This window comes from Gopherus flavomarginatus, chromosome 14 (assembly GCF_025201925.1).
Source record: "Gopherus flavomarginatus isolate rGopFla2 chromosome 14, rGopFla2.mat.asm, whole genome shotgun sequence".
NCBI classification, from domain to species: Eukaryota; Metazoa; Chordata; order Testudines; family Testudinidae; genus Gopherus; species Gopherus flavomarginatus.
This window is the reverse complement of record NC_066630.1, coordinates 38,022,274-38,093,844: the sequence shown is the minus strand read 5'-3', so window position 1 is coordinate 38,093,844 and position 71,571 is coordinate 38,022,274. Positions and strand designations below refer to the sequence as shown.

Here is a 71,571-nt window from a genome sequence, read left to right as displayed (position 1 = left end):
AGGAGCATTGCCAGCAGATCGAGGGAAGTGATTATTCCCCTCTATTCGGCCCTGGTGAGACCACATCTGGAGTATTGTGTCCAGTTTTGGGTCCCCCACTACAGAAAGGATGTGGACAAATTGGAGAGAGTCTAATGGAGGGCAAAGAAAATGATTAGGGGACTGGGGCACATGACTTATGAGAGGAGGCTGAGGGAACTGGGATTGTTTAGTCTGCAGAAGAAAAGAGTGAGGAGGGATTCGATAGCAGCCTTCAACTACCTGAAGGGGGGTTCCAAAGAGGATGGAGCTCAGCTGATCTCAGTGGTAGCAGATGACAGAACAAGGAGCAATGGTCTCAAGTTGCAGCGGGGGGGGGGGTCTAGGTTGGATATTAGGAAAAACTTTTTCACAATGAGCATGGTGAAGCACTGGAATGGGTTCCCTAGGGAGGTGGTGGAATCTCCATCCTTAGAGATTTTTAAGGTCAAGCTTGACAAAGCCCTGGCTGGGATGATTTAGCTGGCGTTCATCCTGCCTTGAGCAGGGGGTTGGACTAGAAGACCTCCTGAGGTCCCTTCCGACCCTGATATTCTATGGTTGTAAGTGAAGGCCCCACTGCAGAGGGCTGAGTCAACTCGTCTTACGGCAATGCTCTGCTCACGGACAGAAGGCTCCTCCTTCCAGAAGTGCAGCCCTAGCCAGGCAGATGGCTGAACAGCTCAAGGGGCAGCTGCAGGAGTCCAGGAAAGCAGACTTTGTAGTGTGCATCCCATGAGCATCAGCAAGCCAGAGAGGTTGAGTTCCTTGCCTCTGCTTCTGGCCAAGAAGCCATCACATCATATCCCATCACAGATGTGGAGTTATTTTTCGTACCTGCAGCTTACTGCAGATGCAAATCCAGCCACATGGAGGGCTCAGGCCCTTGCAATTCAGACAGGTGCCTGTCGTTCATTGCAGGTGCAAAACAAATATGTGGGCACACGATCTGCAAGGGCAAATTGCATCCAAGGAAAGGGAGGCTGCCCTTTAAAAAAAAAAAAAAAAAACATATGCACAGGCCAGCTTGGAAGCTGAGAGGGTTTAGTTCCCCTCCACCCCCGGGGCCATATACCTGTGTACTTCTGTGCCATGTTGATCTCAGTGGGTCTGAGCCCAGACTGGGAGCCAGGTGTGCTTGATGTGTGATGCTGGCTCTGACACTCATTTTCTCTTGGCCTCTCCTCTCTGTGCCTCACCTTCTCCACCTCTCATCACTGAGGCCGCCTCTGCACTGCCTGCTCACTTTCAGTTCCACTGCCCACGGCAGGAGTGTGCCCCACCCTCTGCTACCACTGTTTTTTCCCTAGCATTTCACTATAGTGTGCCAGGCAGACAGAACAGACTGCTGGGCAGTGACTTCTAAATAATAAAGGAGCAGAATGGGTGGACTCTAAAGAGAGACCTTTGGAGGGTGTGATGGGCAAGGGGGCTGTCAGCCCTGAGGGCTGTGTACCTGGATGAGCCCGCCAGGATGGGCCCGTCCAACAGCAGAGACATTAAGCTACAGCTTCCAAACCAAGCAGCTTCCCTCCTGTCCCAGAGCGTGGCCTGCTTCCAGCCCAGTCCCAGATTAGAGGCTGTCAGGGCTGAGCCTGGACCTGCCGCTCTCCGAGCCCTGCTGGAACTGGAGGCTTGTGGGCTGGCTGACCTTCACTTTGCACCCGGTCACACACACCAGGTCAATAACTAGGCAGGCAATAACAAAATGAGCTGTCACAGCCAATTAACACGCTGGGCTTAATCGGCTTGTTGGGGGTTAGGGGCCAGCTCTCAGGCGAGGGAGTTGCAGGTCTGGAAGCATCCCTTCCCCACCCCCATCTCTCTTGCTCTCCTGGGGAAGCAAGGGTCAATGTCACACAATGCACACGAGGCCGGGAGGGGCTCTGGGTCAGCAAGGTCATGCCCCCCAGGAGAGCTCTGCTGCAGAGCGGGAGGCAGGCTGGCTATGGAAGGCTGAAAGCAGCCTGAAAGCTATTCTTTGATCAACTAGGGGAGCAGGGTGGACCTCATTACTTGTGTATTAGTGAGGTTTTTTGCCAGGGACTACCATAACACCTCCACCCCCCTCTTTTCTGGAGGCACAGCCCCTCTTCTAGACCGTACCTGCCAACAGTCACTGCTTCCTCTTGATCCAAGAGAAAGGCTGCTAGGATCATGAGGTAGCATCATGGCCAGGAATCTGCAGTGGCCATGGGCTCAGGGCTGCCCAGACAGGGCAAGTGGGGCAATTTGCCCCAGGCTCCACAAGCCCTGGCCTGGCAGTGGTCCAGGTCTTCAGTGGTGGGGAGCCCTTCAGTGCTGCCAAAGACGCGGAACGACTGAAGGGCCCCCCGCCACCAAAATGCCCTGCGAGCCCTGGCCTGGCAGTGGTCCAAGTCTTTGGCAGCATTTCAGCAGCGGGGGGCCCTTCAGTGCTGCTGAAGACGCAGAGCGACTGAAGGACCCCCCGCCGCCAAAATGCCACCAAAGACCCAGACCCCCACTGGGTGAGTACAAGTGCCGCAGCTCCCCCGCTTTGCCCCAAGCCCCCTGAATCCTCTGGGCGGCCCTGTGTGGGCTTAAGGACCAACCCGAGTTCAGAAGTTCTGTCTGTGCAGCCACATCCTCCGTGCTGGGAAAACCCCCAAAGGATTATTTACATAAGCACCCAGTTGTTGGAGGTGTAAATGATTTGCAGCCCCAAGCTCCCGTTAGATCCCTTCCCATGCAGGAAAGCACCACAAGCCACTTGCTACATCGCCTGCAGCAGGCCAACAGACTGCAGCTCCTCTCTCTGGGTTCTCAAGCCAGGCTCTCCGATGGATCAGCGACATTTCTGCCCCCTCCAGGATGGACCCATGCAATGCACTCTGCTCGCAGCCACCTGTGGTGTGCATCCGGTGCAGAATATAGCTCCAAGCCCAGAGTGGCACGAGGTGCTGAGAGCACCTAACAGCTGTCCACTGGTCTCTGCACTGGCTTTCTGATCATTTACAGGGGGAACACAAGGGGCTAATAATCTCAGTTTCCCTGTCTGAGGTGTTTTTATCACACCATTCTCAAAAGGTGGCCGTGGTGCGAGTCAGTCTTGCACTGCCAGACACCGCTGGTCTCTCTAGGAGACGATACCCAAGAGGAAAGCCTCATATTCTGGGACCTCCAGTCTTCTACATACTGATCACTCTGCTAGAGGAGGTGCCCCAGTGTAACCTACCTAGGTATTTATTCGGCTCCTCTCACTGCAGTGCCAGGATTCCTTCTCCCTTCACGCAGAGGGAGATTCAGCATCAGGCCTCCGGAAATCCTGTCTGCAGGCTTGTGCATTTGTTTACTAGGCTGCAAATCCCTTTTATTGTCCCAATGCAGCTGATTTCGGAGCTGGCTCCCAAATGAGATGATTGCTGTTTACTGTGCTCAGCGGCATCAGTTGGGTTGTCTCCATCTCCTGCCACCTGGGGTTGCTTTGCAGAGACGCTCCTGCCCACGTGCAAAGTAACAGCCACTCTCTGCTCACAGCCGGCAGAGGGCATGAAACAGTGGTCACAGTGCAGAGGAAATCCACCCATCCTGAGTCATCGCCCACATTCCAGATGGTGCCAACCGAAAGCATCCGATCCATTCATTATGGCAGCAATCAGCTATTATGGTTAAAAACTGAACGGATTCAACAGATTTGCTCAAAGCCCGGTGAAATCAGAGCTCTCCCAGGCAGATGGTTCCCAATTAACTAGCTCCCTGCTTGTTTTTGTGATAGAAGGAATTGTAAATGAGATTGTCTTTCTTTGCCTGTGCATTGAAGGCAGTTCCCAATATGCAATGTAAAGCAGTTACCTCTTCCTATGTCATCCAGAGGTATCACTGCGCTTCTGATTCAGGCAAAGCCCTAGGCCTACATAGACTCATTTGTGATCGCCTTGTAACCTCAGATTTATGGGTAGCCCTAGTCACCCGCAGTGAGGCGACTGCTCCCTAGAAGCGTTGTTTGGTCACTAAATGCCATCAGTACAGTCGGTGCTGTATAAAGTGATGGAGACATGGGCCAGATTCTGAGCTCCCAGGCATTGGTGTAAAGCTGGAGAGACCCTTCCAGCTGATGGCGTTACACTGATGTAACAGAGATCAGAATCTAGCTGATGGTCTCTGTCCTGGGGAGTACATGAGCCAAGTTCTATCCTTGGAGGCAAGTGTTGGATTCACAGTGCTGTTAATGGGCGCAGTGCCTGTGCAGCTGAGAGTAGGATTTAGCACTGAATAAATACCAGAAATGCAGGCAAGACCTTCAGAAACCTGATCAGAGACCAGGGCAGGATTCATCCACACAGGTGTAAATCTGGAGCAACTCCACTGATTTCACTGGAATTACTCCAGATTGACACCACTGTAAGAGTGACCACTCTTGCTTGGAGTGGTACAGTTGGGACCTGATTCTGATCTTCATTCCTCCAGTGTACACCTGATTTACACCAGTTCGAGATGAGAAGCTGGCCCTTGGCTTGCTTTTATCCTCTGTTGGATTTTCCTTTGAAAGCCTGTGTGGCGGCAGCGTGTGTTGAGGAGGGCTCAGGAATGGATGCCGTCGCTCCACTGATTTATGTAGTGTAGCCTGGCCTCAAAATCAATTATTGAACAGTCATTAACAAACTGCGTTTTCTAGATGGCCGAGGAAGGCTGGGAGCATGCATGTCATTAATTCTGAACAGGGCCCCCGAGTTATTTCTCCCTGCTGGTTCCTGACCGCTGGAAGTTTAATTCACAACCCACACTACCGTGACTTACACCTATGATCAGATTACCCCTCCCGCAGTAATCACGCCCATTCAGAATTTACATTCGGGGTCACATCTCCGCTGCCTGGGCCATGTAGAATGGAACAGGAAAAGGCACTGCACAATGCTGGATGGGCCACAGCATGGTCCAGTGGACACAGCACTGGGCTGGGAGTCAGGAGAGATGGATTTGATTCCTTGCTTGCCACTGACACACTATGTCACCTTGGCCATATCACTCAATGTTGCCAATCCCTCAAAGCCATGTGACGGACCCTCAAATGAAGAGAGTTTAGCAGAAGAGTTATGCGATGAGTTTTGGCCTGTCTTCTGATGTTTGAATGCCTCCTGCCTCCTCTCCCCAGTGTGTGTGCATGTGTGTCCGTTACTGCGGCCCTTCTCCCAACGGTATAGTGTAAGGGGCTTTTGGGCCTCACTGCAGGAGCTCAGCACCCTTGTAGGTGGCTGCATGTTTCAAGCAGCAGGAAAGAGGAGGCACCCAGGGCTCCTGGGGGTTATTTCATTCCAGTGATTTTAGGTAAAGAGTCTGTTAAAGACAGATATACTCATTTAAATTCATTTTAACCCAAGCTGTAATCTGCTGCGTATCACAGGAGGCCAAGTACCCCTGACATGTTGGATAGAACATTGATTTTCAATAGTGAAAGCTTCAGAACCTAGCTAGACAGCCCGGAACAGATACAGATGCCTCCACTAGCCCAGAGCGGCATTCATGGCTCGAATGATGGTGGCCACTGAAGTCCTTACTCAGCACCAGGAAGCTTCATGATATTTGACTTGTGCGGTTTCCTCCCCATTTTTCCTCAAGAAGCGGAGCTGCCCCTGGCAGACTCCCCCTCCAGCTGGGCACGACAGCCACAAAGGAAATCCCACCATCTGAGGGAAGGAGGGAAGAAGGGGATCATTATCAATCCTGATCTACATCTAGGGAAACCAAGGCACAGAACAATTACATAACTCGCCCAAGATCATCCAGCAAGTAAGTAGCAGCACCAGGGTCAAAACAGAGCTACTACCAGAAGCATCTGGCACTGGCCACTGTAAGAGACAGGATACTGGGCTCGAGGGCCCATCAGTCTGACCCAGTGTGGCCATTCTTATGAGTCTCTGGCCTTGTGTCCCATACTTAAACCATTAGACTGGGGGCCAAATCCTCAGCTGGTGTAAATTTGGCATAGCTCCATCAACCCCTCTGGTGCTACAATGATTTGCAGCGGCCAAGGAGCTGGCTTTGGGTTTGTTTTTCTATGGTAATTTTGCACAGTCCTTTTGCAATTTCTTGGTGTGACCCAGGGGCAGGGCTTTATTTGATCAATTCAGCTTTGGTATTTGATTTTTTTCTCTTTTTCTCTCTTGTTCTTGTAATTCTCCTTATGCATCTACCGCAACCAGGGAACAAGCCCAGAGCCCTCCTGTGCCTAGCAGATCATCTGCCTCTGCTTTTATGGGCCTCAAAAGCTGAGAGCTCAGATCCTATAGGGGTTGGCTTTTTAGTAACATTTCTATTTGCTTTTTTTCCTTGATGCCTTTATTACAAAGTCACAGCAGAATTGTAACAGTGAAGTCGTGGTTCAGGAGGGGTTTTCATTACAAGCCCTTGTTTTCAGGCAGTTATTACTTTTTTGGGGGTGGGGCAGATTACCTTTAGGTTGAAATTTTTCATGTTTCTTCTTAGGCCAAATGGTGCTTTTTCTGGCAGAGATTTAATATAGGAAGCCTCTTCTCTTCTGGTCCCAGGGTGAACAGAAGAGGGTTTCCAGGCAATAAAGCATTTCTCTGGGTTTTTTGGGGGGGTTTTTTCAGCTGGGATAATTCAATTTTTAATGCTTCAGATGTGCCTAGGACTCAGTGAAGATATGGACTCCAAAGCACAAGGGCAAAGAGGATTTAGAAGTAATGTTCTGTTTGAATCTTGTTTATTGCCCAGCACTCACATACGACGGCATCAGGCATGACAGAAATACCTGCAAGAGAAATACCCAGGCAGTACAGGCCTGATCCTGAGAGGTGCTTTACTCCCTCTGCTTCCAGTTGCAGTCTGGCAGGATCTGGCCTATGTTTTCAAGAGGGCTGAGCTAGCATGGAGAACAATGGACATTCACACTCTGCCTCCCACTGCTGAGAACATTGGTTGCCGTTTGGTGCCGAACATATTTTTTGTTTTAATCCAGCCAGACACTTTCATGAGGCACCAAGGTACAGAGCTCGGGTTTCACCCAAGTTTGTGAGTGGGTGTGCATCCGCACCTCCATGCATTGACTCTGATGCAGCCCTGCACCTCTTCTCGCTTCTCATCCATCCAAGGGCTTGGCCAGGCTTCCCCTGAGAAGCTGAGTCCTACGTGATGCGTTTGAATGTGCAATCAGATGTCTGCTTACAATAGCAGCACACACTGCACTCTGTGACTCACCTCTAGGCAAGGGGCCCCTCCCAAGATCCATAATATTTTAGGAAGAGTCTCACCATGCCCAGAATTCTGCCCAGCCAGGGCAATAAACTTATGCTGATCATGCCCAAAGACTGGTGCTTGCAGCTCTCGGCCCTGGCACAGAATCTGCTTCCACTTTCCTGCAGGGCTAGTAACAAAATGTGACTACACATTTTTTCAAGGCACGTGGGAGCAGCAGGGAAGAGCTGAAGCTACAAGAATTCACAGAGGCTAATGCAAGGTGAAAAACCACAGTGTGTCCTGCCAATCCAGATAGAAAGATTTCTGAGGCTGCTGGCCCTGCTTGGCAGGCCGCCGTTAGAAAGAACTCTTCAAAAATAGAAGCGTGCTAATCTCAGGAACCTGCTGGAATTCTCAATGACATTAATGAAGTGTTTTAAATGCAGAGCGAGTGCCTTGGCTTCTTGGATTGTGCCATTCCTTGTAATTTTCCACAACAATCTAAAGGCAGCACTGTGAGGCCCAGGGCAAAGACTAATGCCAGGCGTGCTTTCTTCACCTGCGCAGGAAACACCGCATGCAGCACTGCGCCCTGGAAATGGGAGGGGGAGGAGGGAAAGTGAATGCGCCACATGGGGGTGGGAGTGGCAGTGTAGTCTAGCAGATAGAGAGACCTGTGTTTTCAAGAGACCTGGCCTGCTGGGTGACCATGGGCAACTCACATCCCTCCCTGTGCCTCAGTTTCCCCATCTGTACAGTGGGGTTAAAGATACTGGTCTTTGTATAAGAACTAGGTATTACTAATCCAAAGATGTCCCTTTCACCTACTTTTAGCACTGGATGACCTCTTGGATGGAGAGGGAACACATTCATAACCAAACTACTGGTGGGAATTGCTGTTCTCCTAATCTCAGACAATTGGATATTTATGCAGCTGTTTTAAAGCAGTTAGAGAACTGAACAGGGAGTCAGGGCACCTAGGTTCCATTCCTTGACTCAATGTAACATCTACCAGCCCTCCAGGTAACTGATAGTTACTCATGCCTTGATGGGGTTAGTTTTATGCCAACATGGATGCACAATCTGTTAACACAAGCAAGGCTGTTAACAGGACACAGATAAGGAATTGTCTTTACCACTGTTTTACTTCAACAGAGTTGTACTCGCTTTTGTTTGTAGCTCAGAGTCACAGCTTCATTCTCGCCAGTTTGGTCTTTTTCTATTTGGCAAATGGTGATATATTTTCTTGTCCCTGGTGGAGCTTGAAATTAACATTTTGGTTTTTGTTCGCAGCTATAAAGGCTCAGACTGGGTCTCATTTGATGTCTGTTCCATCCTGTTACAGTATCTACAAGTTCAAAGAGATAGTCTCAAGTATTTAGGCTCCAGCTTTGACCTCAGCTGCTAGAGAATAGCACCTGGATTCATACTAGCCTAGATTTAAAAAAGAAAAAGTTAAGGTAGGACTCATACAAAAACAGCATCTTCTGCTCAGTGCTCCCTCTGCTGACTCTGACAAGGCGGTTCACAAAGAGCACAAAGAAGGTGAGTGCACAGACAGGGTCATTTCAAACTCCTCTCGGAACTAGTGGCGAAAATTCAGTAGTTAACCGATAAATGTGTCTGATTCCATAAGCAAGAGGTTAATACAAACACTGCCATAAAAAGAAGGGCAATGGTGTGTCCCTTACTTTGAATAATGTTGGCAGCAGACAATACAGCTTGAGTTCCTGACACGATTGGTCTAAATGACTGGCTGAGATCACAATGGCTTGATCACAGTAGTCAGACATCACCAAGCCTTCCTCCCTCTTCCAATGAAACTGAATCTGTGGATCAGAGCATTTCCAGGGTCTGATTTAACGATGTGGGAAGTGTTGGGCCAGTAATGTACATGTCAAAATCCAACCCAGCCCCAGCAGGTCTGTCCTCTCTCCCGGCATGTGAGTAGTTGCTAGTAATGGGAATTGGGGCTGGGTGTGCATGGAGAGGTGATTAAGATGCCTACGGTACGTCTACACTTCAGTAGGGAGCTAACCTCCCAGCCTGGGTAGACAGACTCATGAGAGCTTGGCTCGAGCTAGCACACTACAAATAGCTGTATGGACATGGTGGCTCAGAGTACAGCTTGGGCTCTCAGGCACACCTGCGCTCCTAGGTGTGAGAGGCCAAGGTGCAGCCCAAGCTGCAGCACCCAAACTGCTATGTTTAGCGTGCTAGGTCAAGGCACTTGCTTCCAGCCTTCAATGCCGACATATCCCTAAGGTCCTGCTGATGCAAGGAAACAGAACGCATCACCTTGGAGCAAAAGTTTGTGGCTCCTTATAGCTTCCCCAAGAGTCAATGGGCTTGGAGTAAGAGTCACAGTTCATTCTGCAGGGACCTACACCCAGCTCCATTCCCCAACTGAAAGCTCTGCTGTGAGGTGAGACTTCCCACAGGAGGCATTTCCACTGGAAGCCTGTGTTAAGATGAACAATAATGACCCGCCCTAGGGAAAAGACCATGCTGTCATACAGGTTGCATGTGCAGAGTGTAAAAAAGATGAAAATGGCTGAGAACTGGACAAGTAACAGAATGCGAATCCCAGTGATGAGTCAGTCTGGTGATACCAGTCTGGTGATTGTAGCTCTGTTCCCATCTCTTCTCCCTGATTCGACAGCCGCTCTAGGCATCACACTGACACTGAGAGTGATAATCCTAGAATCTTATTATATAGGTTACTGTAGCATAGGAGGCACAATCCCACACCAATACCCCCTCCTGTTATCTTAGTGCCTTTAGAAATGGACTCTGCTCACCACAGGTTTAAATCATGTTGCCTGTTCACAGGGAAGCATGGAAGCCACATTAAACCCATCACAGAGATCCCTTTCTAAGTCTAGTCTTGGAAAAAGAAACCTCTTGTCACGCAGGATGCTAGCGTAGGCCGGAATCCCCAAATACTCCCCACTCGTTCCATCTCTGAATAGTTAGAGCACAGTGAGCAATCGGTGACGTTATTAGCAGCTTCGTACAGAATCTCACTGAAGACGATTTGCAATATTAAGTGCTTAGGACTCTGCTCGCTCCAGTGGAAATACTGCCACTCGAGGAAAACCACCCAAAAGAGAAGAAAATCCAAGCTCAGCCCTGCTTCTATGGCTACTTTGCAGCAGTGCCAAGGCGCTGTTTAGGCAGGATAGAAGGGCAGAGGGTGTAAGAAAGATGGCCGTCATGGTGATCAGGTGGGTCCCGCCCCTAGAAGAGTTCAACAGTTCAGTTTGAGACTGGGCTGATCAAAGAACCCAGAATGATTTCTAAAAATGGATAACTTTTAGATACTCCATCGAGCCCTCCCTAAGTGAGGAGCTGCAGTTTGGCAGACACAGGGGCCCTTCCCTATTGCAAACACAGAGGTATAGATTTATTGCAACAAATTAATACTTTGCACTGATGTTTATAAAATAACGCAGGCATTCAAACGTAAGTTAAACCTCACACGACATTCAATCCCTTTAGGTTGCTATTATCCTCATTTTACTGAGGCACAAAAAGGCCCAGATATTTAAAGGGATTTAGGCACTTAGGAGCCCAAATCCCATTGACAGGCAAAGTGCCTCATCCCTTGTGAAAATGAGACTTGGGCTCCTAAATTGGTTAGGTCTTGCAATGCTGAGTGCAGCAACGCCTAAATACCTTTAAATATCCAGACCTTCATGACTTGCCCATTGTCACAGAAGGAGATCGGTGAGGCTAAGAACAGAACCCAAATCTCCTGACTCCCAGTGCTGTGCTTTAACCACTACACAATGCATCCTCTGAGCAGATGGGGCTGGGGGCACTTTATAGCTAGAAAAGGTTTACCCTGTGCCATTCTTGGATTGCCTCAGACCTGGACTGCGCTAGAGCAAGTTGGATTGTGCCACTGGCTCAATTAGAATGTTGAGTACAGCGTATCTGACACATCACTGCTTAACAACAAAAACCCAAACCCACAGACAAAGGGAGGTGCTTTCTTGGGTACTTCCAGCCAATGATCCACTGGCCATTCACAGATGTGCTGCTTCTAAAGAAGCAATACATGTCAACTTAACAGTTCCACTTCAGATCACTCCTCTGCTTGCCACATAACACTTACGCTGAAAACAAGTAAAAGTTTATTGAACAAAGTGTAGAAATTCATGTGATAGCAAGAAGTACTAAAAACATATGGTTACATATAAAATAAAATCATGTTCTAGAACCTAGACACTTTCATGTCTTAGAGAGCAATGCTCACCCAAAGTCCTTGCACCATTTTACAGCCAGGTTTGGCTGTGATCTTTCATTCATGAGACAAGTCTCACCGTCAGCTTGCCTCCTCAGTGGACGATCTAGGGTGTCTGTTTGCACCCACAGATATATCAGAATTATTGACTGTCCTTATTCATAAACCAGATGCCCCCCTGCTGGTTGCTCTTTCCTGTATATTCCTTTCTTGTAGATTTCACAATCTCAATCAGCATTTTACTTTGTCTGTAAATCAGCATCTATTGTGAGGCACACAATACACAATAACCATACAAGTGTCCAGCGAGAAGCCCTTCCTAAAAAGAACCTGTCCACAGCATGTCATCTCCTGGTTACCTGTCTTAACTTTAAGATTTTAAGAACACAATTTCCAGCATGGCTAAGTAACTCCTTAAATATTATCCATGAAAACATTTTGAAATGATTATGGAGACCTGTGGGCTACTGCCTCTCAGTAGAGACCTTTCATGTCACCCTTTGGTGAAATAATACGCCTATATCTGACCCAGGGGATCCCTGTGCAACCCTATGCATCCCTTGTGCTCTCTGTTGGTTGGCACCAAGAAGCCCCTGGCTCACACTTCACTCCTCAAATTGATGCAGTAGGGCTCAGCCACTGGCTAATCTGTAGGTATCGGCTCAGAACCCCCCTTGCCAGGACAGTGGTGGGATTTTCAGAAGACTTACAAGCAGACACTTCATTGATTTGCAACAGGATTTGTGCTCCAAACTCACTTTGGCACTTTCAAAAATCCCAGCCCAAAATGTCTTCCTGTTAAATAGATTCCTTTGTGCCAAAGGATGTGCTAAAAGGTCTGGTGTCACTTTTTGCTTTATCTTTTCCTGGTTGCTATTTCTTGACCTAGCTTGACCTCTCTGCTACGGAGATTGATGTCCAATACTGAAGTCAGAATGACTACACTTACTACCACCAGTCTGGCAGGGGCAATCAATAGCTTCTCCTTGCCAACCAAAAATAACCCAAGCCCAGAGGACAGACTGAGACATTGATTAGAGCACAAAGCAACTGGCGAAAAGCTGCAACAGAAGTAAAAAAGGAGGAAAGAACTGGGATGGGTGGTTTTGTATGTAGGTTGAAAAGCTATTTATATTTAATTGGGCATCAAGCCTCAGTGGCTGCCTCTGCTGTAAAGAAAAGTACCTGAGAAGCAATAAATAAAAAGTTTAAAGAGAATCTAGGTGTAAATGTAAACTTGGGAGGAGTTTTCCAACTCATTACTTCTGACAGGGATTCGCAGCCAGTATTCTAGAGCGACCTTCCACTTTGCTGGTTTGTTAGTCAAATGACAGGGATTGTTTCTGTTTTACAAGTATGCAAATCCAAACTCTTCTCACTTGAGTTTGCTGCTGTGTGATTACAAAGTACAGTTTGTGTTTATCAGTAGGCTTAGCCAGATACCTTACAAGGCTTCTCAATGGCATCTAGTCCCTGGAACAGCCATGAAGTATTTCTGCATAGAATAAGGCATACAAGACAGCAAGAAAATAAATAGCACATAAAATCTGCTGTTAGCTGCAATTTCAGAGGACACTGTCACGTAAAATATCATGTTTTCTTTTAAAAAGTCCTATCGTGCTTATTAGTAACACCTGAAAGTATCAAAGGAACATTTATCTACGGAAAAAACCACCAACCACTACATTTATGTGAAAATTTTGTACCTACTACTTTCACAAGTACACCTAAGATTACTGAAAGAGGTTAGAGAAAAAAAAAAATCCTCTATTTTTTAATTTGTTCACTTTGTGTGTGACAGCATTTTGTGCAGAGTCATTTCAATGTCTTTGCTGCTTGAGAGAAAACTTTTATTTTAAAAAACATGCCATGAAAATTGGTAAAAGAATTTAGGGAACGCGTGTTTGGCAATCAGACTAGATTTCATGTCAGTGATGCCCCCTTTAAAACTGGGTTTTTTAAACCTAAATTACTTTTAAATCATATATACTGATTGGCCTGTTTTCACTTCACTCAGCTTGGACAATGAAAACAGATTGTGTCCGTTTTGCTCTTATTTTGGAGCGCCTGCATTCTAGTAGTTAGAGCACTGAGTAGGAGTCAGGACACAGATTCTATGTCTGGCTCTGCTATCATGTTGCTGTGTGACTTTTGGTGTGTCATGTATGTCTGTGCCTCAGTTTCCCCCTCTGGGATTGTGAGAATTCATTAGTTAATATTTGGAAAGTGTTTGAATATAAGCACTATATACAGTGAACACTGTACAGTATTATCATCAGTCAATTTCACTTTCTGGTTCTTGTATTACCACAATGCTTCAATGTTTGGGCTGCACATACTGCAAGAGAATGATTACATCAAAAATATCAATTAAAAACAAACTCCAAAATCTAAGCATAAATACTGACACATTTCTGTCACTTGGGTTTTATACTTTTTTAAAAAACAAGATCAAAGGTTGGAGCCTTGTATCAACCTAGCAGTCATAGGCGCCGACTCCACGGGTGCTCCGGAGCTGGCACACCCACAGGGAAAAATTAGTGGGTGCTTTGCACCCACTGGCAGCCAAACTCCTCTTCCCCCTGCCCCCTCCGAACGCGCCATCCCTCCCCCTCTGCCTACCTCCCAACGCTTCCCGCCCAGCTGCTGCCAAACAGCTGTTTGGCCGCTCCAGGAAGGGGGGAGAGGGGAGTGGGAACACAGCGCACTAAGAGGAGGAAGCAAGAAAGAGGTGGGGCCGGGGATTTGGGGAAGGAGTTGGAATAGGGGCAGGGAGGGGGCATTGGGGACTTTGGGGAAAGGGTTGGAATGGGGGAAGGACCTCGTGGAAGGGGTGGAGCTGGGCACCCACCAGCGGGAGCAGAAGTCGGAGTCTATGCTAGCAGTGTCTCTAACGTGACTCGTGGCAAATGCTAGGATTGTCTCAGTGGAGCTGGGAGTCAAACAGAAGATGTCGCTTGCCAGCGGAAGTGTATAAACATAACATTCCTATGTTTGGGAGCAGTGTGAAGAACATGGTGGGTTCTAGCAACAAGACTTCACTAACCCTGTGGCTAAGGTTTCCGAGTGGCCATTCTTCTCCTGGCCATGACTGATTCTCAGCAGCAGGGCAATTACAGAGAGACATTCTGTGTGAAGAACTTATTTCACGTGAAACACTCATTTATTCAGCACAGAAATCCCAAAATAGATAATATACAAATCCAGGCTAAAATTAGTTTCTTACAAAAAATGCATCATTTTCATAGCATGCTGTCATTTAGCACAGTGGCATTTAATAATGTGCATGCTTGAACTCCCTCTTCATATTCCACTAGCTGCTACTTCGTCTCCTGCAGTGGGATAGGTTGCCCTGTGCACTTCAGAGACCATGGGAAGTTGAAGATGCTGCCGTATCCAGCAGTCAGTATCCTTTTTGATTAACTGCAGAGGCAGAGCTTTCGCTCCTGAGGCCCAAAGAATTGCCATCATGCATTCGGGGGGATCCCTTAGCCAACACTTACATTAAGTATTTGTGGACAAGAACAAGTTGCCCATACAAAATTTAGCTCTCCATGGGCCTGATCCCAGGAGATGCTGAAAGTCTGATTAACATCCACAGCTACTAATGAAGTCAACAGGCACCTCTCAGGAGAAGCCCCCTCTTGGTAGTTATTTTTTAAAGAGCTTCCTCCCAAGGAAGGCTAAGAAACACTCAGATAGTTTCTAATGACTCGTCCCAAGAATACCGATTCCAATGGTCCCATGAGTACCTTTCTAGAAAGGGAACCATGTGTTTCTGGGTGTTCTCGTGCCCTCCAATGTGACTCACAAGCAGAGCTACGTTTTGAAGATATCTCCATAGAGCAACTCTTGTGCTGTTTAATGAGTTCTAATTCCATTCGCTCCCAATGGCAAGAATGGCATTTCCAGAGAGGAAACAACAATAGATCAGAAGGAAAGAAACAACTCATTAACTCTGCCCCATCACCATTAGCCAAAACTAGCAATCAGGAGAACTTCTTTCGCGGTGTCCACATCACAAAAACCACCATGCATCTAGGAGTGAATGGGCATTCCATTTCCACCTGCTGCCCAGAAGTGGGCTTTCTGGGTCTGAGGCATAGTAGTGGCAGTGGGAGGTGGAGGCAGGGTGCATAAAGCTTGCAACACCACTTCAACTGCTGTGTGGACAAACAGAAGGCAGTCTCCACTGTACCAATGACAAGCATTAAAATCACATACGAAACTAAAGCAGCAACACAATCAGCTAATAGCAGATGCTTACCACTAACAAAGACACTTATACCGGCACATTAAGCCATAGCAAGAGAGAAGGGCATAACACAATGCAATCTACACCACTCTTCTCCTCATGTTACTGGGATGTCCTCTGGAATCATGAAGCTCGAAACAACTGTTCCTATGTCAACACATTGGGGTATTTGAGGTGGGGGTGAAAGAGTTGAAATTACATTTTCAGAATCCCTATTTACAATTCCAGATCTATTTATATGATAAAAACAATACATATTAAATGATCCTCTTTCAGAAGAGCCTTTTATATCCACTCAGCTATGAAGCCCAAAACTATTACCGTAAATCCATGGGAGAAGGATGTGTGTGCTGTAAAATAATTTTGTGATGTATTCTTGTTATACTCGTCCTCTGGTCTAAAATGTGCTTTGGGCTAATTTGAAGATACTGCGCAGAAGAACTTCAGTTAAACTGGGAGGAGAGTCTGTTCTTTCCCAAGGTTGGCTGGTCTCTCCTCTCTGACACAGAGAACATCAGTGTCCCCTGTAGCAGTTTTATGTCCTTCACACTTTCAACCATCCATGTCTGTGAATTTTCTCTTCCTGTAATTCTGCACCAGGCTGGATGCTGTGATCTGAGAAGCCTGCCCCTTCTCCCAGCACTGAAAGTCATTCAGCCCTTTCTGACCAGCTCGAAACAACGCTCGTTCCAGCTCATCCAACCGTGCCACCAATGCAGAGGTGTCCTCATTGTAGGCATTCTGGGAGGAGTCCATGATGCGACGGAAACGGCCAATAAATGTCTAAGGGAGAGAAGCAGAATTATCAATGGCTAAGGGAGATTCTTCTTGAACTCAGGTACTAGAGGCCTTTGCTTACGGAGCTGAAAGATCCAGGGTTCTAGTTCCTATGCTGTTAGTATGTACGCAGCCAAGGATTTGTTCTGGGCTAGCACCTGAGTGCTGGTACTGAGCTTGACATACTCAAGGATAAGCTTTACCTAACTGGGGTGGATGGATGAGTATACAAAATCCTGGCTAGAAAGTATGTGCATCTCTGGGTGTAATTAGATTTGGTCAAGTGTGATTGTTGCTTTCTAGTGGCTGGCCAAGAGAGGCTACTAAAACATAATACAACTATAATTCCACCTCCATTCAAGGGGAGAAGTCACTGGTTTTGGAGCAGGGGGCCTTGCTCGACTGCAGGCCATTAATCTGTGGTCATGCATTTGTTACAATGCTGCTTAATGTGCTTCTTCTCAAAATTGAGACAAATGAGACTCCCCCTTTTAAAGGTAATATTACTACTCCTGATTGCATTTACCAAACACAAACCTCTCTCTGCCTCCAAAGCACTTGGGATGCTGTTCAAACACTTTCACATTCACTACAATTCAAAAATATACAATACAAACACAATACATTTTAAAAGCTAAACAAAGAGGGGATAATTGAAAAGATTTTTTTCCCCCTACCACCGCGGTAAAAAAAAAAAAGTATGTAATAAGTTACAGAGAAAGGAAAAAGGGTTAAACTCTTGATCATCTTTGGAAATTGGGTTTAAGATTACTTGGGAAACCATGCTTTTAGAAGCACCAGTCTCAAAATATGACTGGGTTTTATTTATTATTTCTAGTATATGCATTTATTTGGCATCTAAAACTTTGGTATTTGGGTGCTCTACAACCACCAAATAGAGACTTTCAAGCTCTCAGTGAGGTCTCTGAAATTTAGTCACACATTTCATTTATACTTCTTTGAACGTTAGTTTATTTATGCCATGATATACAAGACTCATTAACAGGGAGGAGGGACACTGTGGTGGGGCCAATCCTCACTCCAATCAGGAAGGGGTTAATCAGCACCCAGCCCCACACACCAGCGAAGCCTGTGAGCAGCAGGTCCTTACAGGGGAGTATCCCTGCTCAGGGTAATGTGGCACTCAGAGGAAAGCTGAGCCCACCGAGGCTCTAACACAGGGGCTGCTTATGAATCTCTGCCACCGACCATCTTTATGTTGTATTCTTTCTATTACAGTCTCAGGCATTCAGCCTGAGCCCCTCAGACACACAGACAGTTAAGACCCTAGACTCCCCCCCGTCTCTTCACAGAGACTATTTAACTTCTGCCTTGCAGACAAAAAATGGGGTAAGCTTGTACTGCAGGATTATTTTGTTTGCCATTTTTTGTTTTGGATTCTGTTATACCAAGTGAGCATGTAGGTGGGTGAGCAGCGTCCCTCAGATATACGACGAGAGGACTAAACCCTGCACTCCGAACCAGCAAAATAGTGATGCATACAGCCAGAGAAGGGTATCTGGGACCAAAGAGGCGCATACTCTCACCCCAGTGGGATGCTCCAGAGATACAATCTCTGACAGATACTTTGCATATTCTGTTACTAAGAAGTGATGCATCAAAGTGTTTCTTCTTCTAGATGACATCATGTTCCTTGTACAAAATTCACAGGACCAAATTCAGCTCCTGGATGAATACATGTGAATCTTATTGAATTTTCTGGGATCTGAATATGCACATTTGAGGCCAGAGGGCCTGATCTTGCAGTCCTTACTCAAGCTAAAATCATGTTTTTACATGTTCTTTACAGCAAAGTTGCAGAAAATATGGAGGAGGCAGCAAAGAAAAAGGAAACCAAATCTACCAAAGAAACTAGACTTGGTTCGAATACTTGCCTGCAGTATAGTCTGAGCTATCTCTGGGTTCTCTGGATTGTCAAAATTCAGGAGCTGGGAGCCAAAGCTATAGTAGTATGGCCCCATTTTATGCAGGTCAACCACATTGGCATCAGCACTGAACACTGTCCGCCAGCCTTCCTTGTAAATCTTGGGCAGTTCCACTGAAAGTATCCTCCGTTTGTTGTCATACAACCCTTTTGCTAGCCACAGGGGTATTTCCACCTTTGAACCCTGCAGGCACACAACAGAAACCCCACCCAACACACCCCAAAAAATAGGTAAATGAACTCTGATCAGGATAACAAATAAACATGAGACTCAGATGAATACTGAAGTGTCATAAGAGAGTGATTTTATTTCAGTCTACAATAGTGGAAACTAATGTAAATCATAGATTTTGGTTGTCACTGGCAAAGTCCGTAGGCATGAATTTTGTGTTAGAATGGGTGCCAAAGTATGAGGCACAGAAAGACAGCTGCATGTGTAACATGTATATATAAATAAAAAACAATCTTGCAGTGTAAGCAAATTTACAAGCAGAGTCCCTGATCCTGCTGACACTTTCACATATGTGCAACTTTGCTCATGTGATTCCCCCCAATAGAATTACTTCAGGAAGTAATTTTACACATACAATTTACTTGCAGGGCACAGTCCCTAGACTAGGGGTCATCAAACTGGTGGTTGGGACCTCTCAGGGGGGCACGAGGTTATTACATGGGGGGGTCGCAAACTGTTAGCCTCCACCCCAACCCCCGCTTTACCTCCAGCATTTATAACGGTGTTAAATATATAAACAAGTGTTTTTAATTTATAAGGGGGGGGTCAAACTCAGAGGCTTGCTGTGTGAAAGGGGTCATCAGTAAAAAAAAAGTTTGAGAGCCACTACCCTAGACAATAACCAGAGTTTAAACTAAACAGCTAACCAACTACATTCTCTACCAAGAATGCTCACCTCACGGCAATATTTAGTGGGTATAACGCCTACAGGCCCTTAAAAAAATACCCCAGCCACAGTAATTGCGTCAGTAAATACGTTCTACAGGCTGAGGGGATGCTACATAAACAAGTGTTTTCTGATACTGGGTGTGAAGAGCGATTACCCTTTAATTGCACTAAATACCCCATAGATCTCAGATTAGAATGTGTGGTGGGGTAAGATGTGCCCACGCAGAACAGTGTGCAGCCCCCCACCCCCAATCTTTAATACAAAAACGCATGGAGCCTACTGCGATTTATTGCACCCAAGGCCAAACCTGCCCACCACAAAATCCCGCCTTCAGCAGAGAACTCCCCTAGCGACCCCGCACGACACCAAACTCACGGCGGAGACTACATTTCCCAGCATGCCCCGCTCCACCCCCGAGCTCAGCCCAGGCAGAGCCCTCAGGTCTCCTCATGCCCGAGCCCCGGCGGGCAGATACAGAACGCAGCTCCCGCCCGGCCGGCCCAGGTCAGCGCCGACCCCAGCCCGCAGCCCGCCCCGCGCTCTTGCCCACCCGCCCGGTGGCTGCCGGGAGCTGTAGTCCCCGGCGGCGGGTTACCTCCGGGATGCCGTCGCTCTGGCCGGCCGCTGCGCCCTTGCCCAGCACGGCAGCCAGGCGGGGCAGGGCAGCCTCCACGCGCCCCGGTAGCTTCTCCTGGGACATCAGGATGTCTTCCAGCGAGAGGAAATTCTCCTCGGGCCCCACCCCGGGCCCCACTGGGAAATAGGCTTCGGCCATGGCGGGGCGGCGGCGGCGCGCTCTCAGGCGCTGCCAGGCAGAAGCAGCCGCTAGGAACGGACAACACGCATGCGCCACCCCGGAAACCGGCAGCAGCGCCAGGCCAGAGCAATCGAGGGGAGACCCAGTGGGCAGTGGGTGTGCGCGCGCGTGCGCGGGCACGTGCCCTCGCGCGCTGCAAATAGCTACGCTGGGTGTGTGTGCAGTTGGCAGTTGCAACCCGCGAGGCTAATGATGTTGCGCCCGACCGGGGGGGGGGTGTCTTCTCTCCCGCGGCGCTGCACCCCCGCCCTGCCCGATGGATCGTTGCGGGCGGCGCGAGCAGGAGCTGGCGGGGCGCGAGCTGCCTCATGACTCTAGCGGGGGCGGCCGGTAACCGACAGCGCCGCGGCGTCGAAGCGCGGGGCCGGGGGCCAACGGGAGGCGGAGCATGTGAGGGTGAGGCCCCCTGCTGTTAGGAGGGGGAGCTCCCCTCGGACGGGGGGACCCCCCAATACTCAGTGCTGTGCCAGGGGGACACCCCCCCAATACTCGGTGTGCCTGGGCGCCCTCAATACTCAGTGGTGTGCCTGGGTCCCCCCCACTACTCAGTGGTGTGCTGGGGGGACACCCCCCCAATACTCGGTGTGCCTGGGCGCCCTCAATACTCAGTGGTGTGCCAGGGGGACACCCCCCACTACTGAATGCTGTGCCTGGGGGACCCCCTCAATACTCAGTGGTGTGCCGGGGGGACACCCCCCCAATACTCGGTGTGCCTGGGCACCCTCAATACTCAGTGCTGTGCCTGGGGGAACCCCCCAATACTCAGTGGTGTTCTGTGGGAGGACACCCCCCCCACTACTCAGTGGTGTGCTGGGGGGACACTGCCCAATACTCAGTGGTGTGCTGCAAAGACAGCGTGTAACAGCTTTAATTCTAAACCAAATGGACCCATTGCTCCCCGTTCCCCCCATCACCAGCTCTGCCCCTCCCATTGCACCCAGCCTGGCCCCTGGGGACACCAGCCGCCCTCCGGGAGATACCAGACCCCTGGCTGCTCCCAGTGTCCACATCCCTTTCCCCACCGGTGCAGACAGGCAGTTTGCACTCGGGTTGAATCCAGGCTGGGTCTGGGACAGGTTGAGTCGTGATGTCATGAAATGCCCTCATGAGACAACGCCGCCCCCTTGCTGTGGCGTAATAAGATTGCACTGGCAGGAGGTAGCGTTCAAGCTAACCTCCACTCAGGACCACTCCAGTGAAATCAGGACAGTCACGTAAAAGCCCGGCCTCTTGGGAATCTCTTGCCCCACGACAAAGGTGTGAAGAAAGGACCTGGCAATTACATGTTGCATCAAAGAGTTCATTGTGCTGTACAGACATGTAGGAAGACAGTCCCTGCCCCAGATAAGTTACAGTTTGTTTAGATTTTTAAAATCAAGCGAGAAATTCTGGCAAAATTCTCATTCACTTTAATGGGGCCATTTTTTCATCCCTAGTGAATTTAAATTAAAACTAAAAACATATACAGGTCTGTCTCATCTTACGCTGGGGTTACATTCCGCGGTCAGCGTGTATAGTAAAAACCGCATATAGTCAAAATTACATTGAGTGCAATGGCGAGCGGAATCGCCCACACTACAGGAACAGTATTTAAATTATTATTTTTCTCTTTTTTTGTTTTGTTTTTGCCAACCGTGTAAAGCTGAATTCGCGTATCTTAAATGTGCTTAAGATGTGACAAACCTGTAATTCAGAAGCTTTAAACTGCTCTGTCTAATTTGATGGCAGGTCTGTTCAGTGGAGCTGGTTGGCACAAGAACATACCTCCATCCCATAAACTGTACTGGCTTCCCTGATGCAAGTTATTTTTAATTTAACGTAAAACCCTCTGACCTAGAATCTCAAAGGTATTTAGGCGTCTCACTCCCATGGTAGTGAAGTGTCTCAGTACCTTTGAGGACGTAGGCCTATGTGATTTGGCATTTGTCTGTTTTAGAGTGTGGCCATCTTCTTTGTGATGGCTGAAATCAGCTGGAGTGTTTTTGCTGACTGTCTTAAGATCTTGATGCAGGCAGTTCTTGGTTAGAAGGTCCCTGTCTGTGGAATTTTCTCATTCTGGCAGGTGTCAGATCTTGAATTTGTTAACCTTCAGCATGTTACGCTAGGCTCATCTTTTCAGCTAAGCCTTTTCCGACTGGATCTAACTAGAAGAACTGGGACAAGTTCACACGGATGCAACCCAGATAGTGGGTCACTGACAGCAGTAAGTCAGCCTGGAGAAGGGGCATGGTGATACAAACCATCCTTGCCTCTCTTTCCTTCCCTATCAGAATGCTAGGGGACAGCATCTGTGATCTCACAACTGCCTGTGTCTGAGGTTTGAATCTTTTCTTCAGTGCAGCCACTCTGCCAGGCACAGGGGAGTTGCAAATTGCACCCCATTATGCCCAAGGCATGAATCTGGCCCTAGCCACAAACTCTATAAAGACCACAGTGAGTATGAATTGGATCTATGTGGTTAGGCATTCCTTTTTTTTCTTTGGAGTGTGAACATGGGTCATCTTGCTTAATAAGGAACACAGTGAAAATCCAGACAAATTAATATCTGTGCTAAGTAGGTTTAAGTAGATCTTAATGATCTCTGAATGCCAATGATTTAATTATTAAATTGTATTCATGCGGAGGCAGAATATTGGATTTGAATTCCAATGCCACATTCACTTTAGTGCTATAACTCAATAGACCAGAGATAATGCTTCTAGGTGAAAATCACAGTCTTTGGGCCAGAGTTTGGTCTTGGGTAAACAAGTGTAACTCCAGAGTAACTGCACTGATTTAACCGGAGTTACTGCAGACTTACACTGGTACAACTGAAAGCAGAATTTGACGTACTTTGTCCTTGTCTTGCTTGTTTAGAAATTTTAAAATGTTTTACATTTTATTTGGGAATTCATTTTTTTTCTTTGCTTTATTAAACCTTGTTTGCCCTGCCTTTAATTGTGCGCGTTAAGAAATAAAACAGCATCAAAACCCCTGTACTATTACTAAGTGTCATGGAGTCCCCGGGCGATGCTCTGGAACAGCTCCCCACAAAGCCAGTCAGGACTTTGGGGAGCCTCCTCTCCCTTGGAGCAGACTAGTTCAGGGCAAGAAGCTCACACGTCTTCACCTCCTGGGTCTCTCCTTGGAGCATTCAGCATCCTCCGCCCCTCCGTGCGCTTCCCACAGCGAGCCCGCCCCAGCGGGGTACTGGGGAAGCCATAGGGTCCTGCACCCCCCACTTCACAGTCAGACGGGACTCTCAGCCAGCCAGTAAAACAGAGGTTTATTCGATGACAGGAACAGGGTCTAAAACAGAGCTTGTAGATACAGCGAACCGGACCCCTCGGCCGGGTCCACTCTGGGGGGCAGTGAGCCTGACCCCCACATCTGCACTTCACTCCTCGACCCCAGCCAGCTCCAGACTAACCAGCCCCTCCTCTGCTCAGTTCCTTTCCCGGGCCAGGAGGTCACCTGATCCCTTTGTCTCCAACACCTTCAGTTGGCACCTTTGCAGAGGAGGGGCCCAGGCCATCAGTTGCTAGGAGACAGAGGGTCAGGCATTTAGATGCACTGGCCCTTTGCTCTGCCAGATACTTAAGAACTGCCTAGGGGACACTGAGGCACCAACACAGTATTCAGAGAAAACATTAAGAACATTCCTAGTTCATCACATCTCTCCCCCCTTCGAGACCGAACTGAGCGAGGTCACTTTAGCCAGTGACCTGGGGAAGTTCGAACCCACCAACGTTCCCATGGATGCCCCAGCATCTCTCCCATTCCTTGGTGTGAGTTACACCAGGACAGTCCAGTCTCACGCCGTCCCTTAGGTCGGGTGTGCTTGATGGCACTCGCAGGCTGCATGTGGGAAGGTTTATGCGGCTTGAACCCTTTTGCTACCCCAATACCCCTGGGGTTCAAACTGGGATGGAGTCTTCTCCCAGCACTCTGGTCTGAGATTCGGGCTCTCTTGGTTAAGAGCCTCCATCTTGGCCTTGGCCAGCTTTGGGCTTGGGCAGCCACTCCCCACCTTGTGGCCCAGATACAACACCTCTGCCGTCCCCATCTTGCACTTTCCAGCTTTTACCGTCAGTCCCACCTACTTGAGACAGCCCAGCCCTCTCTTCACCTGGGTCACCTGTTCCTCCCAGGTCTGGCTAAAGATGCACGTTATCTGTGTTTGCCAGGGCCAAGTTCTCCATCCCCCTCAGCTTGTCTAGAATCTCCCCAGGCCTAGTCACGGGGTCGGCATCGGACACCATGATGGCTTTAAGCTTCTGATAGCCCCCACAAAACCAGATCATCCTGTCTACCTTGGGGATCAGCCCCACGGGTGAGGCCCATGGGCTGTTGAACGGCTGGGTCACATCTAAAGCCAGCATGTCCTTGACCTCTCTCTCCAGGATCTGGGTTGCTTTCCCAGTGACTCTGAACAGGGAACACCTGATAGGGAGATTGGCTCCCACCTCAGGGAAGAGATCCCCCAGGGGGTCTTCCCCCTTCTCCTCCCAATCCTCCCCTTCCAGGTCCAGGGGTCCCCTCACTCTCTTCCCATACAGCACCTCGAAAGGGAAGAACCCTGTGGATTCCTGGGGCATCACCAGCTGCCTCCCAATTCCCCCCAGTTCTACTTCCCCTTGGGGAACCCATTCCCGGTACAGGAATCCTTTCTCCCGCAGGACTCTGTCCCTGCAGCCTTCCCCAAGGGGGTTTGCAGCGCTGTGGCCAGCAAGTTCCCTCAGCTTCTCCAAGGAGGGATCCTTCCGCGGCTCGGTCTGGAATCCAGCTGCTGGGGCAGGGAGTGGGACCTGCTCCCTCTCGCTGGCTGGGCCTGGGGTCACAGACCCCCTGAGCCCTGTCCCTGGTAGCTCCCTCCCTGCTGTGTAATCACTTCCCAGCAGCACGTCTGGACCAGGCAAACCTGGATGGCAGCCGACCTGCCCTGCCTGGGTGTCCTCCCACTCAGCTGTGGTCTCAGCTCCCCCCATGCTCAGCACTCTCCTTGCTGTTCCAGTGGGGGCAGGCAGCGAGCTCTCTGCTCTGGTCACAGCATCAGAGCCAGCGTGAGCCCCCTCTCCAGTGTGCAGGGGGGCGGGGAGCATCTCTCCCTCCCACTCAGCCCCAGGGGGCTGGTTACAGGTAGGCAGGTATCCTGAGCTCAGCAGCCCCTCCCCACTGCCAGCCAGGTCATTTGCATTTTCACTGACCATTTCCATCCTAGCCAATTGGTTCCCTGGATTTAAATTCAAGCCCTCGGCCGTTACAGGAGCAGGGCCTGGATCCTGTCCCAAAGAGACACAGTCACGCCCCAACAGGGCCTCCCAGCCGATATGCTGGAGAGCCCCAACGACCAGCCAGCCCGACCCCTCCTGGGTCTGCACAGGGATCTGGGCCATAGGCAGGGCTTCTTCCCAGGGACTTTCACCCAGGTCCCACAGCCCCTCAGCATCTGCGGCTGCACCACCACAGTTCTCTCTGTCCCAGGGTCTCGCCACCCCAGGCGTGTTTCCCCACTGACCCCTGGGCAGCCCCCTATGTCTCTCTGCTCTACCATCGCCAGTCCATGCTGCTGCTGCTTCTCCTGCAGCTTTTCCTCAGGCTCTTGGTCTCTCTCACGGTCCTCTCGCCCTCTCGGGCTCTGCTCCCATCCCATCCATCTCCGATCCCCTGATGGGGAACCCGATCGTGAAGACTCGTCTGGTTGGGGACCAGACTCTCGGATTTGCCTGGATGCTGCTTCAGCTGCTCCCAGATCCTCTTGTAGCCCCATCTGGGCCAGGAATCTGCTCCTCAGAGCGGTCCTCCTCCTCCAACTGCACGATTAACTGTGCCTTGGTGAACTTCCCCATGCGTAACCCTCTCTTTGTGCACAGGATCACAATGTCCTTCTTAAGGAGATGGTGGTAGGCCATCACTTCACTGTTCCCAAGTGGCTCTGGACTCACAGGCCTGTGTGCTCTTGGCTCCCCCATGGTTTCCAGGAAGAGCCCCTGGTGTGCCAGCCCTTCTCGTGATCACCACCTCTTTGCCAGGGTCGAGCTGCAGACTCCTTCGCCCCTGGGACTGCTCCTGCAATCCCCAGGGGAAAACCTGTTACTGCAAAAATCCTTCTCTCTCCCAGGGTCGAGCGGCAAGCTCCTCCGCCCCTGAGACTGCTCCCTGCAGTCCTCAGGGGGACCCATTACTCCAACAGTCCTTCTCGCTGGTCACACACTCCCAGAGGTTAACAGCCCCCTGAAACCGTCCCTCTCTGAGCCTTCAGCACGCCTGGTCCTCATTATCCCCCTTTGTTTTACTGCTCCCCAGTCACTTACTGCAAGAAACGCCATTCACGGGGTGCAGTACGTCCCGCCGCTGCCAGTTGTCACGGAGTCCCCGGGCGATGCTCTGGAACAGCTCCCCACAAAGCCAGTCAGGACTTTGGGGAGCCTCCTCTCCCTTGGAGCAGACTTGTTCAGGGCAAGAAGCTCACACGTCTTCACCTCCTGGGTCTCTCCTTGGAGCATTCAGCATCCTCCGCCCCTCCGTGCGCTTCCCACAGAGACCCCGCCACAGCGGGGTCCTGGGGAAGCCATAGGGTCCTGCACCCCCACTTCACAGTCAGACGGGACTCTCAGCCAGCCAGTAAAACAGAGGTTTATTCGATGACAGGAACAGGGTCTAAAACAGAGCTTGTAGATACAGCGAACCGGACCCCTCGGCCGGGTCCATTTTGGGGGGCAGTGAGCCAGACCCCCACATCTGCGCTTCACTCCTCGTCCCCAGCCAGCTCCAGACTAACCAGCCCCTCCAGCCCCTCCTCCTCTGCTCAGTTCCTTTCCCGGGCCAGGAGGTCACCTGATCCCTTTGTCTCTAACACCTTCAGTTGGCACCTTTGCAGAGGAGGGGCCCAGGCCATCAGTTGCTAGGAGACAGAGGGTCAGGCATTTAGATGCACTGGCCCTTTGCTCTGCCAGATACTTAAGAACTGCCTAGGGGACACTGAGGCACCAACACAGTATTCAGAGAAAACATTAAGAACATTCCTAGTTCATCACACTAAGCACAGTAATCTATAAAATAACAGAGCTTTTGTATCATTGGTAACGATTTTATTTTCCTTGTATCAGGGTTTATAGCTATGTTTGTCAATCTGCTCATACAAAGCTTTGAGTAGGTTTTAAAGAAACATGAGCATCAGTATATCCATGGGAAATGGTGATTTGAGTTATTCCCACAGTTTTTGATTACTTAAGCAGAGTGATATTTTTGAAACTCGTTCTGTTTCCCTTCCAACCAAAGACATACTGGCAAATGGACGAGGAATGAATCAAAGGTGTGGGGGGGGATTTTGAAAAATACTAAGCTGCTTTCAGCAGGAGTCAGGGGCCTAATTGTCATCAACATTCTTGAAAATTCCATCCTGGTTTTAGTGTGGTCAGTATTAAAGTTGAAGGGTGGTAACAAATGTAGCCAAGCCAGACTAATCTGAAAAAAAGTCTGAATAGAAGAACAATCTAGGGAATACTGCGATCATGAGACTTTTTTCAATACATGTTAGTGAACACTGGCTCATGATGATTTATCCATGAATTGCAACATTTCTCCCTAGTGGTTTAAAAATTGACAGCCTCAGATTCAGTGTGAAAGAATGATGGCTCTCATCCTCTTTGAAATGTAGCTTTAAGTTTAGGGCCATATTTGGTCCCTCACTGAATTTGTCAGAGATTGACTTTTGTTTGATTTTGAGCCTCTCCAATTGTACCACTCTTACAATTGAATACAGCCAAAGTTTTAGAGTAAACTTGGCTTGAAGCGATGAAAAATATATGGCTCCAAATAGGTTCATATATTTGTGGGATCAGATTAGCAAAATTTGGGGAGCTTTTGAAACATGGGTCCTAGCCTGTCACACCTCCCCCGACCTCCACCTTTGAGTCTGGTTTAATCTGGCACGGCTTGTTGCAAGAGTGAGTGGGGAAGCTGAGTCTGCTCTGTGGAATGGATCATCCAGCTGACCCTTTTTTGTGCAGAGGGTTGGGATTCTGTATGCCACTTTGTTTTACTGGGAAAAATAATAATGAAAATGTATAGACTGAACTGTGAATATAAAAAGAGTGTGTGATTATTAACCATGAACACTTGTTTTTTATCATCTTGTCACTTGTCAACTAAAAATCTACATTTGAATCTTTGAAGATTTTCAATCTGTAGTCTCTTTCAAAATTCATATACATCAAAAAGAGAAAGAATAAAGAAAGAGATTTTGCAGTTCATGACTAACTCACCAGTCAATGTCACTTTTTTCAGTACTTTTACATTCTTATGATCACCGTGTTCTCCATGGAGCCTTCTGCTCAAGCTGGTTTCAGGCTGGTTTGATATTGTTTTGACTGTGTTAACTTCCACACTTGTATTTTGATGAAAATCAAACCTGCTAAAACACCAAATTTGCAACACTTTGTTAAATCTTGTATTATCTATTTTGTTCAAGGAAAATGTCATCAAAAGTGTTTTTTTTAAGTACAAAATGTTGGGCTAAGAATACATTGCTTAGATACCATGGTAATAGCAGCTATACAAAAAACACAGGTAGATAAAATGTAACAAGAGTTTTTTGTGAACTCCAGTATGCTGAAGTTGTGAAAATCCAAACGAACCTGATGTGTTAGCTGAGTAGAAAGGACATACACAGACCAAGGAGCAGAAGGAATATCTGCACATGTGTATGCAAATATGACACCCATACTTCGTCAGTTTTAGACAGTCTCAGGTACATTAAATCTTTGCAACAATGCAATGCACAACTGAAGGGCAAAATCCAACAGCAGAAAAAAGATTCACATACAAATGAAAAAGTCAACATTTTATCTTTTTCCCTAGTAAGATTCCAAGTTTTCATCCACTGTACAGAAAACAGTTGGTATATTTCAGATAGAAGTCTTAAATATTGTGCTTGATTTGTGATGAGAGAGAGAAACTTTGGAATAATATTTCCATCCTTGCACATTTTCCAGAGGGTTGGTATAACAGATTTCAAGAGTCCTTTTTAACGGACAGTTTTGGATGAAGATTCTAATTTACAAGACTGGACTAAAAAAAATTCCGTGTTTAGTTGGGTCATAGGAACAAAGTCTTTGTGCTGAAAGTGGAGGTTTGCAGAGATTGTGAGAAGACAGGATTGTACAAATGGAGTCATCTCTCTTTATAGGGTTTGGAATCAAAATGTCTGGAAAGAGAAAAAAGAAAATTAATATTTCCATCAATCCCGAGATGCCTCAGCCTGAAATGAATGATCCTGAAGTGAGACAAGACGACCCAGAGAGACTGAGGTACAGAGCAAACACAAAGATAAAGGAATCACATAATTTCAAAGAACACTCTTATACTTATTACAGGACTACTCTGAGGCCGTGTCTATGGGTATGTCTACACAATGGGATTATTCCGATTTTACATAAACCGGTTTTGTAAAACAGATTGTATGAAGTCGAGTGCACATGGCCACACTAAGCACATTAATTCGGCGGTGTGCGTCCATGGTACGAGGCTAGCGTCGATTTCCGGAGCCTTGCACTGTGGGTAGCTATTCCGTAGCTATCCCATAGTTCCCACAGTCTCCCCTGCCCCTTGGAATTCTGGGTTGAGATCCCAGTGCCTGATGGGGCAAAAATCATTGTCGCCAGTGGTTCTGGGTAAATGTCGTCAGTCATTCCTTCCTCCGGGAAAGCAACGGCAGACAATAATTTTGTGCCCTTTTTCCCTGGATTGCCCTGGCAGACACCATAGCATGGCAACCATGGAGCCTGTTTTGCCTTTTGTCACTGTCACCGTATGTGTACTGGATGCCGCTGACAGAGGCGATACTCCAGCGCTACACAGCAGCATTCATTTGCTTTTGCATGATAGCAGAGACGGTTATCAATCGTTCTGTACCGTCTGCTGCCATTGTAAATTGGCAATGAGATGACGGTTATCTGTCGTTCTGTACCATCTGCTGCTGTCATGGATGCCCCTGGCTGAGGTCGGCTGGGGGCGCAAAGACAAAAATGGGAATGACTCCCCGAGTCAATCCCTCCTTTATGGTATCTAAAAATAGAGTCAGTCCTGCCTAGAATATGGGGCAAGTGTACTAGAGAACCAGTGTATGAGAGAACCAGAGAGCACAGCCGCTCCGTGTCAGATCCCGCAGAAATGACGAGCTGCATGCCATTTACGGGGGGTGCCCCTGCAACAACCCCACCCGTTGCTTCCCTCCTCCCCCAACCTTCCTGGGCTACCGTGGCAGTGTCCCCTCCATTTGTGTCATGAAGTTATAAAGAATGCAGGAATAAGAAACACTGACTTTTTAGTGAGATAAAATGAGGGGGAGGCAGCCTCCAGCTGCTATGATAGTCCAGGCAGGACATTAAGCGGTGTAGGGGAGAGGAGCCCAGCATCCTGCTGCTATGATAGTCCAGGCAGTACAGAATCTTTTCTTTACACATGAAAGGGAGGGGGCTGATGGAGCTCAGCCCCCAGTTGCTATGATGAAGATGGTTACCAGCCGTTCTATATCTTCTATTGGGAATGACCAGGAATCATTCCTATTTTCACCCAGGCGCCCCCGGCCAGCCTCACCTGAGGTCAGCCAGGAGTACTCAGCAGCTATCAAGCATATTGTACCGTCTGCCACCGGGGAGGGAAGAGGAGCAGATACTGCTCTTTACTGCCGCGGCATCGCGTCTACCAGCAGCATTCAGTAGACATAGGGTGACACTGAAAAAAGTCAAGAAACGATTTCTTTCCCTTTTCTTTCACGTGGTGGGAGGAGGAGGGAGTAAATTGACGAGCTATTCCCTGAACCACGCCGGACAATGTGTTTGAACCTACAGGCATTGGGAGCTCAGCCAAGAATGCAAATACTTTTCGGAGACTACTGTGGACTGTGGGATAGCTGAAGTCCTCAGTACCCCCTCCCTCCCTCCATGAGCGTCCATGTGATTCTTTGGCTTTCCGTTACGCTTGTCACACAGCACTGTGTAGCTTGGAGATTTTTTTCAAATGCTTTGGCTTTTTGTCTTCTGTAACAGAGCTCTGATAGAACAGATTTGTCTCCCCATACAGTGATCAGATCTAGTATCTCCCGTACGGTCCATGCTGGAGCTCTTTTTGGATTTGGGACTGCATCGCCACCCGTGCTGATCAGAGCTCCACGCTGGGCAAACAGGAAATGAAATTCAAAAGTTCGCGGGGCTTTTCCTGTCTACCTGGCCATTGCATCCGAGTTCAGATTGCTGTCCAGAGCGGTCACAGTGGTGCACTGTGGGATACCACCCAGAGGCCAATACCATCGATTTGCGGCCACACTAACCCTAATCTGATATGGTAATACTGATTTTAGTGCTACTCCTCTCGTTGGGGAGGAGTACAGAAACCGATTTAAAGAGCCCTTTATATCGATATAAAGGGCCTCGTAGTGTGGACAGGTGCGGCGTTAAATCGGTTTAACGCTGCTAAAATCGGTTTAAATGCGTAGTGTAGACCAGGCCTATATTGCAGGTGCTACAAGTGGCACAGGAGCGGTGCTGCAGCTATGCCACTGTAGTGCTGTAGTGTAGACCTTTGCTACAGCAATGGAAGGGGTTTTTTAGGGCTGTCAAGCGATTAAAACAATTGTGATTAATTGCACGATTAAAAAAGTCGTGATTAATCGTGCTGTTAATAATAGAGTACTATTTATATACATATTTTGAATGTTTTCCACATTTTCAAATATATTGATTTCCATTACAACACAGAATACAAAGTTTACAGTGCTCACTTTATTTTTATTATATTTTCACTGTAAAAATAAAAGAAATAGTATTTTTCAATTCACTTAATACACGTCCTGTAGTGCAGTTTTTCTATCATGAAAATTGAACTTACAAATGTAGAACTATGTACAAAAAATAACTGCATTCAAAAATAAAACCATGTAAAACTAGAATCTACAAGTCCACTCAGTCCTATTTCTTGTTCAGCCAATCGCTCAGACAAACAAGGTTGTTTACGTTTGCAGGAGATAATGCTGCTCGCCTCTTGTTTACAATGGCACCTGAAAGTGAGAACAGACATTTTCGTGGCACTTTTGTAGCCAGCATTGCAAGATATTTACATGCCAGATGTGCTAAAGATTCATATGTCCTCCATATGTCCTTCACCCACCATTCCAGAGGACATGTGTCCATGCTGATGAAGGGTTCTACTCAATAATGATCCAAAACAGAGCGGACCGATGCATATTCATTTTCATCATCATGAGTTAGATGCCACCAGCAGAAGGTTGATTTTCGTTTTTGGTGGTTCGGGTTCTGTAGTTTCTGCATCGGAGTGTTGCTCTTTTAAGACTTTTGAAAATATGTCTCATCCCAAACAGATTTTGGAAGGCACTTCAGATTCTTAAATCTTGAGTCAAGTGCTGTAGCTGTCTGTAGAAATCTCACATTTATTTGTGTTTTGTCAAATCTGCAATGAAAGTGTTCTTAAATCAAACAACATGCTGGGTCATCATCCGAGACTGCTATAACTTGAAATATGTGGCAAAATGCGGGTAAAACACAGAACAGGAGGCATACAATTCTCCCCCAAAGAGTTCAGGCACACATTTAATTAACGCATTATTCTTTTAACTAGTGTCATCAATATGGAAGCATGTCCTCTGGAATGGTGGCCAAAGCATGAAGGGGCATATGAATGTTTAGTATATCTGGCATGTAAATACCTTGCAATGCCAGCTACAAAAGTGCCATGCAAATGCCTGTTCTCACTGTCAGGTGACATTGTAAATAAGAAGCTGGTAGCATTATCTCCCATAAAAGTAAACAAACTTGTTTCTCTTGATGATTGGCTGAACAAGAAGTAGGACTGAACGGACTTCTAGGCTCTAAAGTTTTACATTGTTTTGTTTCTGAGTGCAGTTATGTAACCAAAAAAAAATCTACATTTGTAAGTTGCACTTTCATAATAAAGAGATTGCACTACGGTACTTCTGTGAGGTGAATTGAAAAATATTATTTCTTTTGTCTATCATTTTTACAGTGCAAATATTTGTAATAAAAATAATATAAAGTGAGCACTGTACACTTCGTATTCTGTGTTGTAACTGAAATCAATATATTTGAAAATGTAGAAAAACATCCAAAATATTTAATACATTTCAATTGGTATTCTTTTGTTTAACAGTGCGATTAAAACTGCGCTTAATCGCAATGCATTTTTTTGAGTTCATTGTGTGAATTAACTGTGATTAATCAACAGCCCTAGTTTTTTTCATTGTTTTAGGTGATCTCCCTCTCCCAATGGCAGTAGCTAGGTCAATGGAAGAATGTTTCCATCATCCTAGACATGTCTACACTGTGGGTTAGGTTGGCATAGCAGTGGCGCTCAGCGATGTGAATTTTTCACATCCCTGAGCACCGCAGGTATGTGAACCTGACTTTTAAGTGTCGACCAGGCCTGAGAATTGTGTCTCTGGATGCATTGTAAGAAATGTAGGAAATCAGCTGCCAGGTCATGTGCCTCCTTTTGTATAGTTTGCCCTTCCATGATAAGAGAGATACCATACTGGGATTTATCATACAGCTTCTGAGAGGGAGTCTTCGGCAGGTTCCAGCATCCAAAAATCAGCGTTGAACAGCAAACTAGATTATAGTTGATTGGTCTTGCTGAAGGAAAGGGAATGGTCTATTGCATAAGTGATCCTGCTTATGCATTGTGAAATTAATTATAATTCCATAATACGTGAGCGTCAGTATAAATTAGGAGTGATCCTGTTGAAGTCACATGGAGTTACAATGGTATACAATGGTTTGAGAGAAGGATCAGACCCATTAGTGAGATGAATGAAGATAAAAATATAAGAACGTAAGTTAGGTAGAGGGCAAAGAGGAGACTGGGGAAACTAGGGGCAAAGGAAAGGCGATGATGGGAAGATATGAAACAACAATAAGGACAGAGGAGGTGGAATACAAAAGCAAGGGGAGTGGGGAATCAAGAGGATAGGCCACAGAAAACGGAGAAGGTGAAAGTCCATCTTACCATAAAGGTTATAGATGAGAAGTGATGCCCCACAGAAGAGGAAAGTATTGCAGCAGTAAATACTGGCTGTTACGGGGCAAACTGATTGACCTGAGCTTATGGTCATGAAACTGGGGGAAAAGCAGGCAGTATCCCATTTTTCTTGGTATTAATCTATATCCCCAAGATCTGGAATCCCAAATCTCCAGGCCAGGATTTCACCCTGTATCATAATGCATGGAATAGGGGTAATTGTGTGCACAGGTAATGCTCATGTCTGTTAGGAGTATGCATAAGGTTGCGAGTTTGTCGTGGAGGTCGCGGAAGTCACAGATTCTGTGACTTTTCATGACCTCCATGACTTCTGCAGCAGCCCATGCAGCTGGCTCTGGGGCTGCCCGAGCAGCTCAGGCAGCTCCTGGGCCAGTTGCATTGGCCACTGCTGGGGAAGTTTCGGGCCCCCCTGTCTCCCCACAGCAGCAGGAGGAGTTTGGGAGTTGGAGGGGGTTGGGGTGCGGGAGGGGGTGAGGGCTCTGGGTGGCACTTACCTTGCAGGGGGGCTCTCTGGAAGCAGCAACAGGTCCCTCCCTCAGCTCCTAGCTCTGTGCGCTGCCTTCACCTGCAGGCACTGCCCCTGCAGCACCCCCCCCCCCAGGCTGCTGCCCCCACAGCACCCACAGCACTCCCCGGGCTGCCCCCCATGCACCCATGGCACCCCTGGCACCCTCCTAGCATCCACGGTGCCCCCCGAGCAGAGCAACCTCCCTGAGCACCTGCAGCCCGCCCCCTGGGCACCCCTCCTCCACAAGCACCCACGGCACTCCTAAGATTTAGTCAGGGGTCATGGGCAGGTCACGGGCCGTTCATTTTTGTTTACTGTCTGTGTCCTGTGCACGAATTTTACTAAAAATACCTGTGACTAAAACGTAGCTTTAGGCATGCACAGTTTTGAAGATCAGGGCCTTAGTGTTTGTCAAGGGTGCTTTGAAGTTATAAGTTACTGTCATTATCCTTCAACCTGAAACTGTTCCAAATATTGGTTAAACCCATTTCTTTCCTTACTGGAACATTTGTTGATAGGAACAATTTGTGTTTCTTATTCAGCCTGTTGGGCTGATGATGGGGGTAGCATAGTTGTAGCAACCAGCCATATTGTATCCTCTGTGCCAGATTTTGCAACCCATATGTTGAGTAGGACTGACAGTACTTGCGGAAGTAGTTCTGTTGGCTTCCTTGGGATTACCTGTGGGAGTGAGTGCTGCTCCGCATGAATAAACATTGCAGAATCTGTCCCTCCTTGAGCAATTTAGCAGCTAATTCATTTCTTGGAGAAAAAGAAGGAAGCAAGGCTAGGAGTCACTGCTGGAGCCTGGGTGAGAATAACAGCCTTTCTGCTGCTTTCTGGACACCTGCAAGGTCCATTAATAATGATTAAGGCTTGTCATCCCCTAGATCCCCAAGCACTTTTCCCTGACAAAAGAGGAACACATTTTACAGCTAGTGAAACAAACCAGGTCTTCTGAATTCTAGTCTAGGGTGGAGTTTCTAGGCCACACTGCCACCCTATAACATTATTGCCTTCTATGGTTGGCCTATAAGATTAGGACTTGCCTACATAGGAAGGAAGAATCCCAGGCACCGCTACAGGCTGGGGACTGACTGGCTAAGCAGCAGTTCTGCAAAAAAAGACCTGGGGATTACAGTGGATGAGAAGCTGGATATGAGTCAGCAGTGTACCCTTCTTGCCAAGAAGGCTAACTGCATTTTGGGCTGTATAAGTAGGGGCATTGCCACCAGATCGAGGGAAGTGATTATTCCCCTCTATTCCGCACTGGTGAGGCCACACCTGGAGTATTGCGTCCATTTTTGGTCCCCCAACTACAGAAGGGATGTGGACAAATTGGAGAGAGTCCAGCAGAGGGCAGTGAAAATTATTAGGGGGCTGGGGCATATGACTTACGAGGAGAGGCTGAAGGGACTGGGCTTATTTAGTCTGCAGAAGAGAAGAGTGAGGGGGGATTTCATAGCAGCCTTCAACTACCGAGTTCCAAAGAGGATGGAGCTCGGCTGTTCTCAGTGGTGGCAGATGACAGAACAAGGAGCAATGGTCTCAAGTCGCAGTGGGGGGAGGTCTAGGTTGGATATTAGGAAACACTATTTCACTAGGAGGGTGGTGAAGCACTGGAATGGGTTACCTAGGGAGGTGGTGGAATCTCCATCCTTAGAGGTTTTTAAAGCCCAGCTTGACAAAGCCCTGGCTGGGATGATTTAGCTGGTGCTGGTCCTGCTTTGAGCAGGGGGTTGGACTAGATGACCTCCTGATGTCTTTTCCAACCCTGATATTCTATGATTCTATGTAGTTCATGGCAAGCTGGGTATACATCTACCCTGCACTAGCCTGCCGTGCACTAAGTGTCCATGTGTACCCTGCTACTATGCACTAAAATTTCCCCAGTACACTTTAATATTCTCCTGTTTCAACGCAGCATACTGCACAACTGAACTGTTAGCGGACGTCAGCAGGGTCCACATGGACGCTTAGTATATAGGAGGCTAGAACAGGGTAGATTTACACCCAGTCCAGCATGCCACGAATTAACTGTTCATGTAGACAAGCTCTTAATTTCAAAGTTTTCTAAGAAGCCACTGAAGAGGAAAATTAAAGTGAGAATATATTTGTCTTTCAGATACTACAGTTTCTATTGAAAACTAAATTTTCAATGAAAATGGAAGCATTACAGTAATTCTTCATTTTTTTTTTCTTAGCTGTCATGTGTTGTGCGAATCCCTATTATCATATGGGAGTGGATTCAACAATTTTCAAGGCATTTTTAACTGGTCTGTAGTCCTATTGGTAAGTGGAAAATCACCAAGTAACTTAGATCGATAATAGATGTTTGATTAGTGTTTCTGAGTTTAAACCCTTACAGGGAGGTGCTGAATAGATTAAAGCTTTCATGATTTACTTGGTAATACTTAAAAAAATGTTTGGTATTTCTTGTCTCGGCTCCTAAATTTAGAGCCAGCAGCTGTCACTTTTTTGTTGTACCAAGTCAGTAACTTTCCATTCTCTTTGTGTTCCTTTATGTATATCACTAACTCTTTGCAAGTACCTGCAGCTTAGAATTGTGGGAAAATGGTGGGTAAATGCATTTTTCCTTCAGGGAGAGGTTGATACAACAGGAAGCCCTGTTTAATGTGGGTCAGCATATTTCTCTAATAGATCCCAGTGAATCAGTGTGTTTCCCCACAGTTTCAGACCCCTGAAGTCAATGGAATTTTGTTGGTATAAATCTGGTGTAATGCCATGGATAGCCAATGCAATATATTTGTTTTGTTTGTTTTAGAGAGAGGACTTCTCTTCTTCCTAGAGAGGGAACGCAAGCCTTGCTCAGCCAACTGAGCAAAGCAATCAGTCCTTTCCTCCATATTCATCATTAGGGTTTAACACTCTCCCTCCCTGAAATTTGTCATCTCCCACAGCAGGCTTCTTGTACTATAATTGAAACTGATTCTCTTCCTACACCAGCTGTGCACAGATGTAACTCCATTATGGGGAGTGACTCCTGACTTACACCTTAGGAGAGAAGAGTAAGATCTGTTGTCTTCCCTGGGATCTATTGAATAGATTGTGGGTTTTTGTCAAGCAGAATAAAACAAATGTCAAATTTAAGAAGTTGGAGTTGGTGATCAGTTTGGGAAAAAAGAGGCTACACGTCTGTCGCATCTTACGTGCATTTAACATGCGCGATTTCAGCTTTATGTGGTCAAAAAAAAACAACAAGAGAGAAAAATAACAAATTTAATACTGTACCTGTAGTGCGGGCGATTCCGCCCACCATTATACTCAATGTAATTTTGACTATACGTGATTTTCGCTTTACGTGCTGACTGCAGAAAGTAACCCCAGCGTAAGATGTGACAGACCTGTATTCTCTTACATAAACTTGACTATTCTGAATGGACCCATCAGCTTCTTCTTAGCTACTCTGGTTTATTCTAATCAAAGGAATCCAAAAGAATGCATTTGTCATCAACTTTTTGGTTTATGTAAAGGAAATTAGTTCTTGCAGACTACAGGCAAGCCGTTTCCAGCTAATCTGAATGCTGATATTTTAAATGTGTTTTTGTGTAGAACTCTGGTGAACTGTGTATGTTTCTTTACTCTAGGTCCTCACACATGTTCACATGAGCCTGGAGAATTTCTTCAGGTAAGTATGTCACCAAAAAAGAAAAGCAGTGGTCATCAGTTCTGGGGAACTTGAATTCTTAGTTGTAGGGGGAGTAGGCGTATATTGACTGGAGTCATTCTGTGATTAATCAGTAAACAGAAAAAGAAACAACTGCATCAAATTTTCCCCTGAACACTATGACGGTGTCCCACAATTGTTTGCTGGACAGGATGGCATAGTGGTCTAAGCTTCAGATTTCAAAATACCTAGATTCTCTAACCATGGTTTCCGATCCCAGCATGATTAACTCAGCCCTTCATCCTTCAGTTGTGGATAAGTTAAGTTCCATGATGTTTACTAAATAATTTAGTCCTTAGAAACCTGTTTGCTCTTCCTGAACATTAACAATCCCATGGTATGTTTCAGCCGAGTACAGGTTTGCCCTGCTGTCCTTCACCAAAATTCCTGGCATCCCCCAGTCATGCTGTGCATCCTTTGTCCACCTGATTGCTACCTTCCACTGCCAAGGTAGCTGCATTTCTGGGCTGCTGTCTGGTTATAGGACCAGACTGTGCTCCACCCTTCTTCCAGTGTCCAAGAATGAGGGAGGATGCACAGAATTTGCTTTACTGACTCCCTGTGTAGGGGATGTCCCGAATCATACTGTGTAGAGCATGCAGCATCCTCTCAAAGGATGACACAGAGAGAATTCCTCATGTGTTCATCTGCCATGTAGACCCTATGCAGCCTCCAAGCCGGAGGGTGCCCACGGCAGAATCTTGTCCATAATTTGTATAATATTTTGGGATCCTTTGGAGTGAAAGATGCTACAGAAGTGTAAGACCATATCTTCAGGTGGGGCTAATTGGTGCAAATCAATTGAAGTCAATGGATCTACACCAATGTACACCCTCTGAGAATCTGGCCCCTTATAATATGATTATGATCAGAACCAGCTCATCAAGGATATTTTGCATTACTGTAGGACCCTTATTTTATGAACTAATTGGGAACCGAAAATTTAATAAAATTGAAATCTGAAAATTACAGTAAGTTAACTGCATACGTGAATGTAGTAATTGTTCAGTGAGTGTCCTTAATAAATGGTAACACATGTATACAGCATGCCTGATTTTGCTTTGAGGGAACTGCCTTCCTTCGCTGCCAGATCTCTTAGTCTTTTCAAACCTGTTCAGCTGCTTGAACATTGGCTGAGGGATTGAAGTCACATTTGGCAGCAAAAAAAAAGGTTCTTATAATTGGCTGTTCATAAAATCAAGGTTCTACTGCATTTGGAAAAACTATTAACCTAGGAAAGGGGGAATGTAAATCAGGAAAACCAACTAACAGGTCCATCTGAAGAGAAGTGAAGCAACACAATCTCGACTTCTTTAGGAGACTTCGAACCTGTCAGTGCATCCTAGCAAGTGGGCAAGACTGGCTAGTGAGGGGGCAGGGCCGGAGTGCCAGGGAATGTGTGCTGATTGAATGCATCTTCTGGGCACATGCCACTTGCAAGGCTCCTGCAGAACTCTCGCCAAAATTTTACAACTGCTCCCTCTGGTGGAATCCCTGGGTGATGATAAACTGTAGTGTCTCTGCTGGAGCAGAGAGAGAATACAGGGGAATCGGATTTCAGTCCTCAAACGCAAAAGTTGGGGGAATCATGCTCTCCATTTTGAACAACTACAGTTGGGAGACGTTTGGGGATTCAAGGTCTGGGGGAGCGAGTACGAGAAATGACACAAGCATCTTTTCTTAGTTTGATAATTAGATAGAAGTGTAGTATCCATGGTTCTAAGTATCAAACCATAAAGTTTCTGCACCACCTCACTGTTTTTCTCTCTCAGATATGGACTGCTATTTGACCCTGTAAAGATAATCTCAGTTTTCCTGAAAGACCCCTATAAGTGGCCAGCAGTATATCTCATTGCTGGTAAGATGACAATGTGCAAATATCATTTGCTGAATACTTAATAGTGTCACTTTTGAATTTAACAACATCCCATGAAATATTTCTATAACGTATTTTCTCTTCACTTTTCTGGATCACAAACAGTGTCCAGTTTTATCATACAAACCCAGATGTGCATTTTTGGCAGAGTTTAAATCCCTCGTAGGAGAGGCAGAATAGCTTTTGGTTTTCTCTTTTTTTGCATATTTCCATATTTACAAGCAGCATTAATTAAATCAAACAAAAGCACATTCAGTGAGAATGCCAAACCAAGGATGAACCTAGCTCAATTATTATGAGTGATGCTTTGAGACTTGGATTTTCCTTAAACAAGGTGTTAAAAATCTATCTCCTAGCAATGAAATCTCAGGGCCAAATAGACCAATGGTATAAGTAGCTGTAACTCCACTGGAGAAGGCAGAGTTGAATCCATTTACACCTATTATGAATTTTAGCTTCTAGGAGAGAGGCTTCAGAGGAAGAGTTTCTGTTCTGTTCTATTGATTAGCCTGTTGCCCTCATCACCATAATGTCTGAAGCCAGCTCTGCACTAGGAATGCTTTGTTGGTATAGCTGTGCTGAGCATTATACAGGCAAAGTGCTGCTAGAATGGTCATAGCTTATAACCTGCGCTTTTGACAATATGTTTCTTTCAGGCCCCGGAGCAAAATATGGGTGAGGGTGAGAGTACGAGTCCCCCAAAAGTGCACTTTTGCCTGTATAACTACTTCTGCATTAGAGGCTTTGCCAGGACAGCTGTATTGATCAGGGATCACACCTTTTCACATCCCTGGCCTACATAGTTATGCCAGCAAAGCGTTGTGGCCTGAGTGCCTTTCAGTGGTGCATTAAGCAACGTGACTAACATCTATCACATGTGATTTGTTCTCTCCTTCCCCTAGGGGAGATTTGTGTGTGCAATGGAGTGCTTTGTTTTGGTAGGATTTTGTTTATGTTTTTAAATGTTTATGCTGTTGAGTATTAGTGTTAGAGAAGGCAGGTCAGAGGAGTGCACCTTGTACGTGGAGCAGAAGGTGGGGAGGTTTGAGATGGTCTTTGGTTCCTGGGGCAGTTTGTTCCACAGTCTGGGACCAGCCCCCTTATGGTAACAAGTTTAATTATCATTCCATCAGAATCAAAGCTCTGATTTCCCCTAATGTGTGTGAGGTCAGTAGTTAGTACAGTTGATCTGATTCTGCAGCTACTGTGCATGCACAGTTCCTATTAACTTCAGAATGGCTATATATCTTAAACCTTCCTGATTTACAGAGCAGTTTGCTGCCTCTTTCCCAGCACGTGCAGATACGCAGAAAAAGTGAGCAGTTTTTAAAATGCTAATCGTTTAAAAAATCTAAATCAGTTCTGAAAATAAAGATCTGATACAATAACCCCACACTCCAGCAGGATGCTGCTGAAAACAGCATGGAATTCAAGTGGATTTTGGCTTTAAGTGGTGTTGGTGTTTTTCACTGTACAGAACGGGAAAAGAGATACTCAGCTCTTGTTATTAGTGAGAACTGCACATCTCATTCCCCACATATGGCACTAAAAATTTAACCATATGGCGCTTTTTGTTTTACATTTTCCCTTCAGCTTCATTATATTTTTTCATATAACACACACTCAACCTGTGGAACTCCTTGCCAGAGGATGTTGTGAAGGCCAAGACTATCACAGGGTTAAAAAAAGAACTAGATAAATTCATGGAGGATAGGTGCATCAATGGCTATTGGGCAGGAATGCTGTTCCTAGCCTCTGTTTGCCAGAAGCTGGGAATGGGCGACAGGGGATGGATCTCTTGATGATGACCTGTTTTGTTATTCCCTCTGAAGCACCTGGAATTGACCATTGTTGGAAGACAGGATACTGGGATAAATGGACCATTGGTCTGACCCAGTATGTCTTATGTTCATATATTTACTCAAGGGTGGGGAAGTGATGATATTCTGCTCAGACTCTGTCCTCAAAACAAGAATCAGTGGATGTTTCTCCTAACATAATTAGCTGTAAAATAGTTAACTGTATTGAATTTAAACTGTCCTTGTCAGGTATCAAAGTTAACATCTCATTGAGATGAATGAGAACAGCTCACACCCCTCTTGGCACTAACTGTTGAAACACCTCTTGCAAAGTCCAGTTTTGGACAAAAGATCTAAGAGGGGTTGTAGGAAAAGACATTTTCCCTTCCCCAATCCAGCTGGTTGATGCTGAGCAGCTGCATAGCCACTTCAGTAGCCCATGTGCTTTAATAACAACTGGGACCCATATGCCTTCATAAATGAGCAGTTTAGAACTGTCCATAGAATATCAGGGTTGGAAGGGACCTCAGGAGATCATCTAGTCCAACCCCCTGCGCAAAGCAGGACCAATCCCCAGACAGATTTTTGTCCCAAATCCCTAAAGGGCCCCCTCAAGGCTTGAGCTCGCAACCCTGGGTTTAGCAGGCCAATGCTCAAAACTACTGAACTATCCCTCCCCCCCAAAAAATATAACTGGAAGGGACCCTGAAAGATCATTGAGTCCAGCCCTCTGCCTTCACTAGCAGGACTGAAGTACTGTCCCTCAAAGATTATTTTGCCCCAGATCCCTAAATGGTCCCCTCAAGGCTTGAGCTCACAACCCTGGGTTTAGCAAGCCAATGTTCAAAGCTATCCCTGTAGGAGCTGTTCTCTATGCCACTCTTCTACATGAGTTCTGTCACACCACATTCCACTGTATGCTGTCCCTATCCTTGCAGGGAACCACAGTTGTTCCATGGTGTGTTTAGGGCCTTCCACTTCTGTGGAGCAGAGTTTAGCATTTAGTCCTGGGAGCTATGATTTCATTCTGTCTGAAGTGTCATCTTGGTATTGGATCACATTCAGAACAGCATATTCACAACCAGAAGGGCTAGAAACATCATTTTAAAAAATGAAAGCATTCATTCTGCTGCAACTTGTAGATCTCCAGAGAAGTTCTAGTAGAACGTATCACTGCCCACCAGTTAAGTCCTACCCGTGAACTTACTTACCATAGATGTATTTGATACAGATTTATTTCCTGATGTTTTGTTATTTTTTTTCCTTTCAGCCTCTGTTTTGTTTGCACTTCCTGCGGTTTTTATAGAAAGGTATTTAAGAAAGGTAGGTGAACTGGTTGTTTGCTATGCATTGTGCTTGCTCTCTGTAATGATATTTCTGACTGAACACTTCTTGTTATGGATCTACTGGGAGAAGTGAAATACCCATAAGCCATTATTGACTGTAAAGAACGTTAGTAGCAAAGTAGTAAGGTTTAATGCACTCGTGCGTTTCAGCTTTGGAGATCAAGAGTCAAATTTAGATTTGGTCACCAGTAAAATGAGTTATGTGGCCTCAGTCTAGCTAGCTTTTTATCAGCCCTAAACTACCACACAGTTGGCACAATTCTCAGTCTTTGAGTCGGAGACTAGAGTTGAAATATATCTTGGAGGCTATGATGAGTGGTCTTTGGTAGAGGTATATGGAGGAAGCTTGCAACATTCCTAGTTTTCCTTTCTATCCAGCACTTTCATGAGCAGTAAAGTCACCAAAAACATCCTGATTTAGAAAGCGCTATAGTGATAAGGCTAAAGAATCACTGGTTATGCTATAACATTATTATCCTTTGTAGGTTCGTGGCTCTGAAAGCGTTGGTTTGGTGTTGCAGTCAGTTAACCTCTTTTTACTGGTAACATTCCCAGCTGTGATGGTTTATAGAATGCAAGCCATAACTCCAGGTGAGACGTTTGCTTTGTGGTAGAGGTACTTATGGCCAGCACTATAATGTAATGTGCAGTTTGTCACACAACAGATATGTTTGTCTTCAGGTGGGAAGAAAAGGGAAGGGCTGCTGGCCACAATAGATTGTTTATAAGATTCAATATGACAAAATATTTAAAAGTGTGTAAGGCAGTCTTGGTAATTCAGTATCATGTGGTCTCTAAACAGAGCCACAGAACAACAGGCATTCAAATTCTGACTTTGACATCTCAAAGTTCTTAGTAATGTGCATGCATACTCATCTGACTTGTTTGGCATGCAGAATATTAAAAGACAATTCTTCAAGATATTCTGTCCTTCTGTTCCAAGTGTTCTGCTCCCTGCCCCTTTGTACATGTGTCTAGCTTCTGCCAGGGATGATGATGATAAGTCTGCGTACTAAGAGGAGTAGGAAGTCCCAGTTCTCCTCTCTCAAAGTTTATGATGTTAACAGAAACCTTTGTTGGTCTATAGATTCATATAATACATATATGCTTGTACAATAGGTTATTAGGCCATCTATCCCAAATTCTAATTTAAAGCACTGCTCCCACAAGGAGACATATTTTTAAAATATATTTTAGGAAATGTATATTCAATTTTTGGGTACTTGTTTATATTCCTTTTCCCAATATACCTGTGCGTAAATATGTCTTCTTTATAAAAACCTGCTCATTTTGGCAGATGCATCTTTCAGTGTCCCAGTCTGGCACCAGGTCACTTCCGTTGTAGTGACCTGTGATGTTTTAAAACACTGGATTGTGACTTCAGTGCGGTAATCTGGCTGAAGGAGATGGCTGGTTATCAAGGTGAAAGCTGCTTTTTACATGCACACCGGAAGGAATTACATAAAGGCCTAAGTTTGGGACCCAAAGGCCTGCAAATGGACATACAAAAATATGAACCTAATTGGTGGTGCAAATGACCAGTTAAATGCACAGCTAGTCACTTGAGTGTGCAGTCACCCAGTTTGCATATGCACTTATGTGATCATTACAAATGCTACCTGTGTGCACACTAGTTAACCTGAAGTTCTGAAACTTGGGCACTGAATGTACATAGCAGGTTAACCAATTTGCTAAACTCTCATATTGTTTATAATTTGCCTGGATGTAGCTGGCAATTCTTTCAACAAATAATGAAGCAGAAAAAGTAGTTTTTTCTTTGAACACATTGGGTATGTATAGTAACGCAATAGCAATAGCTCCATCTGCTGAAACAAATAGTAAATCATTGGAAACTCCAGATGTCACAGCCAAGTGAACTCCTACCCATAATTCCCAGCACTATTAGTATGCCATGACCTTTTCATGTCTTGCATTCTCTATTTAATAATACACCAAACAAACAAAATATCTGTATTCAGATTTTTGAGGGTAAGTGTGTGAGGTGGATGATAGTGTTAATTCAGTCCAGTGAACTGATGAGTGACAGTAAATAAAGAAGGTCTCTCAAAATGGTACTTTTTGCATTCGGAGTGTCACTTGGTTTTGTGGTGTACAGATTAACGATGTAACACCATCATCTAATGTAACTAATATGATATGGCTACATCGCTAGGGAGAAGGAAACCATATTAAACCATATTTAAAGAGGCTTTCTCTGCCATGCTTTATGATTTTAACTACTTACATTGTTTGCCATTAAAAAGTCACAGGTACAGCAGTTATTTCCTATACTAAATCCAGAGAGAGCCTATGGTATCTGTGGTATCGTGCTGACATATGCTTTCTTTTCAATGGTCGCTTCTATTACCAACCTCCTGGTTCACAGCTTTGCCTGGTTTAAGGATTGATCCACCCTCCCAGGGCAGTGCGGATTACACTGTGTTTCTCTATAGGAGCAAGGCCCCTTTCGCTATAGGGGGGCTTGCCAGTGGGAGAGAGCTAGCAGTGTGGCCACTGCTGCCGTCCAGCAGTTTTAATCTCTAGGGGTCTCTTGGAGCCTCTCTGGCAGAGGCTTCAGTAGCGATGTACTGAGCCAGGACATCTCTTGGCTGACTTGCCATGCCCTCTCCCTGGCCAAGGGCTGCCCACCTTTGGGGCTGTGTTGGCTCTTGTGGGCTTTGTGACAACCTCTCTAGGCAGAATATCTGCTGCCAGGGCCCTCTGCCAAAGTTGGCGCCAGCAGAAAATTGGTCCCTAGGTGTGTGTATATTTAAAGGACACTCAAGCAGTCAAGTGTCATTGGGCACCTCGTTGTAATGAGAAGGAATTGGTTTGCAAATCTATTTTATGGATGCATTAGGCAAGTTGCATAGATAGACTGATATCCTTTATCTAATCAGCAAAGACAACATCACTGTACTAAGTCTGTGTGTTTGAGAAGAAAAGATAAACTGAACCTGGAACTACCACAACACGTTATTTTCTCTCTTGTTTCTTAGCTGGAGGGTTGCTGACCATGTTTGTGTATACCATCATTGCCCTGAAACTATTCTCCTACTATCAGGTGAATCGCTGGTATAGGGCGGGAACCCCCAGACCAGTCAGAGGAACTTCCAGAATGCAAGGTCAGCAAATTCTGAACCCTCCTATTGCTATCAGTAGGCAACGAAAAGAACGTACTATTTATGTGTGGTTCAGTGGAGCGAACAGAGCAATGCCAGGGGGTTGGGTTCTCATTCCAGCTCTGTCATGGATTCCCTGTGTGCCAGTTTCCCTGTCTCAGCTTCCTGATCTATTGACGGAAAATCTCTCTGTCCAGAATATTTGTCAATGTGCTTTCGTTGAGGCATCTGTTATCTCACACGGTTACTGTAAGGATTCACTCATTAATATTTGATAAAGGATATAAAGTGCTCTATACGGGCTAGATCTGGCAGCACTGAATTCGGTGGGAACAGGAACAGGGCCTCGGTGTTTATGAACAGGCAGTCTCACCCTGCTCTCAGAACAGTGTGCACTCAGTAGGTTAATGTCTACATTCACCCCTCCCTAGGGTTTGCCTTTATTGCTAACTTAAGTAACAACCATGCTTACTCCTTAGCCTACAGGTTCTCCTTAGCTTTGCTTGTTCCTAGCATTCTCCCCTAGCCCTAGTTCTCCTCTGCCTCCGAAAGACATTCTGACCCCTTTGATGCTCTTGGTTGGGAGCAAATCGGATTCTCCTGGTCCGGTGAACCAGCAGTAATAACTCATCCTCTCTCCTGTGCACTGAATGAGGCAGCAGTCCTATGGAAAAGATAGAATGTGATGATGTCATTAATGCATACGCACAAGGATGATGAATTAAGGTAGCACTGGCAACCTGAATTCTGACATTTCCTAACTTTTGAGTGCTTGGCTTTGCAAACCGTAATGATCATTTAACATAGGTTTTTTTAGTGTAATTTCCTAGGTTTTAAAAAACAGTAGAAAAAGTAGAAATTTCATCCTGTGACCCATATTGACTCCCATATGAGTCACCAGCAGGATTAGGGTCTTTATCTGGAGCTAGCTGTCTTGGTGTAAAAACACACCTTTTTGGCAGTGAAGACATAGCTGTAACTGGGAGTAGATCGATAAAAATGATTTAAATACCTCTCTACCATAGACTTCAGTGGGCTAAGAGTTAGGGCAACACCAAGCTCATGTGAAAATCCCACCATAAGCTCCTACCTGCTTAGAGTCTTACCTACTCTAGCCTCTTGCTTGGCTCTTCTAGGCGCCTCTTTTTTGGGGGGGGAGGTCTATTAGCCTCCTCCAGTCATGCTGCAACCAAACCCTGTGCGCTGGTTTGCCCCAACCAATAGCAGATGATGCACGTAATCACAGAGGGAAAGGGCAGCGGTCCGTGTGATCACAAAAGGAAGGGGAAGTAGCTCACACAGTCGTGAACCACAGGAGACGTGTTTTTCATAAAGATGTGGTTCTCTTTGTAAAAAAGAGGAAGAACAGTCCAATGGTTAAGGTGCTAGTCTGATACTCAGGAGACCTAGGTTCAAATCTCTGCTTTGCCATAGACTTCTTGTGTGACACAGGGGATGGCTTCTCTGTGCTTCAGTGCCCCATCTGTACAATGGGGATAATAGGTGTTCAGATATTATGAGAATGGGGGCTACCGAAGTGCGTAGAAAGAGAGAAGAAAAGTTAACCCTTGACCCAAAGTGTTGGAAACTATGCACCCAGTGATTAGCATGAAGTCAAAACTAGAAAGAAAGTTGGTGTTGGTGTCACTTCCTTGAACTATGTAAAAGTTGAGCTCTGTGGCTTCAGTCCCAGCTTGTTATATAAAGTCATTCGTGACCTTTGATTCACTTGAAACCATATGATAGATCTTACACCTTTTGTTAACAGCAGATCCTTCAGCCCATCAGTCCAGACGGAATGAAAGAGGACAGTCAAAGCAGATCATGTATCCAATGAACCTGAAAGTAAAAGGTAACATTTCCACATACTGCAGCAGTTACCTCTTCATCGTCAGCAATCTTCACTGTATTTGCAGCAGCTGAAATCGTTTAGCTGGTGGAAACCTAGCAGCTTACCTTGATAACCAGATGAACAAAAATTGCATTTATAATAGCTCTTCTTAAAAGAACATTGTCCCTTAAAAATCACACTTCTGGCTGAAAATACTTTGCCTGCCACTGTTACAAGTCCACCTAAGACAACTGTAAGTGGAGGAGAACAGAGCAAACAACATCTGGGGTTTTTTTAGTTTACTTTGTATATTTGGCAGCACTTTAGGTATAGTCAATTTCACAGTTCCCCTTGTACACTGTTGTTTGCGAGTCTTTCACAGGGCAACAGTGTTTGTGTGTTGGGGAAATGGGGAGAATGTTTTAAATGGAAACTATATTTGTAAAGCCACAGAAATGGCTAGTTGCATTCAGGGCAGATGTAGTACCTGGAACTACTTTTTAAATCATGTTTGTGATTTTTTTATTAGCTGCCTAACTGGCACTGGTGCCTTCAAAAGATATCCCCACCTTGTCGTAGTGGGAGCTGTTGGGGGTTCAGCACTTTTGAAAATCAGGCCTCTTATTTAGGGGCTTCAGTATGATTTTAGGAGCTTTACATTAGACACTCATTTTATAAAATCTTGGCCTTAAGTCTGAAAGTATGGGGCACTTCTTACAGCACCGCCATTTAGCCTGCATTCTAGTCATTGCTTCTATGAAAAATTAACTGTCTTTAAGTGTGCATGAACATTGCACGGCTCTGTCAGAACTGGAATAGGCTTCCCGAGGAGGTTGTGGAATCCTTGTCACTGGAGGCTTTTAAGAACAGGTTAGATTAACACCTGTCAGGGAGGTTCTAGGTTTACTTCAGCAGAGGGGGGTGGACCAGATGACCTCTCAAGGTCCCTTCCAGCCCTGCATTGCTAGGATTCTATTATTCTAATGCTATTTACCTACTGTTCAAGAGATAATGTCCTCATAAGAGAACGTCTTTAGTTCAAGGAGTTCTCTTTGCTGTGTTGCCAGTTCTGCCATGTCTCTGCATGATTTGTGTTTTGTAGCTGTTGAATTCTGATTGAGCTCCATGCAAGCTTCCAAATGTGAGATGTTATATGAGCACAGTAGCCTCACCCATCCCAAAGCATTTTGTGATGAGCAATGATAGCTTAATACAGTCATAGTCAAATTGGTTGACAAATATAGCAAAATGTAGCTATTATGGAGCACACTGTGTAGCAATCTCGCTCTTCCAGCTTAGCCCTACTATGACTGTGTGGTATAGTCACACAAGATAAAGGGTGACATCCTGACCCTATTGAAGTCAGTAGGAAACTCCCACTGGTTTCAAAGGGCCAGGGTTTCACCCAAAATGAATACATTCATAAATGCTAAAAGCAAACAACATCAAATGAGAATTTTTTAATGAACCTTTCAGTCCCTTTTAAGGCAAGACTGTGCTGTCCCCTGCACATGTGTAAGGGTGGAGGGAATGCAAGGAAATTCTCCCTTCACAGAGCCCCCATGCAGAGGCCAGCCACAGTTGCAGTCCTCATGCTTCCCTGAGCATAAGGACTGTTTGGGTTGTTAGGGCTGCCAAGTCTGTCTCTAGGGGTGGAGAGGAGGCATGGCCATTGCCCTCTTTATGAGCAGTGAGTCCTCAGAAGGCACTGTATCACCTGGGAATTCCTGCACTGCATGTTGTGGGATGGAGTGACTCAGCACCACCCGCATCTCAGGCTGCTGCTTCATGTCACGGTTTAGCTGTCAGAGGGTGTGTCTACACTGCAGTTAGACACCTGTGGCTGGCCTGTGTCAGCAGACTCAGGCTTGCAGGGCTTGGGCTGAGGGGCTGTTTAATTGCAGTGTAGAGGTTTGGGCTTGGGCTGCAGCCTGAGCTCTGGGACCCTCCAACCTCACAGGATCCTAGAGCCTGTTTTCCATCCCAAGCCTGCATGTCTACACACTAATTAAAAGTCCCTTACCCAAGCCCCGCGAGCCCATGTCAGCTGGCACGGGCCAGCTGTGGGTATGTCTACACCTACTGTGAGCTAAGTCATCCACCCACTTCTTCTTTAGTGACTTTTATTTACATTGGAGTTATGCATGTAGCGTAGGTCAGGATCTAGCTGTAGATTATCTGTCATTGGAATTACACGTGTTCATTTGTGCATTCCTACAGTTTATTGGGTACCCAAAGTGATAGCATCAAGATACTCCCTGGTTCTGGTTATGATTGGAATGTCATGTCTCCAACAATGTGGCAACCTCCATCTCTTTCCCAGTTCCATCTAGCAACATTAGCTTTCAGACAAAGCCTGCATTGGTTGAAATCACAATAAAAAATAAATATGGTCCAAATTGTGTAGATATTCTGAATTCTAAAGTCGATTTGCCATGAAAAGTGATTTTTTAAAAAAACTTGTTATTTTTCCTTTTCCCCAAGATCTGTATTACTTCCTGCTAGCCCCCACGCTTTGCTACCAGTTGAATTTCCCAAGACAAAAGAATTGCCGGCAAGGCTATATCATTAGGAGATTCATTGAAATGGTGAGAACAAGGCACTGCATTTAAAACTGTCTGCTTCTCTGCTCCCGCTATCACAGTGAATGTATCAGACCTTGAGGTTGCACATTGCATATGTTCCCTTGGAGGCTGAATGTGACAGTTCTGAGCCAGGCATGATTTTCCCATTATATTTTACAAACGCAGGTAAGTCATTTCTGCTGTGTTAAGAAGATTTTCTTAGGCCCTTCAGTCCCTGGAGGGCTAGAAGAATGTCCTAGGACATCCTTCCAGCTCTTGGTCTGCCATCCCGAATGCATCCTAAAAATGCAACAGCCAGCAGTGCTATCTGAAGCCTCTTTTAGCTTCATTGAGGCAAGTTGTGCTGTACTTGTGGTGTGAAATGTCATCAAATTAACAAAACTTTCAGATTTTTTTATTGACATTTTTGCAAAAATGTCCATTTTTCACAAATCCATTTCAAATCTCCATCCCCATCTTTAGAACACTCAAATGAGAAATGGGGTTTGGCTTTCATAGATTGTCTCTAGAGGGGAGCCCTCTTGATGCCCCATGTTGCCACTTAGAGCCCTGTGCCGTTGCAAGTCGTATGCTAAAGGTTCCTTTTGCAGCCTGTAAAGTGTTGGCCAGTGAGATCACTGAAACTGATGAGAGGTCTCTGGAACTCTCCTGTCTCCAACCAACACAAAGAGCAAAGGATCGAATGTAGCATCCAAACATGGACCCTCCATATATAACTCATTGCATTGCCACTAGTCCATCAGATCAGCTGATCTTTGGTCATTTAATGCAGGAAATACACAAGCTTAAAATTGTACTGCAGACTCCATGAAAATGCAGATGACGAGATGAGTCCTTGTATTTTGAAGATGTGGATGTTTGACATCTTGTATTAGATTGAATAACATGCTGGGAAGCATGCAATTCACTAGATCTTCACTAGAAGGCTGCAACACAAGATATTTTAGTGTCAGTTGTGCTGGGGCGGTTATGGTATTCGAATACAAGATAGACTGGAGATTTTGCAGTGATGACCAAGGATATGGTCAACTCAGCCGAAGGGAATTAAGGTTCTAAAATCTTCTTTTGTTGTTTTCTTTGCAGATTTTTCTCTTTCATCTCATGCTGGGGCTAATACAACAGGTATGTTTTTTATCTGAGGTTAAACCCCAGGGATTCAGCTACCATGGATAATGAGGACTCTGTGAACCACATATTCCCTCTTAATGCTATAAGCTATTTAGGTCTGACCTTTACCACTTCATTTTCTTTACTGTCAAAATAAGCCCCTGCATCTACCTTAATACTCACACAATTTGGAAATAGCTCAGTCATTTAGATTCCTATCTTTATCTGCTTAGACTGAGGCTACGTCTGCGCTACAGCACCTATGCCAGCATAGCATGGATGTGGTGTACACAGACAGAAGGAGTTTTGCTGCTGCTGTAGGCGCACCACGTCCCTGGCCGATGTTAGCTATGCCGATGTTAGCACCCTTCTGTTGGCATAGCTGTGTCTCCATCACCCCTGACTGACATAGCTATGCCAGGACAAGTTTTAAGTATAGCCCAAGCCACAGTTACTGCTCAGTAAGCTACCATGAGACCACATTGCAGATATAATATAACAAAGTAAAGATGATGAAGTGTCGGGGAGTGGGATGGGGGGGAGTTGGGCGGGGGGGGGAGTTCTCCACTCCTGTTAGTTGTGTTGCATGCCCCTCACACCTGCCACCTTGCTCCTCTACAGCTGTCCAGCCTCAAGTTAAGCACTGGGAATCCACGTGCTTGTGACTGAGCGAGTGTAGGGAAGGCACCCACTGCATCCCTCATCACAAGAGGATTGTTAAACTTGTTTTGCCACTTCCGCGGGCTTCTCCCCATCTCAGCTGCTCCTTTCACAGCAAGCTGGAAAACAGTGAATAGCAAAGATCTAAACTGGGGGGCTGGGATTAAATGGCAAAGGAATTTCCACTGGGACCTGAAGACCAGTCAGGATTCAATGAGGAGACTAAATCCTCCACCAACTGCACAAATATCCATGCCCCATATTGGCCTGTTTCTAAATTTTTTCCCAATTCCTACCCTAACACCCAGTTCATCAGCTCATCCCATTCACTCTCTGTCCGCAGCAGTTGTCATCTGCCTTGTTGTCCAGTATTTTCCCTTCCATGATTTGCTCCAAAATCCTTTTGCCTGCAGCGGTGGCAACTGAGTGTTGTGAAGGAGGAGGATTCACTTAGATGAGGATTTTTTTCAGTAATAAAGCATAATTTGAGGTGGATTAGTACAGTTTAATAATCCATCTAATAAACTACTAACTTTACTAATGCACATAGAGCTCTTATTACTGCGTGTTCATCTAAGATGCCACCCTTTTGCACCATGCTAGCAAGTGCTGAGGATTCTTTACCATGCTAACGTACCCCAGACATTTGATTGCATACCGTTTGCTCACAGCTAGAGTACAATCACTTTGCACCCCCAAGCTTCAGGGAGACCTGCACACACTAATGCAGGGGGATACAGATTCCAGCCCCATGTCCAAACTGATGCTGAAGGCATTCTAGGACTTCATGGTCTTTACACTCGAAAGGAAGTGCTACCCGTGAGGACGACAATAGTCAACCGGCAGTTTGGGATGCAGCTGTTTAGCAGGGTGTCAGATGTCCTCCCAGTTATTCAGTTGGTGTGACAGCCTCAGGAAGGGTTTGTATGCTACACAGGCTGCAGTTGTGCTTTTTCATTATAGCAGAGACATGAAAGAATGAGTCACTTTACAATGCCTTCCAGAAAGAACTGTTTATACCCTCAATTCTGTGTTTATTTTTTGTTCCAGTGGATTGTACCAAATATTCATAAATTGATGAAGCCCATAAACGTAAGCAAATCACACCTGGTTATTTTCTTGAACCAAATTCTGACTCATTGCGACCAGTGCCAAAGATAACATTCATCTATTTTGTTTATTTCTGCAGGAAATAGAGTCCACCCTGCTCACAGAATACATCTTAAAACTAGCGGTGAGGTCAATCTACATGTTTTTGGATTCAGGGGTTAACCTGATGTGCAGCTATGAGAAATTTCCCTTTGGAATAGAAAACAAAGGAGATTTGGGAATGCCAGGAGTCCAGTAACCATGCTAAATATAGTCCCGTCTAGCTCTTTAATCTCTCTTAGGGTTTTATATTGCTGTCCATCACCATAGCATCTGATTGCCTTCCATGTAAAATCAGTAGCAATAGTGAAGTCCCTGGTGGACTTCATGGAATCTCTGGCATGTCTCAGTTTTTGGAGTCAAAACTTTATTTGAGGTATGGTATTTTCTTTTTTTATTATTGTTCTGGGTAAGGGTTAATGGGCAGAAGAGGGTATTGGTATTGAAGATTATTGGATACAAGGGGGTGCCAGTGTTGTGTCATTCTTGTGGTGGAATTACTTTTTTGAAGAAGAAGGTTTTGCAGCATTTCTTGAAGACCTGCACATTCTGGATTGGCCCAGTCTCCTCTACAAGTTTATTCCGTAGGCAGATCTGCTCAGTTGAGAATGGTCTGTCCCTACTTCTCATGTGTTTCATTCTGGGCTCTGTGATCTGCATTGTCCCAGAGGAGCAGAGCTGTTGTCATGATTAAAAGATCAAAATTCGATCTTCGATGTAACTAGGGCTTGATCCATTAATTGCTTTGAAAATAAGGACCAGGGCCTTAAATTGGCAGCAGAAGCTAACTGGGAGCCATTGGAGGGGCTTGAGCACTAGCCTGATATGCTCACAGCAGCCTAAGCCATGGAGAAGGTGAGCAGCTGTATTCTATACCATCTAGCGCTTGTGCGTGGTTTTCTCATTCTGCTTCAGATACCATGAATAACAGTAATCCAGCCTGTAGGTGACGTGCATGGATCGGTATTGGCAGGTCCTCACCCGGGAGGAGGAGACAAAATATCCTATAGTGAGCTGGAGTGAAAACTCTGTTAAGTTATCAGTTATTTCTTTTCCCCAAACACTTACCTCCCTCACTGATATGTGGGAAAGCCCTCCACATCCCTGGTGGAGCCCTAAACCGTCCTCCACTGTCCCCCGTTTTACGCTACGTCTGTTCATAGCTGGGTAGTGTCCCCTTCCAAGGCCTGTCAGCAGTCCCCATGCTTCTGGCCAAGGAGGCATAGGCCACATTCCCTTTGGATCCATTAACACCATGAGAGGTTGCTCGTCACGTCAGTGATGAAGAGGTCCTCTCCTCAGAGGCTGCATGCTCTGCCTCCATAGCACTAAGCCCCATGGGTTGTTATGGCAATGGATTGGTATCAACATCTTTTTTTATTTGCTTTAAATGGATTTAGTACTTGTGGAAGAGGCCAGCCTGTCAGTCCTGGAGATTGACATACTTTGTGTATCCTGTTGAACTGATGTTGCACAGGAAAGAACAGAGTCCAGTTCACTCTTAGCTGGGTTGCTTCTGCAGAGCTATGTCCCTGAATTCAGCAGTTATGATGCACACAAAGGGCTTAATTCACCTCTCCCCTTCCTTGGTTTTCCACCAGGAAACTCCACTGATTTTGGTACAGTTACTCTTTATTTACACCCATGAAAGTAAGCAAAAAATCAGGATCAGGAAACAGATCTGAGTAAATCCAGTTTGACATGATCACTTTTCAGAATAGCACTGCATTTTGTCGGGATCTTAAACTGCCATCATGTTCCATTTGATCATATCTCATCCTGAACTAAACTGAGAGCAAAAAAAGTTATTATGTGGTGTCCTATGCTTGTTAGTGTATCAATGGGAAAATGTAACCCTTCATTTTAGAAAAAAAATACAAGGGGTGATATTCCCTTGATGTTCCCCTGGGAGTTACATGTATTCAGTGATTACATTACTAATTGTATTAGTTTTACTGAAGTTGTTATGGGATTGTACTAAACAGCAAAGCAAAGCCCATTAAAAAGTGCTGCTCTTACACTCCCATTGTGGCAGATGTCTGGAAATTTGAAGTGAAATCCAAGCCCAGCTGAAGTCAGTGGCAAAACTCTCACTGTTTTCAGGGAAGCCAGGATTTCGCTCTGTTTTGTTTACTGCAGTTTTCTAGGAACAGAAAATTGCAAAGCTCCTCTGTGAATTCCTGGGAGACAAACAGGGGGACTGGAAAACATGCAAAGAGGCAGACAATCAACTCCAGTCTAGATGTGTGTCAGACATGATGGCTTAGTGACCTAAACATCAAGTTTGACTTAGCTAGATTCCCTGAAATCTTGAGGATTGATGCCCAAAAGGGCCAGTGCCACCCTTTCCTCTTGCAACGTACTGTGGATAAATTGAGTTTTATGCAATTTCCCATGTGCATATCTTTCAGATGAAACCTCAGAAGTCAAGATCCTGTCTCTCCTGAATAGAGATTAAAGATCTCAGGTCACTTTTAGAAAGTCTAGCGATTTGTCCTGTGTCCTTGGCCAAAATATCCTCTTCCACCACTGTTATGCAGAATGCTGGGTCCCCCTCATCTGTCGTGCTACCTGAGAGCTAGCAGTCGTTCAGTGGAAATGGCTGTCTATACCATTCTCTAGCTTGTAAAGCATGTTGGGATCCCTCAGCATGAAAAGTGCTATGCAAATATAAGGCCTGGTCTACATATAGATTTTGTCCCAATAAAATTATTTTTGGTTAGGGGTGTGTTTTTTTTTTAACTAAATAGTTATTCTGGTTGAATCCTTAGTATAGATTCAGGTATAGCTGTAGAAAGGTGCTTTGCACTGGTATAGCTTATTTCCCTTCCTGTCTATAGTAAAACTGGCATAATCCCGTAGTGTGAATACACTGACAGAAAGAACTTTTATGCTGGTGTAGAAACGCCGTCTCACCAGACGACATTAGCTATATCAGCAGAAGCACTCTTCTGTCGGCACAGCAGCATCTACACTGGGGATTTTGTCAGCATAGCTACATTGTTAGGAGTTGTGGCTTTTTCACTGACATAGCTATGCTGGGATTAGTGTGTAGACCAACCCTAACCGATACCAATAAAAGCACCTTTATTCCAGTCTAACTGCATCCACCCATGGGGGGTAGTACTGCTACATGGTGTAGTTAAAGCGGTATGTCTTGTGTGTGTGGACAAGGCCAGAAATGATATTATCTCTTACAAGAAAACAGAAAACAAAGCATTGAAGGTGGGACCATGGTTAATGGATGAGTATTTCCCTGTTGGAAACCTGAAGGGTACAAGAGGAATGTATTTGATTCATTCTAGTTCATATTACATTTTTATCCACACTGAAGATAAAAAATCTACCCTGCCCTCCCACATTGAGCCATCTCCTCAGGGCACGACTCAGTCCAGATCTATGAGGAGCATTGGCACTACTGCCTGGAAAAGTTTGTCTATCCTCTGCCTGACTCCAGCCAGTTACTCACTCTCTCAATATTCGCTAGGTTCAATTCCAAATTACCTCATTACACACCATAGGCCCATATAGTTTCTCAGTTTCCTATGGAAACCCTGCCCTGCCTTAGTCTACGAGCTTTATTTATATTTGAATCATTTCCATGTGTTTCTTTATATTAATCATATTTAAAAGCCTGTCTCCATTGCATCGCTTGCAACTGGATACTTTAAATCCAGAAGGTAGGTCTCTTTATGAGAGCAGTTGCTGTGGCAAGGGCCAGTTTAGATCTGACTCTGTTCAAGCAGTGCTGGAGGAGTTGCAGTGTACGGCAGGGAAAGATTGTTTTTATTATGTTCCCCACACAGGTGCCAAATCATTTCATCTGGATGATCTTTTTTTATTGGTACTTTCACTCCTGCCTAAACTGCCTTGCAGAACTGCTCCGATTTGGAGACCGGCAATTTTATCTAGACTGGTGGTAAGGTTTCTTTTACCTCTTGTCAAAACAGATCACTGTTGCTTAATAGAATCAGCCTGCTCTGCGTCATGCTTAATGTCAGCGGGGAGACTGTAAAATTAACATTCCAAAAAAAGAGGAATCTGTTTGGTTGGCAAAGGTTTGACCTGTACAAGTATCTAGCATGACGGACTGGATTTCTGTAACTGTTAGTCAGTTAGCATTGTTAGGTAACAGTGGGGCTGGGGAAAGCAAAGTAAGGAATTTAAAATACAGATGTAGATGCTCTGTTGCTTTGCACCTTGTGCAGTCATTTACACAATGGAAAGAGGATGTTTAAAGGTCACCTAATCAGACAGACAATGATTTACACCACACTTTGCACGCATGTAAGTGACGTCCCAAGAATCTGCCTCATAAACTTTACAAATGTACTTTAACTTTTACCGCTATCTCTGCAGAACTAGACATTGGATCTGTTAAAATAAAATTCAGGTAAGGTCCACAAATCTAGGCTTTACCTTACTTTGGCTAATTCCCCGTGGAAGCAGGAAACAGAAGCCAGCAGCTGAAAGTAACAAGTGTTTTGGCATTTGTTTCTTGTTTCCACTGCCATTTGCACAGAGGAGGTGGGCTTGTGAAAACAAGATACAGGAGAGTTCTAAAACAAAGTCTACACTTTAAACCATTGCCTGATTTTCACTGATCTGACCTCTATTTGCAGAAAAGCTGGTAATGTCGGTATCACTAGCAACTGATAGGGATTCCAGGGGCCGGCTTTTCCTGGCAAGATCTAGTTGGCATAAGTAGCTCAAAAGCCTGCAGTACTTCAGATTGGAAAGGGATTTTTTTCATTTTAAAAAAAACTTTGGGTTCTTTTAAAAAAATCAAATTGTTTATTTAATTTTCAAACACAGTTGTATCTGGACATGCCTACTTTGCAGGTACTGTAGTTGAATTCTCTGTGCTTTTGGCTTTCAGCCTGGTAAAATGACACACCTTCCTGTATATTATTTATATATATGGTACGTGTGTCATAAAATATAGAGTAATTATTCTGTTGATACTCACTTCCTAAGCATTGGTACAGAAAATACTTTAAAGTTGTTGGCACACAGAGATGTTAGTTACAGCCTAACTCTGCTGCTGCTGAGAACAGGTGCATGCATGTATACAGTTAAGCAATGAGTCATGGCCTGCAGGGGTGGAAGGGATCTTCTACATACTGTGGATGGATCAGGAGACATGAAGGAAGCACAAACGATTTCAGCCTCCCAAGAAATGGCATAATCCACCTGCAGTGTCTGAGTGGATTTACGAGATGCAAGTTATGAAAGGGATGTAAAGAACCATGATACTTTGGTCTTTGTTGGGCATTAAGGAGATTAATTTTTTTACCAACAATCAGAAAGGTGCATGTGTGGAAAGTGCTCCAAAGCCATTCCATAGATCTACTGGTCTAATCCTTGCAGTATGTGGGAAAATTAGGGCAGTGATTTCAGTGGGAGGATTTCAGTACAGTACATAGGCTTGTTGCAGGACCCCTAGCAGACTGGGTCTGCCTCTGAGTCACACTGAGTCCAGGTTTCCCCAATTTCAGCTGGAGGCAAGAGAAGGAGCAGTTGGCAGGGCTTGACATGGTGCTGTCTACAGGACCCAGTTATGCAGGTTTAAGGCATAGGCAAACTAATCATGTGCCATGGGCCCAAATTCATGGGGCAGGGCAAAGGGACCCCTGAGCATGGGGTCACAATGCCACTCGCTCAAATTTGGCCTGGCTGTCCCCTCTCCTTCCCCACCCATCCTGATAGAGCGGTGGCAGGCCAAACCTGAGTGGCACTGCGACCCCGCAGGCCAGGTGCCTAGAGCTTATTGGTGGGTTGTCTGCTTTGTCAGTCAGGATGCCCCATGTCATTTCTGCTCTGCCCTACTCCGAGGCTCCCCTTGCATCCTTGTCCCATCCCGTGTCAGGGTGATCAGTGATTACATTTCCTGCTCTCCAAGAACAGAGACTGCACCCCCCAATTGGCTTCCACTGATGCCTACTTGTTACCTAATAACAGAAACAAACTCCATTAACCCAATGGCAAGTCACTACCCCCAGGGACAAATACTTCGTAAGTGTAAATATTAAGTACAGCATTGCCAACCCCAAGTGTTCAAAGACCATGAATCAGGCCTTAAAAAGCATTAGATTGCTCAAAAATTCGATTTAAAAAAAATCAAAACTTTTGGCTTTTTTTATTTGCCTTCTGGTAGTTGAGTGTTTAGAGTCCACGTTTTCCATTTTTGCTCCGCAGATATTAGGGCTAGAAACTTATTTTTTTTACAAAAAGCTGAGATTCTCCCATATTCATATGACTCTAGGAGCTGGAGTTTTAAGACACACACCAAATATGAGACTCAGACACTGTCATCTGGTCGTAAGCTCCATGTGTAAATTCTTTGTAACTACAAAAGCAGCAAAGAATCCTGTGGCACCTTATAGACTAACGGATGTTTTGGAGCATAAGCTTTCGTGGGTGAATACCCACTTCTTCAGATGCTTAAATGTAAGCTAGCTCCATAGATACAGCATTCAAGAGAACCACAATAGAGTAAGAGTATATTACAATGTAATATACGCCATCATATGCCAGCAATGCCCATCTGCTATGTACATCGGCCAAACTGGACAGTCTCTACGGAAAAGGATAAATGGACACAAATCAGACATTAGGAATGGCAATATACAAAAACCTGTAGGAGAGCACTTCAACCTCCCTGGCCACACTATAGCAGACCTTAAGGTGGCCATCCTGCAGCAAAAAAACTTCAGGACCAGACTTCAAAGAGAAACTGCTGAGCTTCAGTTCATCTGCAAATTTGACACCATCAGCTCAGGATTGAACAAAGACTGTGAATGGCTTGCCAATTACAGAACCAGTTTCTCCTCTCTTGGTTTTCACACCTCAACTGCTAGAACAGGGCCTCATCCTCCCTGATTGAACTGACCTCGTTATCTCTAGCTTGCTTGCTAGCACACATATATATACCTGCCCCTGGATATTTCCATTACATGCATCTGAGGAAGTGGGTATTCACCCACGAAAGCTCATGCTCCAAAACGTCTGTTAGTCTATAAGGTGCCACAGGATTCTTTGCTGCTTTTACAGATCCAGACTAACACGGCTACCCTCTGATACTTGCCACAATAGAGTGTCATCAGAGTAAGTTCCGTTTGGATGCATAATCTTCTGTTGCTGGTATAAGCATTGTCAGGAGAACCAGAATGTTACACTCCAGAAGAGTGGGAGAGAGGCAGGAAGTGCTGTAGGTGGTGGATACCTCGTCATCGTTTTGATTGACTATCCACCTATCTCAGGTTGCCAAAGCTGTAAAAGGGAAAGTAGGAATGGCTGCCAGTTAAATTAGGTAACACTGAAAAGTTTGAAGTGATATTATGCCCTGCGGCATCTTTACAAAACGTACAAGAATTCATGCTGATCAGGTCTAGAAAATACGAGGTGTGAGATCTGCAGGAAGAAGGGGCTATTTTCTTTCATTTTTTAAAATTGAGTTGCCATTCTCAGTCATCCTTTAAAATATCTGGAGGAGGCACGCTAACCTCTGCAGCTCTTTTAGATACTGAATTTAGCTGAAATAAAAAATGACTGGCTTTCAGGGCTCTCTCTTCCCTGTACGTTTCCATACCCAATACCTTAGCCTTTCCTTTCTACAATTAAGTCTGATAACTGATTCATTGACAATGAGAGACCTAAAGTATTAAACTCATTGTCACAGTTCAAGGCAACTGCACCTGTATTTCCCCTCCATGGTCCACCAAGGGCATCCAGTTCAGGCTTCCAGCTCCCAGTGTCACCTCTCTCTCACATCTCACTCCCTTCCGACTAGGGATTTTAAGGCTGCACAGCTCTCTGCTTACACTGAGATATCCCCAGCAAGCCAGAGTGCCTAAAAGGCCAGCGCCTGTGCTGTCACACACAGCATTTAATGGTTTCATAGCCTAGCAGAATACATCATATGTAGGGCTCCGTGTTTGTCACGGAGGTCGCGGAAATCACAGATTCTGTGGCTTTTTGCGACCTCCGTGACTTCTGCAGTGGCTGGTGTGGTTGACCCCAAGGCCGCCCAAGCACCTTACCCCGGCGTCAGCTGCTCAGGTGGTCCCAGGGCCAGCTACACTGAACACTACTGGAGCGGCTCTGCAGCCAGCCGCTCGGACAGCCCCTCAGCCAGCTGCTGCTGGAGCTGCCCTGGCCCTGGGGCCAGCCACACTGGCCGGTGCCCTGGTGGCCCCAGGCAGCTGGCACTGGGGACTGCCTGAGCAGCAGTCCTGGGACCAACGGGAGCAGCCACAGGTTGGCGGCTGCCAGCAGCCGTCCCAGGCAGCTGGAGCAGTGGCTGGCCCTGGGGCTCCCCTCCCCAGTGGCGGCTGGAGCAGCACCCCCCCCAACATTCAATCATGGGTATTTATGGTATAAGCCACAGACAGGTCAAGGGCTGTGATTTTTTGTTTCTTGCCTGTGACCTGTCCATGACTTTTACTAAAAATACCTGTGATTAAATCATAGCCTTAATCATGTGTCATCGTTCAGTGTGAAATAATTGGCTCCCAAGTTCTAGATCTGGTACAAATGATGAGCTTACCACTGGAGGGATATATGCATGCAAATCAACTGCAGAGTAGTTACATGTGAGAGTCAGTGGATTTAACTGTACAGTACTCCAGGGTGCACTTGATTTTTTTTAAACGCTTGTACTGTAAATAGCAAGCACTGCATTTATTTCTGACTCCAGGGGTTGCATTACAGAGAACACCAAAGTCCTTATCCGGAGGTTATTTCAGTAGTGCCATGGAAAATGCAGTTGTATCAGCAGATTGACTGAGCTGCATTTTGATTTTTGGTGAACCAAAATTGGTGCTGAAAAATGTGTGTCCGGTAGAATGGGAGTATGCTCTTCCTTCTGTGCTATACAAAGATGTCCCTTCTGCTTGTTCTGTTCTTGTAGGAATGCAGACTCCATCTTACAGTTCTGGTCCAGGTGGAATATCCCCGCCCACAAGTGGTTAGACAGGTACAAAAATGAGTTCTGCATTTTTCAGTTAAGATTCGGTTTCATTTAGGAGATGAAATATTGCTGCTGGGAATCAATAATAATAATAATAATAATTAATAAATGATTTTCTTTGTGAAGGCTTAAATCACCATGAATGGGTCTACTCGCCTGCTGTTTCACACCAGTAGTTCTGCTGGCTTGAAATTTAACTCTGAGGTGTTGCAATAAAGCCTTGACATTTAGGCATAATTAATAGGTGCGCTTTAAATTTCAGGTGGTCGTGGAGGAATAGCAGGGTAGTGAAGGAAATGTAATAGTTTTGTTAAGTTCAACGCTTTAAAATAACTGTAAGAATCTAGCGTGTGCTGCTAAGAATGAGATCTTCAGGAATAATACAGCAACCCCATAGACAAACCCTGTCCCCTCTGCAGTTTGCAGGGGGTTCTGGTCTGGGCAGTTCCAGTTGTGGGGGATGCAATTTGGGAACCTCCTGCTCATCAGGGAGTGTGGAACCCTTTTGCATCACAGACCCCTGCGCCATGAGGGTTTCCTTGAGGCTTCACGCCAGTGTGTAGCTGGTCAGGGATGGGCCAGGGAACGTGCAGAATGGTGGGTCTGCCATTCCCAGTCACTTTCCCTGTGCAGATGGGCTATGTTGGCGGCAGGGGCTATTGAGGCTGCAGTAGCAGGTTGGGAGAAAGGATTCCTTAGCACTGAAGATTCCCCAGCATGCAGCCCTATCTCAGCTGCACTATCTCAGCTGTACACTGGCTCTTATCTGGTTCTACATCTCAAACAAATAGATTCTGTGTCTAGTCAATGTCCATTGAAACTGGTAGCTCTTATAGTACCTTCCGGTACAGGTTCAAAGGGCTGAACAGGCGATTATGTGTTCCAGCCTAAAAGCCTCGTTAACTTTGGAAGGATAAATAGTGACCTGTTAGTCTACTAGGAACCTGTAATATTTGGAGCCTGTGCTAAAGTGACTCCTGCTCCCAACAAAGCCAGTGCTACTCCATTCGCATGTTACCTGGGCATGACCTGACCGAGTTCCTTGTTATGATGATCCTGTGCTGCCTAAGCCACAGTAGCAGAGTAACCAGTCTGAAGAGCTGTGTGGTCTTTCTAACCCCGACAGTGCCGAGAATCATACCCCCTGACCTTCTTAACGCTGCTCTCCACCAATGTACTGTGCAAGAAGCAGGGTCACTCTTGTAGGTAAAAGCTATTGCCAAGATTTTCAAAACGGGGTTCTAAGCTCATATTTAGGTAGCAAAATAAGTGGCCTGATTTTGATTCAGCTGACTTCAATGGCAATACTGGGGCTCAGCACTTTTGAAAATCAAACCAGGCCACTCATTTTCAGTACCTTAAATATGAACTTGGAAGCAACATGAATAGCCCGTTTTTGAAAATCTCGGCCTAATTATCTTTTTGATGCATGTTCATTGAAACATATGGAGGAACCAGTAAGCTACTAAAATCCATGTGGAAGCTCACAGAACCCAGGAGAGTCTATGAAGGTTGCAACTTACCAGCAACAGCCAGTTCAGTGCAGTTAGCCTTCTCCCTAGCTCCTTCTGTCACTGCGTAGGGTGAAAGGGCAGGAAACTAATGAATAGTGCTTTTGTAAATCAAACTAGTTTTCCTGTGGGCCAAACTCTGCACTTATTTACTGGTGTAAATCTGGAGTATCTCAAATGACTTCAGTGGAGTTACCCTGGTATAAGCTACATCTCTAGCTCTGTCGGACTAATACAGATATTAATGGCTGACTGACCAGGAAACAATGTAAGTAACTCTTCTTCTTTTGGCTCGTGTATATAGACATGTATACAGGCCCTTGCTGCATCACGGCTACGACAAGTGGCAGGCCCGAATGACAGTATTCCTACTCTCTGCATGTTTCTGTGAGGTAGGTCACAACAGCGCTGATCTGACAGTTCTAAGCATTAGCAAGGGGGCACTGTCCTGAGACCACAAATGACTGTCATTGACTTTTAACAGATCATTCACTCAAACTGAGAAATCTACGAAGATTCTACTGGTCTCTCTTCTACAGACCCCAGTCTGGGCTGTGTGGCCTGGGTATGCAAGCTGAGAAGCATTTAGCTTATGGGACTAAATGTACTGGCAATGTCAGTGGCAGGAGGGATTGCAACTGCTTTGGAGAACAGGGTCAAAATTCAAAATGATCTGGACAAATTGGAGAAATGGTCTGAGGTAAACCGGGTGAAGTTCAATAAAGACAAATGCAAAGTGCTCCACTTAGGAAGGAACAATCAATTTCACACATACAGAATGGGAAAAGACTGTCTAGGAAGGAGTATGGCAGAAAGAGATCTAGGGGTCATAGTGGACCACAAGCTAAATATGAGTCAACAGTGTGATGCTGTTGCAAAAAAAGCAAACGTGATTCTGGGATACATTAACAGGTGTGTTGTAAACAAGACGCGAGAAGTCATTCTTCTGCTCTACTCTGCACTGGTTAGGCCTCAACTGGAGTATTGTGTCCAGTTCTGGGCACCGCGTTTCAAGAAAGATATGGAGAAATTGGAGAGGGTCCAGAGAAGAGCAACAGGAATGATTAAAGGTCTTGAGAACATGACCTCTGAAGGAAGACTGAAAGAATTGGGTTTGTTTAGTTTGGAAAAGAGAAGACTGAGAGGGGACATGATAGCAGTTTTCAGGTATCTAAAAGGGTGTCATCAGGAGGTGGGAGAAAACTTGTTCATCTTAGCCTCTAATGATAGAACAAGAAGCAATGGGCTTAAACTGCAGCAAGGGACATTAGGAAAAAGTTCCTAACTGTCAGGGTGGTTGAACACTGGAATAAATTGCCTAGGGAGGTTGTGGAATCTCCATCTCTGGAGATATTTAAGAGTAGGTTAGATAAATGTCTATTAGGGATGGTCTAGACAGTATTTGGTCCTGCCATGAGGGCAGGGGACTGGATTCGATGACCTCTCGAGGTCCCTTCCAGTCCTAGAGTCTATGAGTCTATGAGTGTAAGTTAGACAGAAAATGGGCTTAAGTGCCAAAGTAGGCTAAGCTTCACCAGTCTGGAATTCATCAGGTGTGCAGAAGGAGTCTCATTCCACTTAGTCAGACAGCGACCCAGGGCCTCGTAAGAGAGGTGGCTATAAAATGGGGTGTGGTCCATTAAAAAGAGGGCATGGCCAGAGGTAAGTGCTACTGAGGCAGGTTAGCAGGTGTAGATATGCCAACTTCCCAGCCTAAAATTTTTTCTGGAATAATTAACTCCTTGAATATGGGACTCTTTCCCACTGAAAAATCCATCACTAGTAACTGATGATCCCCACAGTGCTGATGGTGCACAGGTTTTTTTTAAGGTCTGTGCTGCTTTCATCATTCCCAGTTTTCTCTCGCTCATTTCAGAGGTTAACTCTAGCACTGGGCCCCTGGGAAATTCCATTGTGTTAACATTTCATAACAAAGGTTCTAAGTCACTCAATATCCTGCACTGGCACTGTGAGCCCAGTTCTGAACAGCCTGCTCAGGTGTCTGCTCCTGTGGACTCATGCAGCCTTGGGGATAGTAGAAGAATCCTATTCCTGCAGATGGTGGATGGCTGCATGACCTGTTACTTAACCCACCTGCCACAGCCTCTTTTGCCTCCATGGCCAGGGTGCAGCATAGGTGCAGTTACAGCTGCCCGAGACACCAGAAACACCTGCTTTGAGACCGTCAGATTGTCATGGGGGAACTAGGCCCAAGCCTGACAGGGCCCTGGCCAGAGGCAGCCCAGCACATGTGCAAGCCATACTGCTGCTGCTGCATGCAGGGACGGGGCCGGAGGGCTAAGGAGACTTCCTTGTGTATACTCTTGGTGCTTGGCATTTAGCTGTCCAAATGACTGTGCTTTAGAACTAGACAGAGCACGTGAGCTCAGGCTGATGCCAGCAATGCTGGCTGTCCTTTGCCCCACCCTGGTCCCTATGGTCAGTGTACTAGGCTGGTAGTTCTTTACGAGCTATGCATCTCAGGAGGCTCTCTTTCCCCTTCTTCACTCCTTTGACTATGAAGGGAATTTATCAACATCATTCCTTCCTCAGGAAAAAGCCTTATTGAAATCATGTCAGGATCGGGCCCATCACACTCCCATATCCACTGCTTATTATAGTAAAGAGCAGAGTCTCGTAGTCTCCTTCAGGGCAGTGCACCTCAGATCCCTGCTTTTGTCTTTTTCAGTATCTAATTGCCATCCCACTGAAGATGTTCCGGTTTTGGATGTTTTTTGCTATGGCAGCTCAGGTATGCTAAGATGGAAACTCTGCCAGTGAATGTAAATCTAACAGGGGACTGGTTACCAAGCTCTTTGTACTGTTGTTGCTAACTAGCCATGATCTCTATAATTAAGGCATGAAGCTTTTTAGTTTAAACCACGAGTAAAAGCTTTGCCAAGTCCAGGGTTTCTGGTGTTCATGCTGAGGAGCTACGCGACAAAATGTTTTTGAGCTGTCGCTTTCTGACATGCAGTAAAGATGTTAAAAAAACCTGTCCCCCCGTTTTATTTTTATGGCAAAAAATGCCAAACATCAGATGTCTTGGCTTCTAAACCCCTCACAGAGAAATTTTTCCTTGTTCTTTGGTTTCATGTTTAGAGCCATTGGCAATCTGAGAAGAAATGTGCCAAATTCTGCAGTAATTTAACCCTGAACAGTTTATAAAATCTTTTTAAGCCAACAAGAAGAAACTTTACTGTGGTCTTGTAACCAGCTCAGTAAAACTCGCTCAGGCCACCTGTTCTACACTATAGCTCCACCTGGGTTTAAAACCTGTTACATTTTGAGGGTTAATTTCCTCAATGTAACGATCGCTCTTTTGCTATGATGGTTTGTGTGGTGCTGAATTTGTTCCCCCCCCCTGAAATCTTCTTCTTTAATCTCTCCCTACCTTTAAAAACCATCTTCAAGCCCTTCTGTTCCAACAGTGACTTCTAGTTTGACATCTGTTGGCTCTCTGTATAGGACCTTTCTTTCTCCTTGTGACTGTTTAGTTGTTAAGCTATTAGCAGGTGGTATTTTTAATGATTTTGTTAATTGTTTTATTATTCTGCACAGGCTCAGGACACTTTGGCAAAGGGACGTGTTAGAAATAAAATGAGTAATTGTTATATAAAAGCAAATTCATTTTGAATCTATTCTCTAGTTAAGGGCACTTACACCATTTAGAAAATGGTAGAAACTACTGGGAAGCCTATTGTTAGTGACTGGTGTTTGCTTCTCCCTACAGGTCCCACTGGCTTGTCTAATGAAAAGGCTTTTTGGTGATAATTTTGGCAACATCTTCATGTGGACCAGTCTGGTCTTGGGTCCTCCCCTCATGATGCTCTTGTATTTTCATGACTATTACATCCAGCACCATCGGAAGGATTCAAGCTGGAGACTGTTTTTTTTCTAATCGACTCCAGTCCTAGTTCCCTTGGGCTCTCTGTCTATCTGTACGACAGAGGCACCCAGACTTGGCTCATATTAGAACCACAGATGGAAGCCACCCTTTTCTTTAATATGGGTGGGGTGGCCCGGGCCTGCAATGCTCCATCCGGCCACTAGGCTGGAGATAGGAATAGCATGTTGGTCTCCCCCGCATATTGAAGAGGAGTGAGCGCAGAGCTGTGTGGGCCACATGTATTTGTTTACTTTGGCCACCTCTGATCCCTTTGTCTCTTCGATAGAAAATTGATCTTTGGCTCCCGCAGGACTGACCTTAAAGAAACCTGCACAAGGTCCCTGAAAAGTCTGGTAACAGCTCTGGAGATAAATATACATTGTAGTAGATGCTCTTTATTCATATTAAAGTCTTGCTGTTTATGATAACATCTTGCCTGGGAAATGCATTTAAGAATCAGGTAAAACCTAATACTGTTTCCTCACTTTTTTCATCCAATGATTGAAATGGGAGAGTTGAATTAATGGGGAGATAATGTCAGTTGAACAGAAGGTTGTCACCGGGGAATGGGCTCCCACAGCTAACAGAAATGCAAAGGTGAAGCCAAGACATTTCTGTTTGCAGGAGGGGACATTGAAGGTTTATTGAAATCATTCTCTTTCTTTTATCCCAAGTGACTGCTGTACAGTAGGTGTAATTATTCTGGGCCTAGCTCTGCCACCTTAACTTGTATTGAACACTTCCCTTGCTCCTCAAATCGTCCCAGTAAACTCCAGGGGACTCCTTGCAGAATGCTGTTCTACTCTGTGGAATTAAGGTGGCAGCTCCGAGCCCTTTGTATGCAGTAGTGGAGTGGCAGTTGCTAATGGATGATTAACTGCTTTCTGAATGCATCACAGGTTCCTAAGGTGTGGGTTTCACTCTTCCCATGCAAGACAGACAGCTGCCTCCTGTCTCCAGACCTGGCGGTGGGGGGGGGACTTGCATCACACCCCCTATCCCCATGTCCAACCCAACTGAGGCTCCAAGTACAGTACTCTCAAGACAAAGAAGTTGTGTATTGCTATTTGGAGGCAGTGAAGTGGGTGGAGTTAGAAAGCAGCCATTTAGCAGGGAAGTAGCCCCAAGGCTAGCGAGGTGCCTTTCAGTGTTCTAGGGAGAATCCCTTTGAATTTGGCAAGTGAGGAGGCTTTGGGGATCAGATTTCACACATGATCAGTAGATTGTTTTACCAATACAAGGATCACCTGATGTACTAAAGGGAGTCAGCGTTCACAGCGCACACAGCAGTAACCAGTAGGTGACCAAAGCATCCCTGTTCAGGAAAGCACTTCAGCCCTTGCTGAACTTTACAGCTGGGGCTTAAGTCCTTTCCTGAAGGAGGCAAAGCTATTCTGAACCTGCCTGGCTCATTCTTTGTCTCACCATAGAGTGAGGCCAATGTTTTCATATGCGGGTGTCTACACCTAGGCGCTCCGGTTGCAGACCAAGACCCCCTTGGGCTGGACACTGTACACGCACACAACAAGCCCAGGTGTAAGGAGTTTATGGTCTGACTATAGCAAGAGACAATAGATGGGTACAGACAGGGGAGCACAGGGAAATGGAGAGACAGGATTCAGCATGATGGACAGGGGTCCCAGCACAACAGCAGGCTACATTAGCCTACATAGGTACCTGTGGCGGGGCAGTAATCCCGTTCCTGCCCTGAAGGGCTTAAAACAGCCCAGCGAGAGGGCTGGGGTGGGGAACCAGTAAGCCTGGGCTGATTGGGGAAGCAGCCGCAGCTTGGCCATGCCCCAATCAGGCCACAGCTGGCCCTATAAAGGGGCTGCTAGGCTGGAGCTCAAGCAGAATGTCTCTCTAGATGCTGAGAGGGACGAGCCTGGCTGCTGGGAGCTGAGCAGCAGACCTAAAGTGGAGCAGGGCTGGGGAAAGGCCAGAGGAGCTGGGGAGCTCTGGCCTGAAAACCCCCAGGCTGCAGGCCTTGTTAAAGGCACAGAAGGGTACTGGAGTTGCAGAGGGCAGCCCATGGATAGGCAGAGGCAGCAGGTCCAAACCCTCCTTGCCTGTTACGAGTGGCTTTTACACTGCAGTCAGCCCCAGTGAGCAGGAGCTAGATGGTGACTGGCAGTAGCCAAGACTGAGGTGAGGTGGGGATAGGGGGTTGGGGGTTCCCCAGGGAGGGGAGACCCAGCAAGACTGTGGGTACTGCACGGGGTGGAACCCCGAGGTAAGGTGCACTCAGGTCCTGCAGCAAGCGAGACACTGACCTGCAGAGGGCGCTCCTGAGTGGAAAGAGCTAATTCCCTGGACGACCATCAGGAGGTGCCGCAGCAGTGAGTCGTCACCCTGCTACAGATCCTGAACCAGCAGCCTGATTTTCAAGCACCCACTGACAACAGTCAAAGTCCTTAGATTAGATTTGCTTAGACTGTAAATTCTCTGAGACAGGGAGTAATAGTATCAGAGTTACTCCAAATAAACAGTGAAGGGAGAGGACAATCAGGCCCGGTGTGCGCAGGACAGATGACATACAGGGAACGAGGCACTCAGTGAACAGTGAGGGTGAAGAGAATTTCTCGGAGAGCACTGATTACAGCCAGTGGATTTATTTTTAACCAGTGTAATGGTAATCCATTTCCCCTGAAGACGATCACTGAGCAGTGAGAGGTGATGGTGCTGCATGAAGCCTTCCTCTTTGCTTCTATTTGAAGAAGTTATTTAAACAGAAATGTCTCGCCACTTCTTCACTCACTGGGCACTGTCCAACCATGTCCTGGCCGGGGCTGGGAATCTGCAGTAGCAACAGTACACGAGCATGTAAGGAAAGCCCTCTCACCGTGCGAGCACACAAAGGCACAGTGCAGAGGCTGCGAACGTTGCCATCTCCTGTGCATCACTGCAGTCAGAATGCTCGTTTAACACAGAGTTTCATAGGGAATCTGAATGTATAAAAAGAACTGTTCATGCATTTCAGGCACTTCCATGGGAATGTTAAAATATACATGGTCTGGCCTTCAGAGGGGCTGAACAGCAGCTCCCATCGACTTCTGCACCTCAGAAAATCAGACCTAGAAAAGCACTCCTGATGGGGGGGCTAAAAGCAGTTATGGGCCAAGGGGGGGCCATTACTTATCCTGACCCATCAGCTTCTGTACGGAGGGGCTAGGGGCTCCTGCTGCTCTGTCACTATCTCCACACCGATGATTTCAGCATAACTGGCAACATGTGGACATTTTAGATGTATTCCAGGTGAAAAATATTCTTGCTGTGTGTATGGCCTTTGAGGACACCAGAGCTGCTGAAAATGTGTCTCCCATTCCACACCCCTCTCCCTGTTTTGACCAGCCTTT

At 45.9% G+C, this 71,571-nt stretch overlaps 2 protein-coding genes across 7 annotated transcripts; one reads left to right on the top strand and one right to left on the bottom strand.

Annotated features, from left to right (window-relative positions):
• Positions 1-14,566: 14,566 nt before the first annotated feature.
• On the bottom strand, positions 14,567-20,431 carry GINS3 (GINS complex subunit 3). Its single transcript, XM_050922996.1, is given in 4 exon segments — positions 14,567-16,463; positions 18,353-18,586; positions 19,900-20,244; positions 20,246-20,431. Coding segments are annotated over 4 exon segments (996 nt in total). The 3' UTR covers positions 14,567-16,232.
• On the top strand, positions 20,430-68,643 carry LOC127034283 (diacylglycerol O-acyltransferase 1-like). 6 transcript variants are annotated; one of them, XM_050922977.1, is made up of 18 exons: positions 20,430-20,511; positions 29,291-29,411; positions 36,886-36,973; positions 38,290-38,330; positions 40,142-40,227; positions 43,315-43,367; positions 43,876-43,981; positions 46,390-46,515; positions 48,281-48,364; positions 50,828-50,931; positions 52,012-52,050; positions 53,746-53,787; positions 53,885-53,929; positions 57,651-57,763; positions 62,756-62,821; positions 64,631-64,718; positions 67,016-67,078; positions 68,060-68,643. In XM_050922977.1, exons 1-18 carry the CDS (start codon positions 20,430-20,432, stop codon positions 68,225-68,227), a joined length of 1,515 nt encoding a protein of 504 aa, XP_050778934.1. In that variant the 3' UTR covers positions 68,228-68,643. The 6 variants fall into 6 exon arrangements, with proteins under 6 accessions (XP_050778934.1, XP_050778933.1, XP_050778932.1 ...); XM_050922976.1 differs by having other exon boundaries at positions 20,430-20,517; positions 48,284-48,364; XM_050922975.1 differs by having other exon boundaries at positions 20,430-20,517.
• The last annotated feature ends 2,928 nt before the right edge of the window (positions 68,644-71,571 follow it).

What these genes read in the sequence shown, in the direction of transcription:
- LOC127034283 (XM_050922975.1), top strand. Translation starts at nt 20,430, where the DNA reads ATGACTCTAGCGGGGGCGGCCGGTAACCGACAGCGCCGCGGCGTCGAA. An exon ending in GGGAGGCGGAGCATGTGAGG is followed by an intron (nt 20,518 to 29,290) that starts GTGAGGCCCCCT and finishes CTCTCTTTATAG; the next exon opens with GGTTTGGAATCAAAATGTCT. An exon ending in CAATTTTATCTAGACTGGTG is followed by an intron (nt 57,764 to 62,755) that starts GTAAGGTTTCTT and finishes CTGTTCTTGTAG; the next exon opens with GAATGCAGACTCCATCTTAC.